The following is a 72,089-nucleotide window of genomic DNA, read 5'->3' on the forward strand; positions in this document are numbered from 1 at the left end:
TTATCAATTCTATAGCAAGAGAGTAAAGTAGAACATGAGATTACATAACACGGCTGTACTTTTAAAGTGAGGAGTTACGTAAAGCCCTCTTTTGAGCATTTTGGAGCTGCAAAATATATTCTACTGGAGAGCTGGAGAGACACGTAGCAAACCCCATACTCAAACCAATTAACTGAAGCTGGGATGAAGGCCCCTATGATGGAATGCATAATGGCGTAAATGATTTTAATAATATAATATATATATATTTAAAAGACACAATGAACTTCCTTTAGGAAATTGCCATCATATTTGGTAAGCATGAGTGAGCCAGGCAAGGTCTGATGATGCCACCAACACCACTGTGTTGTTTCAGTGCAATGCATGCTAATGACATGCAAATGCAGTGAGGAAAAACCTTCCATGGATCACCCGTATTAGCCATGGTCTCTGTTTTCTGGTTTAATCCACGATGCACCGTACTGTTCTGCCCCGGCTCCTGATTAACACTGCCCTCAAATGCAACATTTATGCACAATCAAGTTCCTGTAACAACATTTCCGAAAAGGATGACTCATTTTAACACTTATTCCCACCCAGTTAAACTGGATCCTTTGGATTATGAAGGTCACTCATTTCTGTAGAGCGTTGTCTCCGACAGCCGTTTTTGTGTCGCTTATGCCCCAAGTGGCAGATTTGATGGATTAGCCAACTCTTCTCAAAAGGTATGAAGACAGTGACACCCAATCCCTGTCAAAGACCGCTCAATATCAGCAAACTGTGTGTTTACAAGGACACAAGACACTACCACACAAAGACAAGCCCGCTGTCTGTCTCTGACACACACACACACACACACACACATCGGATCCCCAGACTCTCATTCCAAACTCTATAACCTTTCACAATCTGTTCTGGCCAGCCAGAGTTCACCTGTTACCCACAATTTCAGCTGAAAAGCGTGTATATTTACACATTATACAAAGACTGATCATCTAAGGCTCCATAAACAGTTTAATCATCCCAGATTCTCTCATACAAGATTTTCCAAGAATACAAGCATAAATGAGTCCACGGAAATGATTCAGTGAATGTAAACGATTCAAATGATGCATGACTCACCATTCGTGTTGACTGCCAAACGTTCCTTCTGCATCCAATGCACATGGATACTGATCTTCAAAACCCTAAAACAGAAGCACAATGGAAAGTGTAAGCGGGTACATTTATTTGTGCATAACAGATCACTGACATAATCAAATATCAAACATTATTATTTTGTGCAACAGAACCAAATTTAGCACGGCAAACTTCAGGGATGAAAAACACTAGTACAAAAAAAATATATATATATATATAAATATATATATATATATATATATATATATATATATATATATATATATATATATATATATATATATATATATATCATAATACACACCTCTCTCATCAATAACTTCAAACTTCTGAAATATAATAAAATATAAATGATTGATAAAAAAAAACCTTTATACACTTAAAAATTAGAAATGTTGCACTGCAAAATAACTTAAATAAAATAAGTATAAGTACTAATATATATAAAGAAAGTATTACAGTGAATACATAATGCTAAATTAACACTGAAACTCAATGGACATAATGAGTTCAAGTTTATATTGGAGTATGCTAGTACGTCAAAATGTTCTATAAACATTTCTAGAAACTGTAAAAAGACTGTCCAGTAGAAATAAGACATAATTCTGTCATTTTTATTGGGAGTCAATATAGGAGCGCTGTTGAAATTCAACTGCCTAGGTCCATCTGAACCCTCTGACATGATCCCATACGTTCAGTTTATGTACAAAAGCCCTGGTCATAATGTTATGAAGTCAAAGTTCTGTTTCAATTTGCCTGTTTCAGTTCGATTTCACCTCAGATAAGAAAAAGTCAAAGTACGATGTATGTTGAACATGGACAGAAGGGAGGTGGGATGGATCTGGAGGGGATTGGTCAGTCAGCATGGACAGAAACCTTATAAACCGTCTCAACATCCTTGAGATCTGCCTTGCTGAAGTGGAGGGAAAGAAAACAATCCGGCTCGTCTCATATTTCAGCCATGAGTGGGTGTCCTTATTTTCAGAAGAAATTTGTGTAAGCTTTCAACATATTTAGATCATTGAAATTATGCAATGATACTCTCAAAGCCACAATTCTTCAAGATCATGTTTCTGCCATATCTGAAATCAGAAGACAAAATGAAATGTTTATTTGCTGTTGATGCATTTGATGAAAATACAGGTCAAGCAGTAAGCAGCATCTGAAAGAAGATGAGAATGATGATTCTCAGACTGGAGTTAATAAGGCCAGCAAAGGAGGTATTATGTACGGTGACTATCTGCAGGTAAACTACACATTAGCTCATGCTTATTAATGATATATTTTTAATAAGCATAAAGCATAGCTTCTCCTAAAATAGTTCATGATTAATTGGCCGGCAGCCCTGGAATCTCAAGTTTATTATAATGGTCTGTATGTTCTTCCTTAGTTGCCAAATTAATTAACACTGGGGAATGCATGCATTTCAGATTTTAATGGCAAATAGTGAACTACTTCGTTTTATGTTCTAATTTAAAAAATGGTAATTTCAGACTTTTTTTTGGCTTGCTTTCCATGAAACAAAAAATGTTCTCTCATCCCCAGCTGGATAAAATAGTGACATCTCAGGTGCTTCAAAGTGAGCTGAAGGGAAACAAGATCCATGACGAACATCTGTTCATCGTCACACATCAAGGTGAGCCAAACAAACGCTAAACAGCCTTCGGGCAAATCAGTCTTAGCCTCTCTCCAATGAACGCTCCAAAAACACGACACATTTCCCTGTTTAAGAAAGCTGAAAGTTGACAAGTTTCACCGCAGACAAAAATAGCTAAGATTAACTCAAAAACAACATATAGCTGAACAAAACCGGTGTTCTGTAACTGATTTAACATCACAATCAAGCATACCACAGCATTACTCAAACTCATGCTCATAACACGTACACAAATAAATACACGCTGAAATGTAACAACTTCCATGACCTTGGAGTTCAGTGGCACTGCACCTCAGCACATTTACACTGCAATGTAATGACTTTTCACATGTAACCTGAGGAAATGATTAACTCATTCCATGCATTGCAGCATATGAACTGTGGTTTAAACAAGTTCTGTGGGAGCTGGACTCAGTGAGAGAAATCTTCATCAGTGGACATGTGAGTATCCTCAAACATGAAGACTCGAGAACAGCTGCAGTTAACAGCTTTAGCTCCCTAACTTGAATGGGCCTGCTTTGAATCAGTGTAACACGATTAAGATTTAATAAGTCACCTATTAAAAATTGGTTAAAGACCATTTTTTAGGAGAATGTTCCATCTAATGAAGGTTCAAGGCTGACAGGGCACAAAGAAGAGATTAGCGAGAGATGATAAATGGTTTTCATAAAAATCTCTAAATAAAACACCAATTCAGACAGAACCAGGGCAATTATCTGAATGTGATTATCTTTTATTTTGTGCTTTTCTGCATTAGCATTCAAAAGTACGGCTGGTAGGATTTTTTTGTAAGAAGTCTCTTATGTTCGCTAAAGCTGTAATATTGTGAAATATCATTAAAAATTGAAAATAAATGCTTTCTGTTTTAATATATATTATGGTAAAGGCTGAATTTCCAGCAGTCATTCCTCCAGTCTTCAGTATTAATCAATGTAATATGCCAATTTATGCTCAAGAAACATTTATTATTATTATCAACAACACTGAAAACAGTTGGGCTTCGTAATATTACCGTGGAAAAAGTTATATTTTTTTTTTCAGGATTCTTTGATGAATAGAAAGTTCAAAAGAATGGTACAAAAATCTTTTTTAACCTTGTAAATGTCATTATTTCGTCATTGTTGAATACAACTATTAAAATGTTTAAAAACTAGTGTTTTGTTTTTTATATTACTTCTCATTTTTTAAGGATATTTGGGATTCTTGTCAAAGCGCCACATATGCATGCTTCTAAACCTAATTAAAAAAAAATCAGTTCATTTATTGTTTGGGGGCTTTCAGGACAAAGATGAACAGCCCAAACCTTCAGTTTTCTGATGTACGTAGTTCAGTTCAAAGAAAGGATGTGCTCTGCAGCTTGAGGCTGCCACCTTCAGTCTACTTTAAGACACTTCTCTAGTTAATGTCATGTGTCAGGGACATTATAAAGACTGCTGGAAATGAGTCTAAGTGTACTTCATATTTTCTCAGGTACGTGACGAGCGAAACATGCTCAAGGTCAACACTCGCATCCACAGGATTGTGATGATCTTCAGATTGCTGCTTGACCAGTTCGCTGTTCTGGAAACCATGACTGCCTTAGACTTCTATGACTTCAGGTAAGGTGGATATATTTCTCATTAATTCGATTTCTAACAGTTTTTTTTCTTTTCTTTTTTTTTTTTTTTAAGTCTCACTGCCAAACAACTGCTGAAAACAAGTATTACATTTCCTGTGCAAACTTGCTGTTGGAAATGTGCTAACACTCAAGAGATTGGAGATAGCTAACTTAGTAAACAAGCATTAGATGGCACTAATTTGTTAAATCAAAATCAATGGCAGTGTTTAGCATAATTGCATTTAGCTCGATTGACCTGCGTTTTTCTGTGTGTGTGTGTGTGTGTGTGTGCGCGCACAGGGAATATCTCTCACCTGCTTCAGGCTTCCAGAGTCTGCAGTTTCGATTGTTGGAAAACAAGATTGGGGTCCCACACAACCAGAGGGTCCCCTACAACAGAAGGCATTATCGGGACAATTTCCGTGACCGGGAAAGTGAGCTGCTCCTCCATTCAGAGCAGGAGCCCACGCTGCTGCAGCTAGTGGAGGTAAACCTGAGGGAAATGACATTATAAGATGAAATATTAGCTGTGAAGTCATGAATACTGTATTAATCAATGAAATTCAGCGCGAGAACCATAACTTACTGGATTTCATTGCAGGTTATTGGTATTCAGAGAGGAATAGGTTATGTAGCCAATTTATATATCAAGTCAGGATTCATCTAACAGACGGCAAGCTGCCGATTAACATTTCTCATAAGCACTCTCAATACTTTCCAGCAATGGCTGGAGAGAACGCCCGGCTTGGAGGAAGATGGCTTTCATTTTTGGGGGAAACTGGAAAGCAGTATTTTTGAGGGGTTCAGGAAAGAGAAGGAAAAAATAGAGGTATGTGGAGGATCCCTGGATAATTCTGTGGCATGCTTACGTCAGTGACAACTCTTGTTTCCTCTTAATAGAAAAAACCAGCCTCCGAGATGAAAGAGGAGATGATGGCCGAGCTCAGTAAGCAGAGAGATATTTTCTTATCGCTCTTTGATGAGAAAAGACATGATCACTTAGTAAGCACAGGTCAGCAAAGCTCTCGAGACGCTGCAGAGATAAAGTGTCAAGTGACACATCCTTTGGTACAAGTGAATATCTTCTGTCTGTGCAGGTCAGAGGAAGCTGTCTTATAAAGCACTGCAAGGAGCACTGATGATCTACTTCTACAGGTACATCTACATCTATCTGCAGGACCACCTGCTCATTTAATCACCAAATCAGTTCAAACATGCTGTTCTAGGACTCAACAAGGCTTCCTTAAAATAAAAAATAAATAAAAAAAAAGAACAGAGATAATGGTAGTATTGTGAAATATTTGTAAATTTTAAATAACTGTTTTCTATTTAAATATATAGCCATCAGCCATTTCTCCAGTCTTCAGTGTCATGATCCTTCAGAAATCTTTCTAATACTGATCTGTTCTTCCAAGAAACATGTCTTATCATCAATTGTGAAATAATTCTCAGGGTTCTTTGATGAAAGTTCAAAAGAACATAATTTTCCTACTGTACAAATCTTTTGGAACAATATAGGCTACGTTTTTTAACTGTCGCTTTCGACCAATTTAAAGTGCCACTATTATGGAAATGTAATGAAAATTACATATTTTGGTTTTGGGAGTCCCCAACAACAGGTCGACATACATGCCAGGTCAAAAAACACATTCATTGTCTTATAATATGCATTTGTTTTTTGTACCTTCTTTGATCAAAGACGTCCAAACGATTCTTTTAACGACTCATTTTCTCAATCCCTTTCTTTGCCTGTCGCTAATCTGCGGTGATTGGTCTCAATTTCATTATATTATGCCTGTAATGCTGATAAAGCAACGTTTGTGAGCCAGTGCTGCTTTGTGTACAGCGTTACCAGGGAAACCGCTATTTTACCGCTCTAAAAAGCAGCACTTAGTGGCAAAGAATGAACTTGCATTTGCATTCAGACCAACGCTAAAAGACCAACAAGTGGGCGGACAATATGCTAATGTTTTATGTTGACGTCAACATGATACGGCCTGGGATTCCTTTTATATATATATATATATATATATATATATATATATATATATATATATATATATGTGTGTGTGTGTGTGTGTGTGTGTGTGTGTGCGTGTGTGTGTGAGTGTGTGTGTTAAAAATATGTAGAACTGTATTTTGAAATTAACATTAACCAGGATAACTGTTCATGTTATTGGTATTCCTGTAGTGTTGGAAACTTACATATTTGAAAACCAACCCAAGTCACATTTGACTATCTTGTCTGAAAGATGCTACAAAACATTACCTTAATATTTATAAATATAGCTTTAAATTCAGATTTAATATGACACTTCTTGATATATGTCATGGTACTGAATGATACTTGCCATTTATTTACTATTTACACGATACTCCACTCAAAAGAATACCATGGTACTTTTCCTGAAAAGGTTTTCTGAAAGCTCATTTGTAACTCAACTTATTGCCATCTGCTCTCAGGGAGGAGCCTCGATTTCAGGTTCCTTTCCAGCTCCTGACATCTCTGATGGACATCGACACCCTCATGACAAAATGGAGATGTATGTGACACCACTGAAAGCACAAAGCATCAGAACAACAAATAAACCTGACCTAAAACACCCTGTGGGGCAAAGCCTATTAGGAGTGTCAACAACACTGAATAAAAGATAACACTTGCATATCAATTTTACTTCCTGAATAATTTATAGCAGGAATTTTCCCCTAGACAACCATGTGTGTATGGTGCACAGAATGATTGGCAGTAAAGACGGCACGGGTGGCTCATCAGGCTATCAGTACCTGCGCTCCACTGTCAGGTAGGCCAGATAATCTGGGACAAACCCAGCCTTCAGATGAAACGCTCATAATTCATGCATTTGTTGGAATTATCCATGTGAAACACAATGCTGGAAAGATGTGAATTGGCAGCAATATTCCTTCTACTAAACAAAAACCACTTTAAAACAAGAACAGGATGTATTGATAGCCCTTATGTATGTTTTGCCAGTGATCGCTACAAGGTGTTTGTGGATCTGTTTAACCTGGCCACCTTCCTGGTCCCGAGAGAGTGGGTTCCCAAGCTGGACCCGAGTGAGCACCGCTTCCTGTACATGGCCGAATGCTGCGACAGCTCCTACTGCAGCAGCAGCAGCGATGACTCAGACTAAACAGATGGAGGGATGAGGAAAGGAGGTATACAGAAGAAGAAAAACGCTTCCCATCACCAAGATTTATGCCACCAAAAACTTTTTAAATGACAGAATAAGAGGATACAAAGTTGTGCTGATTTAACAGAAGTTCTAGAATATGAATTGAAAAGATTTGAATATGAAAAGTCAATTTAACAACAGTGTCAACAAAATATCTACATCAGTAAAACTGTTGATGCACTTGTGTATATACTGTCAATATAATATATTTTAATATGTAATAAACTGATTTCCATTTTGTAAATAAAATACACACATATAGAGAAACGTCTTGTTTATTTGAGAAAAAAAAGACACTGTTTTTTGTCAAAATGTAAACTTTAGATAGAATAGGGTTTATATGTGACCCTGGATCACAAAAGTGTCAAATTGTTTTTATTGAGATTTAGGTATAGATAGATGTATCTGAAAGCTGAATAAATAAGCTTTCCATTGATGTATGGTTTATTAGGATCGGACAATATTTGGTCAAGATGCATCTATTTGAAAATCTGGAATCTGATGGTGCAAAATAAAAAACAAAGAAATCTAAAACTGAGAAAATTGCTTTTTAAGTCGTCCAAATTAATTCTTAGCAATGCATATTATTAATCAGAAATTAAGTTTTGATATATTTACTGTATGACATTTACAAAATATCTTTTTTTTTTTTTTTTGCTATTGCTAAAAATATACCCCATCGACTGAAGACTGGTTTTGTGGTCCAAGGTCATATATTTACATTTAGCAGACGCTTTTATCCAAAGCGACTTACAAATGAGGACAATAGAAGCAATCAAAATCAACAAAAGTTAGCTTAATGCAGTACACATAGCAAGGTTTTTAAAATCATATAATAAAAAGAAAACAAAAAAATTATAAAAAGATAGAATAGGAAAAAAAAATAGAACAAGCTAGTTTTACGGGACGTTTTTGCTTTTTTTTATTGTATAATAAATAAAAAAGGAAACAAATAGAATAAAAAAAGATTAGAGCCTAGCGTTAGTTTCTTCTTTTTTTTAAAATAAAACAAGCTGTTAGTAAAAAGAGTGCAAGTCTAAAACAGACATGCTTCTTTTAAGAACAGAATTAGAATAGAGTGCTAGAGTTAGATTTGTAGATTGTTATATACTATACGTGATCATTTCTGATTCTTTTTAAAATGCATTAGCAAATGCAAAACTGTAAAACAGAAACATTGTAGTTAAAAATGTTTATAAAAGCAGACATTTTTTATATCTGGTACATACTGTAGTAATAAGCATGTTTTCTTTCAAAACTCTTAGGGTTGTAATCAGTATTCATGTATAATAATATTTTCACATTTTTGCAGCAGTGTTCACTTGTGTCCTATATCAGTGCAATGTCACAATACAATACGTGTTCAGTTGAGCACTTGTATTCACTAACAGTGTTTTCTACAGACTAAAACATCCTTCTGGACAAATCTAGACGGCGTGTGTTGCATAACTAAAATAGAATCCGGCTCTGACTGTGATTATTTTGGGCTACAGTGGCTGGGATTAGGAATGTGGTGTATTAGCTCTAATAGCAGCGTACTTGCGTTGCTTTGCATTGGAGAGGCAACAGGATTTGTTATCCACATCCCCATGAGAATCTTTCCAGTTCTCATCGGCAACACCGGATGATTTCCATCCTGAGGTTGATATTTTTAAATGTTGATCTGCCACGGTCTTTTCACAGAAGTACAAAGATTATTGACAATTACACAAAAACAGCAGCAACGTTGTCCGCAATACCTGGGAAAAGAGAAAGACTGGCTGTTGATTGACATCTGACATTGCACAGAGTCATTCAAAGCAACCGACAAACAAGGTCATGTCTTCAAAATAACATCGCTACTTCATTTCTAAATCATCTGATATGAATTTAAAGATGATCAACTAAGCATTTATGATTCGATTTTTACATTACAAACAGTACTGACTGTTTGCCAACGTCCAAACTTTTCATGAATATTTATGAACGCACACAATGCCTCACAGCAGCATTGCGAGTGTCACTGTGACTGTCAACAAGGCAAAAAAGGCATTAAAAGTGGGTCACTATATAAACTTACCACACATGTCATTCCCTATTCTTACGTAAGCATATCCATTGTCACCCCACGAGGTCCCCCATGAATTGCGTACTATCCAATATGGCACTTCCCCTGTAACAAAATATGAAGACACATCATTGAAAATATACCCCCAAATGGTAAATGATTAATAACAAGTCATTCTACATGATTAATAAAGCTAGCAGTAACAGTTTTGGCATCCATTTCTCTACTTTACCCTGAAAGTACCTAATTTAAACTAGTAAACAAACAAGAGAAAACAAATCATGGCAGAGGATAAATGCTGCGGACAGCTTGCTGATTATAGTGCAGACACATCAGGATGTTGGCGCACAGCCAGTGTTTGCCAGTGTCGGCTCAATTTTGTGCCCTTGACAGGACGTAATCCGTGAAGGCCAGCGCTCTGAACCTTTATATGCTCCGAGGCACAAGTAAAGAGTGTTTAACCGCCCGTGTCTGTGTGTGTGTACCTGTGGTATCATAACCAGTGATCAGGACAGCATGGTTAGCGTTGTGGCTGGAGCAGTGGTGCTGAATGATGCCACCCAGGTAATCCTGCCAGCTGATGGCATCCACAATGACAACGAGAGGACCCGACTCCACCAGCACACTCTTCATCACCTCCTCCTGTCCACTACCGCAACATACAGTTGAAGTCAAATGCTGTCCTCAGTGTGAACAGATGGATCTCAAAATCATACAGTCATTGTTGGAAAGCGTTCAAATGCACAGAAATGCTGGAAAACCAAATGATTTGTGGGACCTGAAGGATTTTTCTGAAGAACAGCAGGCAGTTTAACTGTTCAGGACAAACAAGGGACTTATGAACAACGATCACTAAACAAAAAAAAAAAAAAAAAAAAAAAAAAAAAAAAACACACAGCTGTGGATCATTCAGGTAACAACACAGTACGTATAAAGAATCAGGTGTGTAAACTTTTGAACAGGGTCTTCAACTGGAACAATCCCATGGGACTCTGCACACAATACTTAGATTGACTTAATTGATTACTTGATTGATTTCCAAATTGAACTCAAAAATACTGCACAATTTAAAATAACTATTTTCTATTTCAATACACAGTATTTTCAACTTCAATTTATTCCTGTAAAGCTGAATGTTCAGCATCATTACTCCAGTCTTTAGAGTCACATCACTCAGAAATCATCCTTATATGCTGTTTGGGTGTTCAAGATTATTATTATTTAATATCAACATTGATAGTTGATCATTTTAACTTTAAAACATAGCTTTCAGGATTCTTAGATTAATAGAAAGTTTGAAAGACTGTCATTTTTGAAACCAAACCATGGATCATCCTAATAAGAAAACATGACAGAGTGACATCTGACACAAATGTAAGACAACGAAGCACAGGTCAGAAGTGCTTGGTTGTGTATTTGACCAGCATTACGTGGGCTTTGTGAGTGTACAGTCAGTGGCCGTTCAGCACCTGACCCTGAGTTGCAAACAGAGTTGACAAGAACAGATGAGTAAACATAAAACATTGGCCCACATCCCGACAAACTTCAACCTTGAGTTTTAATAGTACATGAGGTCTACACTGCACTTAATGCAATGGCACAGCTGACTATTGATGTAAAGCTCAAGCCATCTGCATGCTACATCCATTACCTGAAGTCATAAGCTGAGTAATTCCTCACTGTCACTCCAGCATGAGACTGAGGAAAGAAGTGGCAGATCCCAGCCATGTCTTTGAAGGGATACTCCGCCTCATTCACCAACTTCAGTTTGGTCTGAAAAAGGATACACAAAACAGAATGTGCCAATGGAATTTCTGGGATGATAAACACCTTTGATCAGCAGCTTGTTGTGGCTGGAACAGACCAATTCTTTTTTTTTTTTTTTTTTCACTTTCATGTTTTAACCCTCTCAAAACTGCTGCAGCCAGCTAATGAATTAACACCCTTACTAAAATACTAATTAAGAATCTTCTCAAAAAAAGGTGTAATTTAAAAGCATAGAATGTGCACTTCACAACACATATAACAGATCTGTCCAACATAATTACTGCTTTTAATCAGCTGTAAGAGTCTTGTTTGCAAATGTAAAAATAAAGATTATAGGGTGATAATAATAACCTGTATAAACTTTGTTGCAAAACGGTTTAAAAGTTTGGGGGTTGTAAGATTTGTTTAATCAAAATTGAAGAAAGAACTGTAATATTGTGAAATATTGTCACAATTTAAAATAAATGTTTTTTATTTTAATAATATTATTATATGTGAACCTGGACTACAAAACCAACCAAGTAGCACAGGTATATTTGTAGCAATAGCCAACAAAACATTGTATAGGTTAAAATTATCTATTTTTCTTTTATGCTAAAAATCATTAGCATATTAAGTAAAGATCATGTTCCATGAAGATATTTTATAAGTTTCCTACCATAAATATATCAACATTTTTTGAGTAGTAATATGCATTGCTAAGGGCTTCATTTGGACAACTTTAAACTTTTTTTGCACCCTCAGATTCCAGATTTTCACATTAAATTGTTTTATTTCATATTGTCCTATCTTAACAAACCATACATCAAAGATTGTTTGTTAAGTAGATGATGTATTAAAATAAAAAAAACTGTATATAAATAAAAACTGACTCTTGTGACTGATTTTGTTTTCCATGGTCCATATACAGTATATATACATATACACATATACATATATACACAAAGAGAGAGAGAGAGAGAGAGAGAGAGAGGGAGAGATAGGCAGCCATTTCTCTAGTCTCCGTGTTAATCCTTCAGAAATGAATCTTATATACCGATTTGGTGCTCAATAAAAACTTCTAATTATTATCAATGTCGAAAACATTTTGGAAAGAGATATCCAAACCATCAAAATTTATGGCTGTGATTGCATTATCAATAGCAATAAACATTATTTAATCTCTCCCAGTTATATCATCACAAGAAAAAGAGAAAGCGGATGACAGAACCTGTGCCAACCAATCCAGAGCTCCAACAGGAGATCCGCCATTGCAGCCCTCGTTTTCATAAGAGCAGTCTATAACCTGCTGCACACTGAGCTGCTGCAGTTTCCCACCATCTTTAGCAGATACCGTTTCAATGGCCTCCACCACACTGAAGGCCCAGCATCCTCCACACTAGACGAAAACGCAAGAAGAAATGCAGAGTAAACCTAACTATTACGTACACACAGTAAGAAAAAAAATGTTTTGAGCATTTGCATGAGTGGAAAAAGATCACAAGTAAACCCTAGTCTTAATATCAACGCCATACCGACTCCTGGTTTCGGACTGGTCCGACAATTCCATGGTCCCTCCAATCAAACTTGGGTGGATAACTGTTCTTAACTTGAATTCCAGTCCTAGAGGGGTCAAACTTTGGAGTCGTCTCAGTCCGGGCTGTCAGATATCGATCTGAGAATAAATGAGACATTCTAGATGACATCACACAACGTGCATTCATCTGTAAGCATCCATGACCTGCATATAGTCACCTTTGAATTGCTGTGGAGATAAGTCTGAGAACTGGTTGATGCCGTAACGTGCAGACTGGTTTGATCTCTCCAGTACTGAATTCAGAAAGGCTTGTCTCTTGAGGGAGTTCTACAATCAGACAAAACAAGAGCCCTTGAACAACAGGTGAGATGAGGAAATATGTCACATCACATGACAGAAATTACTGGCATTGCCTACATATATAATGTTCCGCAAAAGTCATATTTTATATTGAGACAAGTAGTAGCTGTACATTTACTTTATGGTTTTAATCAGCTAGTTATTGTCTGTCTCTCAAAACCGAGTAAGCTGCCTAAGTAGACAACATTTCTAGGCACCCAAGGCGCATTAAACTGTATTTGCTATGACGCCTAGAGCTACTACAGTGTCTACTAAGGCAGTCCACTGGGTTTTGAAACACATACTTATCGTATTTAATGCTGTAGTTTGTGAGCTATGAATGTTAGTACACTAAATGTACCTGAAAATGAAGCCGTCTCTGATAGTGTTCAATGTTTTCATGTCCTCGCTGAAACGTCTTCAGTCGTTCTCCGTCCGTCAGATTTTTTCTGGTTAGTTCGACGCTGTTGGATCCCGTGAGCAGTTCATGGTAAATTATCAAAGCAACTAATGTTAAAATAAACGCCATTTAAATAGAGTCATTAGTAAACGTTCAGTTAATAATTGTGTACACCTAAACAACTTTCATTTCTGCTCTCGGCTATTTCCTGCAGCAGATCAGAGGGCTCTATCGCCCTCTCGCGGCGGATGAACAAAAATTACCTGAGATAAACGGACTCTTCAAACGTGAAAATAAATCACCAATGAATCACAGACGAAAAGGTTATACACACTAAACTGAATAACATGAAATTAATACTGTAGCGTCTAATTACATTCGAATGCAAGTTTTCCTAAGGCTTTCCAAGAAGCTAAAGATCACACTCAATGGTACCCATGGGTTACTCCTTTACCTGCTGAAAAACAAACAAACAAACAACAACAATAGAAACCATAACAGAAGTTCTAACGGTTTCCACTACAAATAATATTGCACACATTACAAACCATCAGCTTTTAACCATTAAACCCATAAAAAATTGGACTTTTTTGGGACTTTAATAGTTTTTTTTTTTTTTTTTTACAATAGAAGGCAACCAATTACCAAAGGAGACCAAAATACACCCATAGAAAGTCATTAAAAAAAAGTATATATATATATATATATATATATATATATATATATATATATATATATATATATATATATATATATATATATATATATAGTTTATTTTGTTTAATTGTGAAGCTGCTTATAATTACATTAAATTGTAAATGTTATAGTAATTAAGTAGTATTTAATCTAAGGAGTGATGCTTTATTTTTACTGTCCCAATTTCACCAGCTCGACTATATATTTGACTGTTCGACTATTTATATATAAATATTTATATAATAATAATAAATATGCCAAAAATACACATAATTTAATATTTATATCAGTATTTAATCATATTTAATTATGTTTGCCTTTATAAAAATCCAATTAGCTCTTTTTTTACCCTCTTTTGTTCAGATTGGAACAAATTTATTCCATTATGGCCGGTGCCCCAACAGAGTTTATTTGCCCATCCATCCATGTCAGTGTTGTTATTGTTAACTAAAAAAATTAAATAAATAAATAAACTAGCTTTTCATTCAAATAAATCAAGCTGCAATAAAATGAAATGTAAACATTGGATTACATTTTTAAATGAATATTAAAAATGTAAATGAAAATGTAGCCTTGGCAACTAACCGAAATAAAATGCATAAAAAGTCCTAAATATTAATAAAAAATAAAGCTACTTTATGTATACATATTACAAAATCATATTTACTAAAACAAAAATTCTAATGAAAAAAAAAGAAAAGCTAATTCAAAATACTAATGACTTAATATAACACTGATTTGTGCTATTTGTGTAGAATTTAAACCTCACCCAAAGAAAGCAAGCAGTATAGACAATTATGACAAGTTTAATGCTGAGGCAGTATGTAACATAGGTAGCCCATATCATGACCCACATTTACTCACTGAGTGTCTGAGAATAGAGCTTCAGCCCTTTCCTGACTGCAACCAAATATGACAGAAAACAAAACTGATCTCAGCATGGTCACAATACTATCCCCCAAAAACGAGAACACAAAAGAGACAGACACTCTTTTGCACGGGCAAGATCCAGGAAAGATAAACTGTGCTAAGAGGCCACTTGAGAGAGAGAGAGAGAGAGAGAGAGAGAGAGAGATATGAATTATTATATGCAAATACTGTATATATTCATATATATATATTAGGTCCCCTTGCTTGGAACTGATTAGTATTCGCTGTAGGTATTCCGTAGGATTTTCTTTAAATACGTTTAAAACATTTTCCTTCTATGTACAGAGAAATACTGTATATATTTCTACAAGGAAGTATAACGGTGATTCGTCGAAGAGTTTCGAGTGCTAATGGGACAGCGCTAAACATGGAGCTGCAGCATTTCAGCAGATGAAGGACGAGTTCGTTTGCATCTTGTTTAGCTACAAAAGCAGAGATACAAAGCAGACAGCCCTTCTATAAAAGCTCGGTTTCTGATCCTGCTTTCACGCTTGTCCACGAGAGAAGAGCTTTCCCCATCTGGAACAATATTATGCATGAGAACTTAAAAACGGTCAGCAAATTACATACACGAGACAACATTCGACACAAAATTTGTGGCTAACTGAGGAGACCAGAGAAATGAACTAAGAGGTACTTCCCACAGCCGTCTGTCAAAAGATGTCTTTTGAAATAGTCTTTCAAAAAATAAGAGAAAAGGTAAGTGTAAAAGTGTAAGGAGGCTGATGATGGTGCAATAGTCCAATCACGTCCACTTGAGGCGACCGATCATTCTACAGTGGTAGAGTTTATCGCCAGAGTCAGTGTGCTCACTGTCAATACTCCACTGCACACTCATAAAGATCGTCCCCCACAGTCTGGGCTCGGGGAGAGGATGATGGAGGAATGGGCTGGAGGTGGAGGAGGAGGAGGAGGAGGTGCGTGTCCTCAGGATTTGTTGTCGTCGTACATGTCCAGTGATGCCTGGATGTCTGGGAGCTCCATCTCACAGGCGACGCTGCGCGGAGACACAGAATTACGGTTGAAGAAATGACCGCCTGAAAACAGACAAACAACAAAAATGATGGGGTTAAATTGAGACATTTGTTGTAATACTCTGTTTTGTGTACAGCAGGGGGGTAGAAATGAGATAGATGAAAGAAGGTATGATTCTTCTCAATGTTAATAAAATATTTAACATGTGGCTCCTGCTGACTGCAAAGATTTGTTTATCTCCTCCATAAAGGTTGTGCTCAAATCTGACATTTCATCTCAGCACAAAATCAATGTCGGTCAGTTACGTGTAATCGACACTTTATAATGTCCTTGACACCAGACCAATTAATTACCAAAAAGCTTCTCAGTGAATTTCTTTTATGAAAGTGTTTGGGTGTTTTGTGAATATACAGCACCCTGATTTAACCCTCATGTTGTAATTTTTACCTGAAAATGCTAATAAATCGCATTAGACTAAAATGTATTGAATTTGCTCACACAGGGCATAACAACTTCCCAAAAACTTCAGATTATTTCTGTACATTTTACCACCGCCTTCTTACCTTTTGTTAAAAATAACTTTCTCCAAACTTACCTTTAATAATGTTTAGTTTTTTACTCAGAAACTAAGGTGCATAAGCACAGATCAATGAGGTATATGGCAAATCAGTTACAAAAATAAAAATAAAACCTGTGCTAAATAAGAAAACAAGTTGACAAAAATTTTGAATCCAAGATTTGGTTATTATCATACAAATACGAAAAACTATAAAAACTGTGTGAATTGCAGACTGTTAAGACAAACATGTGGATGTGCTGTTCCATAAAATCAGCTATTATTAAACTATTTCATAATACACCATATGTATGTAAAAAAATTATGTAACCCACAGGTGAGTAAATAAATATAATTAATATAAAAATGTACAGTAATATGCTGGATATTGTATTATCATTTCATTGTTATAATTTGATTATAGACTCAAAGACAGCAGCCTAATAATGTCTATTACATAATAATACACTTCACTCCATCAAGTAATCCTTCATTAGCTTGTTCATGTGTTTAGTTTCCAGCTAAACTCTGGTGGTGCAGAACAGACCTGACCTTAAGTTACACAATCCCTGCATTAAATGTTAAATGTTAAATGTTAAATGTACACAATCTGTCCTCATAGATTTATTACAGTATTTTTAGTGCTCTTGGTTTGACTTACTGTAAAGCACTACTGAAATAAACTGTATATGCCACAAAAATTCAATACTGTATGTCCAGTAAAAATGTGACATGATGGATGATGCTGGTCTGAGAGTAAAAATTTGATTCAGGAGTCTCGCCACAGGAAACAAAAACGAGAGACAGAAGCATCAAAACAGTATCAAGGAATACAATTAGTACTAGTAACTACTAACTTAGTAAAAATCACAACAACGATTTTTGCACAAAGCAATTTTAATACACAAATGTCATTAAAAAAATGTAATTCACAATCAAAGACAAACCAAAAGATTTGAAAAAAAAAAATGATACACATGTAAAAGACATTAATGCAAAACACTATTAATCTAAAATGAAACTAAAAATGGCTTTAATACTGCAAATTGAGTAAAACAGGAAGTTCATCAGCTATATCATCCAGTGAAAAGCTCTGAATGTGCAAGAGGTGAAAGTTAACTAATAACAAATGCAAGTGTCTGAAATCCACGACTTTATTTTTCAGGATGCATTTCGGTTTTAGAAATGAGGACGCCACAAAAATATCTTCATTCCAACTTCAGTCTGCAAAAGACAAAAGTAAAGAAAAAAACACATTTAACAAGCACTGATGTGAGGCACATGGAAATAAACAACTAATTTAGATGTGGGCACTACTTTTTTTACAAAACTAAATTAAATTGGAAATGTAAATAAAACTTTAATAGTATCTTAATAGTACTAAAGTATCACTGGGTTGTTGTTATATATAAAATCTAAATAAACTATCAAATTTGATCAAACAAATTTAAAGATTCCACAGCCCTAACAGTTAAATAATACTGACACTTTATATTTACTTATAGAAAAGTAGTGCATTAATTTAGTAGCACACTAATGTGAGAGATCATGCTGTGCAGTAGATACTAAATGTGTTTAGTGATGCTGTGACAATCCGAAAACTTTGAAAAAGAATATCCATAATACTCACTCATAGGTGGGGGCGATGGCAGTGGCTCTGATGATCATGTAGCAAAGTGTGAGAGCAGAGAGGACGCCGAAGCTGGCAACAATAAACCACTCTTCTGTTAACAGAGTAAAAGGGGGAGGGGTCATTTTCTGTTGAGGGCGGGGCCAGGGTATCATCTCGACAGACAGCCGAAGAGAAGAAGAAACTGGCGACAGGTGGAGGCGTGAAGAAAAGAGGAATACTTCTCTATTCCATGGAACAGTAGAGGAAACCACAGGCAAGCGATGATCGCACACAAGACAGATAAAACACGAGAGCGAAACTCAATGTAGCACACTCAGAACACATGACACTTAGTGCTGGTTTAGCCATACATTTACAAAGCAGAGAGGGTTTGAATCTGTTAGGAAGACCATGTCATTAGAAGATCAATCAGTAAGTATTCCACATAGAGTTTTTTTTTTAAAAGGATTTGTAAAATTCTTTGAAAAAAGTTAGAAACAACAAAAAAACCTCTTTAAATCATAAATAAATTGCAGAGCTGTTCAAGCAGATACACCTGCTTGGGGTTCTTTAATATAATTAATCACTGCAATACAAACGCAGACCAACAGGAGGGGTTAAAATTGCTGATCATAATATTTTAAAGACATAGCACCAGGACAAATGGCTGGTAAACAATAAATTATCCCACAAATGTGTAATTACCTTACATCTGTTTCTGCAACAAAGGTTTGTAGTTCCTTGAGCATTTACTTCTTTTACTTGCATGCAGCTTTCTGTTCTTTAGTATAGTTTCATTGCACTCAACATGTGAGCTACTAGTCTGTATAACCTCATTAAAAATGCTGGCGTAACCTAAACAATAATATAACTTTGGAAAGAAATCAAACGAGTGGGTGTAAAATAAAATAAATTAAACTCTGTTGAAACCCTCTGATATGTTGGTATGCATTTTGTCTCAAATCTTTCGTAATGTACTTTAAACTTTTTAACACGCAAGTTAAAAAGAGGAAAATATATAATATGGAGTATGAAGGGTGAATATGATATATTCGTACCATATAGGTACATATAATTTTGTTTTTGATGAAGGTCTGAGGTTTTTACTATAGGTGGCTTGCTTGTGTAGCAAAACAATCAAATGAAATTCAAACAAATCAAAACAAATTCATTTTCCAATATGAATTAATTATCTTGCAACACATGGCATGGAATGTACATTTTAATCACTTTACATACAGCAACTACAACGACAGATTTAGGAGACAAAAAAGAAAATAATAATAACAGAAAATAAAACAAATATGTAACACAAAGATTCAAATAAAATGCTTAAAAACTCTTTTCAATTTAAAGATAATTAAATATATATTTATTTTTTTTAATTAAAAAATAAATAAATAAATAAAAATATATAAAATAAAATAGGCCCACTAAAGTCAAAGGGAAATTTCTTTGTTAAAATGTGTTTTATATATATATATAATATATATATATATATATATATATATATATATATATATATATATATATATATATATATATTAGATAGATAGATAGATGGATAGATATAAACGTGTGCAATATTACAGCTCAAATATTAAAAACGTAACCAATAACATAATTTCAAATGGTCATTATCTCAAAATAACACCTACACTATTATGACCCTAAAGGTGTTTATTTTAAGATGATGACTGAATGTACATTATCCTGTTTATTATACAATTATATATATTACATAGAATTTTTAATTTATTTTCATATGTCAGAAAAGAGATCAGAGTGCCTTGACACACACGCAGTGACAGAAGAAGTCTAGTACAAGATATTTATTGCAGTAAAGGGCAGGACACACTGCGGTGGAGCACAGACACCTGCTCACATCACTGAGCTCAGCCTCAGCAGCACACAGATGCTCCTGAACAACAGCAGTAGTGCACTACAGTAAGGAAAGCTTACCCCCTGCTGGGGAGCAAATGAAGGAGAAGGTGGGACAGAGATTAGCAAACTTAAAGACGGAGTGTGTGATTTTTTGGTGATGCAGAAATGACACACTTCACCTATAAGTACATATAGATTAAGAGAGACAAAACAAGAGACAATAAGCCCCGCTCTTACTAGTGACCGCAATGTTGATCTCTCCGGAGCGAGGAATGAGCTCTTCGTCGGAGGGAAGCTGGGAGGAACTGGAGTGGTGCAGAGGCTCCAGACTGATGCTGGTCTCAGAGGACAAGTCCACCAGCGCTGTCCTCTGACTGGAAGTCTGACTACGGGACATCCGATCCATGTCAAAAGCCATGTTGTCCACACAGGGCAGGTTGGGCTGTAAGTACATGAAAGTACATGATTTATTAACATAAATATGATTTGAAGCAAATCTTCCTAATGTCAGAAAAAAATTACATAATTACATGACATAATTTCATGTCAGCTAAATGATTAAATGTAAATGTGACATGAAAAATGCTATGAAATGACTGAAGTGACCACCAGAGGGAGCTAGTGGATCAATGATCCTGCACCTCTCACTGCAAAAGCAAGATTACAGGACAAATAACTTTTTATCATTCTGTTGCAACCAGCAACACATATTCATTTTGCCATTTTTTTTTACAGTAATGTGTTTACATGCTCAGATCTGTAATAATTCAGGCAATCCATCCCATCCAAGCTGCAGGAATTGATGTTACTTTCAAGAACATAAATCATAATAAAATCATAACAACACAACATCATTAAATAAGAGTCTTAAGAATGTCACAACCTGCTGCCCTCCAAGATCAATATGTCTGTTGTTTCAGTAATAAATTTAAGTCAGTGTGTGTTCTTTGGGTAGCTGTTCTTTGGGAGGACATTTTTTTTTTCTCAGAATTCAGCTATACAGTAAATGTGACAAAACATCCCTTCAGGCATGTCTGCAAGAATAATAATAATAATAATAATAATAGTAGTAAAACAAAAATATTATACAGAGTGAATCATTGTCTAAAAATGAAGGTTTTCTTTTACAGGGGTGGTTGTTTAGATAGGTCTACAGTAATTAGAATTATCTTAACATAATTATCAATTATCAAGTATGAGTTTATTTAAATAATAAATCATTAATATTTAAACAGTGTGTGTGTGTTTGGTCCTGGTATTCCCTATATTATGGGGACTGGTACATTTTGACCTTGTGGGAAAATGTTTTGGTCCCCGTGAGGTAATACCTCATATAGAGCAATCTTTTTTTGAAAATCTAAAACTGTAGAAAGTATTGTGTGCAGTGTGTACAGTATAAAATCCATTACATCTATTAGGTCCCCATAAAACATGGAAACCCAGCACATGTGTGTGTGTGTGTGTGTGTGTGTGTTTACCATAACTCCCAGAGCTTTGAGGATGTTGAGTTTACACATCGGACAGGTGCAGTGCTCATTTAGCCATGGATCCACACACATTTTATGGAAGACGTGCCTGAAGAGAAAGAAAAAACATTTTGCCATAAATACAGCACATATGCATGTTATAATCATCTAACATTTGGTTGCAAAACCGTAAATATGAAATGTTTCTAATGATTCTAGTTCTTTTCTAACGATGTAAGACCATGAGATGCAGCATCAAGCCTTTGCTATCACCATACCTCGATAAATATTTGAAACTGCTCTAAGAACACTGGTGTAAGAAGGACATTACATGTAAAAGCACATTACACATTTATATTACATCCAGAGAGGAGAGAGTGAGATTGGAAGATTAAAAGCAAGAAGCTGGTGGACTTCAAAGGAGCGACAAGAGCTTTCACAGAGAGCTTTTGAGTCTCTTTCTCCTCCTCCTCATATCCGGCTGCCGCACAATCTGAGCAGTGTTTACTCCAGGAAAGACCCTGGGCTCTCGATAGCGGAAACCCTCTTCATGAGGAAGATTCTAGGCACAAGACAGCCATTGAGGCTCATGCTAGAGACAAGGCAGCCATTGTGGCTCTGAAGACTGTGAAGAATCTTTATCACTGCATCATAGAGCTGGGAATTGTTTTAATTATTTTTTTATTCATCCTAAATGTATTTTGGTAAATGTGCACAAAGTTTTGAAACAACTCATTAAAATGGACTGTTACAGAATCTAACACTATTTTCTTAGTCTTTAGGAATTATATTACATATATACATATTGAAATATATTAAAATGTCTAACAGCTACTTTAAACTGTAATAATGTTTCAAAATATGACCCGTTTTTACTTTACTTCTGATCAAATCAATGCAGCCTCGGTGAGCATAAAAAAAATATTATACAACAAAAATCAATGCAAATATAATCAATATATCACTCATCCCTACTGCAGTCACCCCAGTATCCTCAAACACAGCAACACGGGCCCAAACCCACATTTTAAAACCCCTCAATTGAGTATGCTAGTTATATCAGTATTACATAAGTTCCCACAGGAATAAAAGGCAGGCTCCTCAGCAAGAAGTGTTTCGAGAAAGATTTGAATACAACCTGAACAGAACTTCTGGGCAAGAGAGTTTGTGGAATACAGCTGCAGCAATTCATTTCAGAGGCCTTATCCAAGGATGTTAAATAATGCTAAGTGCCAATGACACTGTGATTTAGGGGTGCTAAAAGGACGTATGCTTCTGGAATGATCCTGTACTGAAGCAACATGCAGACAAACTCCAACAAAGCTTTATTTGCTTGAATGGAGAGCATATGATGAATTAATGATGAGGGTGCATTCAACACAGAGTATACATAGAGATGCATACCACCGCAACATAAGATAGACCAGCTCTGTGTGTGGACCCACTCTTCATGATCTGTGTTATATTACAGTTACCATGCATATTTAAATACACATTTCAGTCCACCTTGTCACAAAACAGTAAGTCATATCCATGAAATGAAGGGCACACCCCTAAGAAAGTTAAAGCGAAGCTAATGCACAGGGACGTAAATTGAATGGCCATGGCTAGGTCAAGTGTGCTGCCATTACTTGCTGTGAGTTATTGATTGTGGCTGGAGATGCTTAAGCTTAAGAGAGCAGAGATACTCACCTTAAGAAGAGATAACATAAGATAAGAACAGATGACAACCATCTACACACACACACACACACACACACAAGTTTAGGGTCTTTACTCTTCTGCGTCTTTTTCAATGTCACATGATTAATCCGGAATCATTCTAATATGCTGATTTGTGATCAAGAAATATTTCTTATTATCATCATCATCATCATCAAGGCAGAAAACAGTTGCTTAATGCTGCTTGATATTTTTGTGGAAACCGTCACACTTTAAGGATTCTGTGATTCATAGGACCGCATATATTTGAAATATTTTTTTTGCAACATTACAAATGACTTTACTGTTGCTTTTGATCTATTCGATTTATTAAATATAAATATATATTTCTTGAAAAAATATCTAAACATGTTATTCCAATGAAAATAAAATAGTTTTTTTTATTATCTTTTATCAAAACAGTAATAATCTAACCAATAGCACACTGGCAGGAAAAACTAATATTGATCCATAATATTACTGCTTCTCTTCATGATCCAGTGATATTGATTGTTAAAATCTTGCATTATACGTATACCCAGAATATTTTTATTTATTTTTTTATTTTTTTTAAGAAATAAACTATATGATAAAAAAATAAGTAGACACCTCTTTACGACAAATGGTTTGGCTATTCTAGTTATTCCAGTTCAAATCTCCAAACAGATCTTGACTATACAGCACAGAATGACGTAACTGTATGACAACTCTATGGGTAGGGCCTTTTCTATTCCAGCATGACAGTAAACCTAGAGCACAAAGCTAGTCAAACCTATTGAACACCTTTGGGATGAATTGAAATCGGTTATGAATAACTCAACATCACTACCTGTCCTTATGGAGGTCATGCATTTGCATTATGTATCTATACTTGTTTTTTTTTTGTTTTTTTGCAGTACTCTTCCTCGTTTAGTTGAACACATATTTGCAGAGCCCTCAGAGCTAAACTATCTATATATGAGTATCTAAAGCTGAACAGTAAAATATGATAAATATTCAACATTCTTACTATAATCAACAATACTGATGGATTGCTAGGATGCACTGGCATCTAAAAGACCCCATGCAATCAAAGATAAGCGCCTATTTTCTTTCCTGTGTTGACAGCAATTATTCAAACTGGAAGTTACAGCAGCCAGTATTTTTGATGGCATACATTTTTATTAGCCAATGGCCTATTGTTTATATATTGTGCCACATTTTGGGAGTATGTTAACATACACATGGCCCGGAATGCAACATTTATGGAATAAAAGTTGAATTTCATGGGGTTTACAATGCTTGGTGCTTTAAGACCTCCTGGATGGTCATCCAACGGTTTCTCACGATGACTGAGAGTTTGAGACTGGTTTGTTGCTGGATGCCAGCAGCTGTCTGAGGCAGCACAGGCTGCAGCTCACGAGTGTGTTATTTGATCTGACTGGAGTGGAGCAATGATTCAGCCGTAAGCAGAGAACAATGCAATTAACCAGGCTCTGGATTAGTGCTTCATCGCTGCTGTACAGTTGTAGAGACAGAAAGAGGGAGTGAAAGAGATAATAAGAATAGAGCGTGAGTGGGTGTGGATGAAAAGAGAAAACGTATCAAAGCTAGTAGATATCATGGAGAGATGACTGACACTGTACTAGAGATAGTTCACCAATTTGAATTGATCTATTTTCAATTTTTCAAATAATTTACTCATTTCAAACCTGTATGACTGACTTTCTAGTGTCAAACTAGTTACTGCACGTAGCAGCTCACAGTGTATCTACATAAGCATTTATAGCATGTGGACATGGTGTAAGATGATCCACAAAATTAGCTGCTAGACTTCCAGCTGTGTGACCGGGTCATACTCGGCAGATGGTGTCTGAAACGGTAGGATAGGGCATGCTTGCGTATTAGTGTGTGCTTACTTTATGTCGCATCCCTTTAATATACTGTGCATGAATAATGTGTATCTGTTGGTAAGTATAAATAAATGCATGTGTGTTGGCTGCCTAGAGGTCACTGGAAGCTGAGCTGCTAAAAATAAGCAGAGTGGGTCTGACAGGGCAGTGATTCACAGCAACAGCAGTGCCACATTTCCTCAACACACTCACATCTCACAACAGCAAGAGACCTCTGATCTCCCTCTCTCGCTCCAAATTTCATTTGACCATTATTCAAAGTCTGGGGTGAGAAACCAAATTGCACCGGATAATGCAAAAATATTTTGTCAGTGGACAACATAAGAGAAAATGTTCAAATGGAAAAAAATAATAATAATTTACTACCATAACGAGAGCAGTTTCAGTTTAAATTCTGAATAAAACATTAAGGATAACCTTTTTTTATAATTATTCTTACAATAGAACGACAACAAAAGAGAATTAAAGAAATGTATATTAATAAATATTAGTAGTAAAAAACAGAAATTAAAAAAACTGAGCATTTAAAAAAAGAAAAAAGTTAATTTGCAGAAATAGTTGATATTTCATTGCCCTTGTTTCACAAAGAGAAACTAAATGCATATGTAAATACACACAGACACACAAACTTACTTGCAGGGTAGGATCCGGACCACATCGTTTAGCTGATAACCTTCGATGCACACTGCACAATGATTAAAATCTGGCTCTGCTTCCTGCAAAACATGAACGCAAGATGAAGATTAAAGTTAGCCTTTTCATTAGTCAAAATATAGTTCAAAATTTAATTTTCAACATTAGAAAGCTTCATTAGGATACAGACAACAGGTACATCGGGGCAGTTTTAGGATCATTTGCAGTCAAACCAGAATAGGACTATCAAATGATCATTTTTACAGAAGCTAAGCTAAAATGCAATAAGTGACCACTGACCACATGTAAAGGGGAAATGCTGTCTGACAAGAAACATTAATAGACAAGATGATGTTGCTGAATTTATTATTATTTTTTTTTTTTTAAGTATTACGTACAGCTGCATTTTTACTCCGTAAAAACATCACAGAAATATAAACCAAGAGACCATTGTAAGGTTCTGCTGCTTATCACTTGTTGAATGTGAGAAGCTAGGGACACAAAAACAAAAATAAGGGGAGGACCTGTTTAATGTTTAAGATAAATCAATATGAATACAGAAATATAAGAAACAGAAACACTCTTAATATAATTCTCTTTAGGACCTTGAATCTTCCCTACTATTTCTACTTAAGCATCACTAGCCCATTATTATTAAATCTGTATGCTGGCCTCATGACACGTATCTGTGAGAAATAGAAATAAGGCAGGTAAAATTCTCTTGAAACTCTTGGCATTGTGCTTTGAGTACCTGCATTTCGCTCTATATTGATCTGATCTCTTGACCTCCTCGCAGCCTCTTCCTTGTATTCACCTTGCCCAGCTATTCTCAAGTGCACTTGATTATAAAGTCAAACTATTATGTAATTCTTTAAATAGATGAGATTAAAATGGTCTAACTACGGTGTAGCAATCTGTACAGTTACAATAGCAAAGTATGTATGTAATGTGCACAGTATTGCATGCAGAATTCTATTAACATAAGAGCACACTGCACATTGCAATCTCTTAACTTTTGACAGTACATCAAGGGTTTAATTGCACATTAACTGCTTTTATGTATTAGGTGATAACTAGCTGTCACTCACTTAATTAAAAATGCATGTTGTAAATGAGGTCACTTAAAAACATGTGATCTGCATAATGAATATAGTGTTGATAATACAGTTAAAAAATATCATTGCATAATCCACATGGATTACATAATACTTCAACAAATAGTAGGCAGAAAAATATGTACTGTAAGCCGTTCATTATGCAGTAAGCGAATATTTCAGCTAGTATATTATAAATGTTAAAACACATGGCTCCTGCGACAAGAGAATACGTGTGTCCTATATATATATATATATATATATATATATATATATATATATATATATATATATATATATATATATATATATATATATATATATATATATATATATATATTATTATTTTTATTTTTTTTTGCGACACTTATTTAGACAGTTTTACAATTCTAGGAACACTTTAAAAAATAAAGATCAAGACGAGCACATATTATGGGATGAAGTCATTTTGGCAAATGAAGTAGGTCATCTTGTTCCATGCACACCATAAATTACGGCATACTCCATTCCTATTTTAATGTATGATAGCATGCCATTCTGAACATTCATACTGTATTTTGTGTCAATAATTACCTAACACAGATCCCAAAAATACTGGAATATAAATAGAATAAAAAAACATGGAAATAATTTCTTCAGAGTGTTTCTAGAAACCCATGTCAAGTCTCAGAGACAACTATAGGAAGCTGCTCGGGTAACAGTGTGTCTCTGTATAATTATTGCAGGTTGACTGAGCAGGAGAGAGCGATCGTTCGGCAGATTTAGTAGATACAATGTGTCAAAGATGCTGTATTTCTCTGGCTCTGCTTTCAGTCCATCTGTCACTTGACTGACCAATGAGGTCAGTCTGAAGCGAATCTTGACACCACAGAGGAAACGCTGCCTACTTATAGGAGTGACTAGTGATGCGCATTTCTTCATACATATATACATATATATACATATATAATATATATACATATATATATATATATATATATATACACATACATACATATACATATATAATATATATATATATATATATATATATATATATATATATATATATATATATATATATATATATATACACACACACATATACATATATACACACACACACGGTGGGCATAGATACATTTTTTTAATCTAGATTAATCTCACTGTGATCTTGAAATTAATCTAGATTAATCTAGATTAAAATGGGTGATTCAAATTCTGCCGAAGACATTCAGAATATGTGTGTTACCCAAACAAAATTGACAGACAGTAAGTCTTTGAGAAGGGGTTTATCAAGCTAGATGATGCATAAGAAAAGGGGCTCATCTCCTGTTTCCAAAATGTATCACAAAGTGCTTGAAAAAGCTGTAAACTAATTCCACATTGCACAAGGTGCAAACAACACACCTGTTTTACACCAGTGTTTACGTTTTTTCAAGTTTGTAGGTGTCAAGATACAAAAACCAAATAATTAAATGTAAAATAGCACTGGATAGTCTTCAATGTAAAAATGAAATATACAATCAAACCTACATTTATTCAGACACCTTCATCATTTCTCACATTATTACAGTTTTGCTATATATATATATATCAAAAATTATACCTGGTGTCTGAATTTTTGTTTTGACTGTTAAAACTAAAAAGTAATTCAGTCAAGAGCAGTGAGTGATTTTCTTTCATTTTCTTGGATAAACATTACAGCAGGCAGTAGCTAAATAAGGCGCGGTCACTTTAAGAGACCATGAACGCATCCAATATAATACACATCCCATTTTTTCCCTCAACTGTTTACTTTCACTTAAGAAATAATTGACAGTTTTTTCGTGCATTATTTCCAAGGTGGAGATTTTGACATATTTTGTATGTATTTGTCGGCACAAGAGCAAAATTAAGCAAATTTGATGTTCAAGTATTTTGAGACGCCTTTCTCTTCGCAGAAGAGAGCTTGGTTCAGTAGTATTGCTGTCCGTGACACGCGGCTCTCTCTCTCTCTCTCGTGCGCATCGAACACCAGTAACCAGCTACTCCGTCCGTTCATCTTTTCCGCGTCTTGTGTTTGGATGTTGTAAAAACATGTGAAAAAGATAAGTTTTCGTGACGATGCGCAGCAGTGGCCCGTCAACTGTCCTGAGCATCTTTTTAGGCTGGCCTTAGCCAGTCGGTTATATAAAATATCAAGGTGAAAGTCATCAGTTTGCTTAATATAGACCCAGCTCCCAAACCCAACTTTGAGAATAGATTAACAGCGATATTTTTTTTATCGCCCGATAAGAGTCTCGCATTAACGCAGCACGTTAACGGCGATAACGGCCCACCACTAAAATATTATATATATATATATATATATATAGTTTTTTATAAGCCTTCATTAGCAATTAAGAAAAGCCTAACTATGACAAAGTTATGACAAGACCAGCTATTACAGTGATTTAATTGATTTGATTTTTGCAATGAACAATCTTATCATTAACTAAAACTATCAAAAATCAGTAATTCAAATAAAGCTGAAAAAAACATTCAATGAGAAACGAGAAATCCTACATTTGCAACCAACTAAAATAAAGTTTAAGTGTTAGTACTGAAATTATTCAAACAAAAACTGAACTAAATTAAAAATGACAACATAATATTACTAAAACTTAAACTAAAATAAAAACAAACAAAAAACTAATTCAAACTATTAATAAATACAATAATAGTATGTAAAATAATACTAAAATGACACTGACAATTAACTTGATTATTTAATGCTACAATAACGGCTCAAGTGGCATTCTTACCCAATATTTAATAGGACTTCATCATACATTTCCTATGAGACTTAATGTTATGCAGCAGCAATGCTTTCAAACATTATTTATATATTATGACACAATAAATATACCCCTAGTAGCAGGCAACGCATCACTCAGGCAACTAACTAGACCTCCCTGGGCATGGAGCCATTTAGAAAGTGACAAAATCCTCCTAGGTTTTATATCACACTGTCCTGCTCTTCCTGGAAGCATCTTCTCTACTCTAGATGCTATTTCCGTCACCTGGCAGTGTCCTGTCTACTCTGCATGGTCAAGGTCATGTTGTGACGAGTGGTGTTTGGTTTCTAATGGGGCCCTCTCAGTGTGAGAGTCATCGACTCTGGTCCGGTCGGTCCCTGCAGAGGGACGTGGCTGATACTCAGAGGCTTCAGCCAAGGCAGTGAAGCTGTACAGATGAATCATCGCTGGGAAATGCGTCATAACTGATCAAAAAAAATAAAATTAGGCAATCACTTGAAAAGGAAAAAGGAGAGACCGAAAGAGAGAGGCAGAGGAAGATAGACAGATGTTCTCTCACTCAATCACTAGCGAGCAGGACATCTCAGACGAAGGGGTTTCAATTTCTTGCAGCACTTCTCCAAGGCCACTGATGTTTTATTCATGGCTGATGTGAGCTGACCTTGACTGGGCTATGATACACACTGACTGGCACAGCTCCAGCCCTTCTCCCAACCAAACAGCTGTGAAGTCTCACGACCCTTCTTACCTCATCGCTCACCTGACAGTCATTCACCTTTACACAGGTCAATGTCTTTGTGGTACATTCAAGAGTACTTTTAGAGATGAACCTAAACTATCTGTCACCAATATTTAACCACCAATTATTGATTAAATTAGACCTTGAGCAAAGGTTTAATATGCATTGTATTATTACACAAGTAATGATGCACCACATGCATAAATATACTGTGCAGTTTTTCTTTCTTTTTTTAATCCTGAGATCCCTAGTCACTTTATTATAAAGAGGATAAAAAAAAAATCTGCGTTGTGTTGTTTGCTTTGGTGTAAACTGATTTCAACAGGTTAACCCGATCGGAGTTTGCTTTTTTATTATGTTTGAAAAATGTTAAAAGCTGAGTTTACAGCAGCCAGAATATACGCTGATTTAGTGCTCAAGAAACAGTCAATGTTAAAAACAGCTGTGCAGCTTAATATTTTTATGGAAACTGTCATACATTTGTATGATACTTGGATGAACAGAAAGTTATTGCGCATTTGTACATGTAGTGCAGTAATGTTTGTTTTGCTGCAAACAGAAACAGGGATTTCAACCAGAAACCAAGTAGTTTCACCTGCTTTGAGATTGCTTTTACTAACTGCTCTGAGATTGCTTTTTCTAAAGTAATAATAGTAGGGCAGATACGTATCACCATGCAGCAATTTCCAAAGGCGTTGTGTTTTGTTTATGCTCTTTAGGCGTCTGCTTTTAAACCGCATGCACTCTGTGTAGACTGTAATGTACAGGTTGCCGCTAGACAGCAAGGCTACATTTCTATCTACTTGTAGTTTTCAGTTGTTTGAAAATGCAATGTGATTAAGCACTCAGAAGAATAGTGACAGGCGTATTTATCAGCAGTGTGTACGTGTCTAGTGAGTACCTCATGGAATACAGAGATGCAATATGAATGAAGAATTGCACAAACAGTTCCATAATAGGACACAGTGCTGCTTACTATAGCCTGGCAGACATTACATGGATAGATGCATGCCTGAGGAAAGTAAACAAGCAATGACGTTAAAAGAGCTCACCTTGTCCCCTCTTTTTACCGTCCTGGTAGTCAGCTTGCTAATGGCCTTATTGGCAGCATCTCCCAGCCGTCGCTATAGTAACAAAAGACAGAGATGAGATGGTAATTCACATAATTTTAGATTCACAGCTTGACTTAATGAAACAGGAAATTAAAATTACTAAACTATGTTGGGGAATAAAAGACTCTGAACAGCAGAAAAAACAATTGCGATTCAGATTTTCATAAACAAGGTAGAGCGGAATAATAATGCAGAGAAGAAAGCATTAGCAATATTAATTGTGATAGAAGCAACATATTAAAGTGTCTTATCGGGATTGTATAAAGCAAATGAGGCTGAGTTAGTGAAAGGCCTGACGGTGAGGGCCATAAGTGCAGCCTGTAATGGGCAGTTTATTGTCTGTGTGTGTTTATGAGTGTTTGTTCTGAGATGTCCTCGGTCCTTCGGTCTGACAGTTAATGCTAAATAAACCGCTCAGCGATTTACCGCCGACAGTTTACAGAAAAAGCCAAAGGGGCAACCAGGGCCAAAGGATTTATGCTGGCTAAACCATGCATGTATGTGCTATATTTGCAAAGGTCTCAAAATGTCCTCTCAAATATAGACACAAATATACAGACTCATGAGGATGTCTTCACAAGTACGGTTCATTTAATGACCAAATGATGTTTTCATTCAAATCTAAAAATGCCACAGGGGTTAGGGTCAGTCTGTACTAATTATAATAAGTTAATTAATTAAACAACAGAAGTCAATGGAAGGTGCAGTATGTGTGGGTAATACAGTAAAAAAACAGTAAATAGTAATATTGTGAAATATTATTAGAATTTTGATTGGAATTAATAGATCCTTCAGAAATTATTCTAATATCAACCTGGTGTTCAAAAAACTTTTCATTTATAGTTTAACGAATGATGAAAACAGTTGTTCTGTTTAATATTTTTGTGAAAACAGTCATACATTTTTAGGAATCTTGAATAAACAAGATAAAAAAATCATTTATCTGAAACAATTCTTTTTTAACATTATAAATGTTTTTACTGCCACTTTTGAATAATTTATTGCACTCTTATTTATATATTTATTTATTTATTTATTTTTTTTCCATAAAACTGTTAAGCTATAATCACACTGGCAAAGATGTGCAAATAAGCTTTTGCTGAAACTGTCTATGACATGCCCCCAATTAAAAAGATTTAAGTAACCTTACACATTCTCAGGGCAAAGCCTTGAATTCAAATGCACTCACTGTTTTCATTGCACTCCGTAGTATAAACTGTGTCTACTACTTTAAATTTAACTAGTAAATAAGAGATTTCACCTTCATACCAGCAGACGTTAAAACAGCTTGATTACAGCAGTTTATGCCAGCAGTAAATTCAGAAGTCTGTTAAAATAGAAAGGGCTGAGAGACATCAGCCCTTCTGTGGAGTAATGAGGACTGTGAGTGTGTGTGTGTGGAACCAGACGCTGAAGAGGCAGAGTGTCACCAAACACACACACACACACTTCTGCATTAAGATTTCATGAGCTGGGAAGGCTGGGCCATTTACTACTATATTTGAGCATACAAGAAGTTCCATGAAGGTCAGATAAGCCTGTTAAATATCAGAGAGATCTTTGGAAGAAAAATCTGGCACTGCTTTTAGATGCAAGCTTGAGGGTGAGTGTGTGTTTTTGTGTGTTTTGTTCAAAAAAGCAACAGGAGAATACTGAAGCAGAAGTGCTAGGCTAGTATATGTGTGTGTGTTGTCTAAGACCTGACTGCGGTCGCGTGCGCTGGTGTCTCTGATCTTCTGGATGAAGTAGAAGATCAGCCAAGCAGAGGAGATAATCATCAGCACGATAAAGGAGATGGAGACGAACACCAAGGAGCCGCGGTTGATGTTCTTGGGCAGCCCTCGTGACCCAACCATCACAGACACCAACACAGTCTGGTTCTTCTCCAGGAATCCCAGAATCTCCTTTCCAAAGGACTCTGTGATCATTACCGCCACTATGTCTCCAGTGCCTTAGGACAGATAAATTATATTGAGATAGAAGTTATTTTCAGCCAAGAAAATTATGTGAAAAAAAAAAAAGATTCATAATGCAATTACTAAATCATTAATACAATAAAATAATACAAGTATGAGTAATAATAATAAATCATGATAAATGTTATATGTATTTTATACATTTTACAGCACCTACATTTTCATGATTGCAACCGGTCAAAACAAAAGCTTGATGGTTTACTGTTTGGAAATGAAGAAATTGGGACGTCAATATTAGTACTGTAATTTTAAAGTAAAATAAAATTATTTGTATGACTTATTTTACACTATTACAAATGAAAGGGTTCCCACACCTTGGTTAACTTCAAATTCAAGGACCTTTCAAGGACTTTTCAGGTCCAATACCCTGAAATTCCAGGACTTTATGTGGAAACACATTTCAAGTGAGAGCAAGGTTACATCGTGTTACCTTGTAAGATAAATTGTTAGTTTTCATGTGTCAAACACATCTATGCAAAAAAGCATTTTTCTTTTTTCTTTGGCCTTATGACAGAGATTTTCAGTACATCCTATACTGTATTCTAAAATGATCTGATATTAACTTTTGCATCAGGGTTGTCAACTTCAGAAAATGGGACTATAGGAATATAAGAGACAGAATAAGGGACGCTCAAAATATTTTTTCTGTACCATGCTGTAAAAATTTATTTAAGGGTAAAAAAAACTGTAAAAAAGCTAGAGTAAAAACCAGTTAAATGGTAAGTGGCAAATTCTCCTACTATATACAGTGAAACATTTTATTGGACGTTACATGTAATTTTACAGAAGTATAGCATTTTTTGGAAGTGGAGAAAGACTTTATAATTTACAGTGAGTAAACTGACATTCCCAGAATTGCCTGCATTACATTTAAAATCTGATGGGTTTTTTTGTTTTGTTGTTGTTGAAATAACTAAGCTGCTGCTTAGTTTTTTCTTATCAGTTTTGTTTATTATGGTTGTGTGTTACACAAAGTATAACGACTGAACATCTATGAAACTTCATTCAATAAAGTTTTTTTTTTTTTTTTTTTTCAATGACATTTATGATTTTGATCTAAAATGTTATTGCAAGCATGTAGCCTACGAATAAATGAAATAAATATTTTTCCATTAAACAGAACTTGGGAGTGCGTTGGCTGATTTTGGTGCATGAATTTGTTCTTCAATATTAATGAGGTCTAGGTTTAGGAATATGCTAAAAGTAACAATTTTAAAAATATGTAGTTTTGTTTCTCTGTTTAACAACATTAACTTAAAGATGTCTTCCCTCAGGCAGATTGCATGTTTTCTTGCCTAGCTGGATGTTGCATTCACCCAAACTGAAAAATCAAAATGCAGATGGTGAAGGGAATTGCCATTAGCGCAAGTGAAGTGGGAGCGTCCAGCAGAGAGAGGATTCTGCAAGGTCTTAAACCCTTCCTTGAGTGGCTATGTTCGCAATTCAAAAAATTATTAGTGCAAAAAGAATGATGAATTTGTTGTTTTTATGGTCTATCGTCATATGGCGTATGCCTACGAATACGGGACAATTCCATATTATACTGAATGGTTAGGAACACTATTTTGCATTAATTTCATTGAAAAGAACTTAGGGTCATGTACTGTAACCAGAAGTTTTAAGATATATGAATATGCCTGTAAGTTTTTCTTGCCTCAGGGGTTTACATTATCTTAACAAGCTAAGCAATTCAACATTAATTTCATGGTGTGTCTGTGAAACGTTGAGGTACTATCGTAGCAGTTTTGTAGGTGCGTAAACGTCATGGCAACGTACAACACAAATTAACACTTAACGTAGCATGTTAATGCGTGTAACTAACCTAAATCAAGCAAGCTAATATGCATAGGTCACAAAGTATTAGCATAATAACATATTAGTGAACCAAAGGAAATAATACGATTTTTTTTTTCAGAAAACTTATTGCACAAAATAAATTCAAGTACTTTCAAGGACATCACAAATTTTCAAGGATCTCAAGGACCTGTGGGAACCCAGAAATGTTTTATTCATATTTTATTTTAGGATAAATCAAAATAATCTTATTTTTTCATATTGAATTGGTCAAAAACAGTGGGAATGAGGCCTATGAAAACTCACTTGGAAAGACTTTTCTGAAATGATAAAGTACTAAATATAAAATATACAACAAGTATGAGATCCACACAAACAACATTTTACAGGAAAGCTGCATAACATATTGCCGATGCATGAGTTTATTATTATTATTTTTACCTGTATTGAAAGCATACAAATGTACAGATACAGTTGAATACTTCTGATCTGACCTAATAAACATTTACAGTCACACAAATGGCACAGTAATCATGCCAACATAAAATGAGGACAAACAAACACCCCGTCCACCCCCCCCCAACCATAAACGCACACCATAACACCGATCTAGGGCTGAGGCCGTGCCACAGACACTGATATAATACTGGCCCTTAGGCTTTGAAATAATAAGGTCAGAACAGTACAGACAGAAACCTATTGCTGACCTGTCCTAGTCAGTGATCTAATCTAACTATATTCTGCACTTGAACTGCCCTATATACAGGAAAACAAATGCAATGGCAAATAACTATTTTTATGCTGTTATTTACGCAAACAAGACTCAGCACATTCTTATATTGACTATTCCTACGATATGATTAACCTTGATGGCACAAACTCTAAATACAAACCATTTTGAGAGATATATCCCAGAATGCCTCTGTCAAATTTGTGCCCTGACATTTTCACATCCAACTTTCAGTTTGTGGTTTCTGGCATTTTAGACTGCAAGTGTTTGGACTGAAAGACTGCGGAAACATATCTCTGAGGTAAAGCTCTTTGATAAACCACTGAGATGCCATAATAAAACATTAACTGGCTTTTTCTGATGACGAGTTTCATTGCCTCTAGAGTCTACAAGGCACAAATCTACTTTCACAGCTTTGTAGCAGCAGATAGCATGGCAGGGCTGTGAAAGAAGCACAAGGGACACAGGTTATATTATACAAAACCTCATGAAAGGCACCACATAGGTTCTTAAAGAATTACGTTGATTACAAAGAAATGTGAAGCACAGTGAAACAAATCCTAATTTCTTTACATACATCAGGATACAACATTCTGAAATGCAACAAAAAAAGAACTTTTTCCCCTAATAAAGAAAAGCAAAACAAAATCATTTTATTAGTAAGAACTAGATTAAATGTTGAATGAAATAGTATTTTATATTTATAAGAAAATGAAAATAACACCATATTAATTATACAATTATATTGTGTAAAAACATATTAGTACTTTCAGCAGATGATTAAAAACAGCTTTATATAGTATATGTCCAATGAAGAGATAATGCTTAAAACTACATACAATCAGTGGATTACGACTGTAGTGTAAGGCTACAGGGTCAACAGGCATGCATTTATTATGGAAGTAATCAAAGGTGCATCATCCCTTGTGTATAGAAACTGCTGCATCTTACAGCCAAATCCTGAATGTCATAAGGGTGCAAAGAGTGTGAAAAGGGAGTCTGAATGTCAGTGTGAATGTGGCTTGCTTGTGTGTCTGACATTATGGTTGTTTCATCATGTATAAACAAAGATTTAATTTGCAGTCTACTAACTGCTATGGTTTTGTATAGATTTTTTTTTTTTTTTTATATAAGCAATTGTGTTTACATTTTTCTACAAGCAATATAATTATGAAAAACAGTAAACAAGTTTCACCCAAATGTAATTTGTCTTTTAATTAATGAAATTTAAACACATTTAATTTTTTGGTAAACAAAGGGGATTTGCTATTAAAATTAAAACATGGAAGAAATATTATCGGATTTACTTCTTTAAAAAGTTTTATAGATTTTTTCAACAGTAGCAGCAGTATCATATACATTCTACTAAATAACAGTAATATTTCTAGCAAAATGCCTTTATGTAAAAATGAACTTTTATTTTGATGGGTTAACATGAATACCTTTAAACAGACACTGGTTTTACTCAAATGAAACAGTAAAATGCTTGTGAAGTGACTCAGAACAGTTCTGGTGATGCTGTTTATGTATTTATGTCCTCATTGAGACGGCCGATGCTGAAATTACTCCAAGCGTCACGCACTTCAGTCTATGTAGTAAACAAACCCGCACATCTCTGCCATTTATTCATTCACACAGAGAATGAATCTACATCTACTTTTTTTTTTACAAATACTGGTCCATATGGAGATTTGATTTGATTAATTTATGCTAACTTTGACAAATTCCGTGGCTGTCCATATTAAAATGTGAGTTTCATTTTCATGACTGGATTTTGAGATTCCATCCGCGTTTTCTGCTTTGCAGAACCCGGGTTGTACCCGGGTTGACCGGGTACTCGGTTTTCATTTTCATTTTTTTGTACCGACTTTGTACAGAAGTACCGGGTCTTTTGACAACACTACATACAGTCTTACAAAACTAAATATTATGAGCTATAATAACAATCATATCTATCAAATATGATTCCAATAGATCTCTCAACAAAATTAACCAAATATGGATTAAAAAGTAAAAAAAATGTTATTGACTCATCTTTAATGCATTTAGAAATGCTAAAACAAAGTCTAAATGGCCTTACTTTATAACAGTGCTTAGAAATTAATTGTATTCATTATTGATTGTTCCTTGCATAAAGGTCAAGCTATGCAAATATCGATCTGTGTTAAAGGGGAAACTCCCTCAAAGGTGGTCTTAAGCCCTGCACATGCTGACTGACAAAGACAGTGAAGGTGATGCAATCCTTCAAACCACTCGAGACTCGAGAGAGCATTTGGCATGATCAATTTAGATGCACTCAGCATGTAACTGGTTTTACATTTTGGTTTCAACTCCTATAACAGTGTCTTTAAATTGTACTTGAACAGATAATTAAAGATGTTGATGCTATGATAAAAACAATGCTCAGAGAAAAGCATATGACTTATGCTAATTATATAAATACATTTACAGTAAATATTTACAATATGCACTCACATACTGCACCTTAAACTAAAGTGTTACCATATATTATATTATATTATATATACACACACACTACCGTTCAAAAGTTTGGTATCAGACTGATAAATATTTTCAATAAATTATATTCTTTTTAACTTTTTATTCAAGGAATCCTGAAAAAAGTGTTGCAGTTTCCCCAAAAAATATTTGGCAGCACAACTGTTGCCAACATTGATAATTCTAATAATAAATCAGCATATTAGAATGATTTCTTAAGGATGACACTTTATACTGGAGTAATGACTGATGGAAATTCAGCTTTGCATCACAGAAATAAATTATATTTTAAAGGATATTAAAATAGAAACTTTTATTTTATATCTTAATCGAATTTTGCAAGAGTACTGTTTTTTCTGTATTTTTGATAAAATAAATGCAGCCTTTATGAGCACATACACTAAATCTTTAAGTTTGTTGCTCTTGAAAGAAATGTGTCAGTTCAGTTTGCTTGCAGCTTTCTGTTTGCAAACATGTCTCCACCCCCCCCCCCCCCCACCCCACACACACACACACACACACAACCCCAAACTTCCTGTGGATTCACAACATTTTTTTCTTTTTAAAAGATAGTATTCTGAATATGTGACTGAAATCTACATATGAAAATACTGCCTCACATGTATTTAAAAAGGAAATAATAATAATAATAATAATAACAACAGAAAAAAAAAAAGTATGCGGTGCAAGAACAATGATTCACCTGGAAAAATCAAGGTAGCATTTCAAGTTTTTCTTTAAGCTTTTCAGTTTAAGATTTCCATCTAATATATGTATTTTATATTATTTCAGCTTTATTTCATAATTAACAGCTAAGATAATTAACAGCTTACATATCAGTATAAAATTGCTCTGGTCTAGCATTCCATTCACATTATACAAAAACAGAAGATCTTGTACAAGATCTTAAAAATGAATTTTGCAACAAGTCACCCTAACTCACGAAGGCTTGCATCCCTATGAAGTTAAAAAAAAAAAAAAATGAAATACATCAAGAACCCTTGGACAACTGTCTCATGACACCATAAATCAAAATCCAGCTGAATCGTGAGGTACCTCAAGATTAACAGCTGGTACATCGAGGCTTGAATCCCATATAGGTGGCAGGGGAAAAGGACCCTCTGAATAAATCATGCAATCCTGCTATATTTAAATATCTCATCGATCCCATTCTGATAGCGCTGCCATGAGTCACCATCTCCTATTATCTTCCCCTTTTTTACTGTACTGTACCCTTTAAACATCTTTAGGTTGTTCTGTGAGAAGCTTTAGGTTGAATCTTATGTGCCATGTGCATCCTTAGCTCTTGGATATGTGCCAAGCTATGTGTGTGTGTTTGTGTGTGTGTGTAGAGAGAGTGCACCTGCAGAGCAACAGTGACTGCACGGGGGGATGAATTCCAGTACGCACAGTCCTTCACCGTGCCCGAATGCCCTCAAAAACCAAACAGTCTCTGTCACACTCTCACGGCAGGTTTATAACCCCGAGACAAATGATGAAATACCTACATACACAAACAATTAATCCTGAATGTTCCTGCTCCTCAAGGCTGCTGTTTTGGTTCCATACAACTGAGAATCATCCGAATATTTTCTCATAACATAAAAAAAAAATAACATAAATCATTAATTAACAACCTCCAGTTGTTAATTAAAGAGAGCAGGCAGCACAGAATGAGTGAGGAAACATTCATACAGGATGTGCTCTTGCGTTCAAAAACATCTAGACAGAACACCACATAAATGGAACAGAACAAAGAGGTTTCGAGGAGTTTCAAAGCATCTTTAAAATGCACCCATGGCGGAAAAACTTTTTTAGAATAGTTGCGATGTAACTGTCACAGATGTCAGTTTGCATGTATACACAGATCAACAGTTTAAAAAAAGTCTACCTCAGACAGAATGACACCTTACTTGTAAAATGAAGAACATTCATATATTCTGAACAGGTGTCTTAAAAAAAAGTAATACTAATGACATCGCTGTTATAATACATTAATAATCAAAATAAAATTAGTAATAAACTGCGTATTATAATTTTATCTACTATCTAACAGGACTACAATACATTTAAAAAGCATGATTGATTTTACATGAAAGTATTATAAACACTTGCATAATTCATAATAAACAATCCATAATGTATTATATGTAGCTTGATGTATTGTGGTGCTGTTTATCTCATGTCCGGTTACCATCTGTGTGGTCTGTTTAGTAAACATTAATGGAATGGAATGCCCATTAAAATTACTGTGTCAGCTTTTACTAAAATGCTTTAAAAAATAAATAAAATAATAATAAAAATACATTTTTCGCTGAGCACAGCAACATTTTCCCTTAAACTGTCTGCTGTGTACTGCACAAAACTCTTCTAGAGTTAGTGATAGCCACCCACACACACACACACCCACACACACACACACGTTTTGGCTAGTTTCATTTCGCAGTTAGCTTCACTTTGCAAATTTTGGAGCTGCAAAATAAAACTGTTTCTCTATTGCACTGACAAAACACACACACACAGACTCCCATTTAGTCCTTGGACAATGACTTTTCTAGATAATGTACCTCACTGCATTAAAATCAGCTGCAAGCACTACAAAAAAGATCTAAATGTAACAGGTCAGGTATATCTGTTCGGTCATAAAATATTCCCTTCAATTGATTCATTCAGTCAAATAAAAATATCCATTTACATGCACATACGATCTTAACAAATCTCCTGCATGTAGTGTTAAAATTACTACAACAGGGACAAGCTTTGATTCCTATCTAAAGGAACTGACTACAGAAGTTAGAAAAATCTGCATGACGCTAAAGAGAGAGTTGCATTAGTCTTAATGAGAACACATTGATTATGGCACTCACCTTCATGAGCCATCGTGACTGTGTCCTCTTTGGTGCTGTTATTGTAGATGATGACAGCCGAGGCATTAAAAGCAGCTGCCTTGAGGATCTTCTCCTTGAAGGTGCACTTCCCTCTCTGCATAATGGCCACCCAGTGTGTGGTTTTCGGAGGAACTATGAACCGGGTGGGACAGCAGCCTTGCAAATCCACTGCTAAATAGAAAAGAAAAAAAGAAACAAAGCCTCAATTCTTGTCATCATTTACATTTTGTACATTACAAAACACCGATACAAGTTACACTCATTACACTTATTTGCTCATGCCATTGCCATTTTTTTAACTTTTTGCAGCAATAATAATAGAAATAGATTAAAGTTACTGTATTTTACATTTCACTTTATTTTACATTAATTTCACATCAAACACTGGCATAAATTATACAATTTCTAATAGTGTTGACTATTGACATTTGAATGTTGTCCCAAGACCTGCTGTACAGTACATCACTGTGCATTAACACACCAAAAACTATGTATTATTGTATACCACAATAAAAAGTTGAAGATACTAAGATTTATAAAATAAATAAATAAAAGTAAAAATAAATAAATAAAATAGGCCTAATAATACTTATAATCTGCAAGTACTCATTAAATAAATCAAAAGAGACAGCAAAGACATTTAAAATGACAAAAAAATATTTTTATTTCTCATAAATGGTGCTCTTTTCTATCCTATGCAACTTTCTATCCACAGAAAAAGTCTTTAAAAAAAAAGTATCACTGATTCTACAAGAATATTCCAGAGCTTATTCAGCATTGATGATACAAAATGTTTCTTGAGCACCAAATCAGCATATAAGATTGATTTCTGAAGCATCGTGTGATGCTGAAGACGCCAGTAATAACTCATAAACAATCTTATTCATTCACAGTCCAAAAAAGATCAACTAAAACTCCACTACAAATCCAACTGGAGGAATGGAATTATGAGTAGGTTGTGCTTGAACCCAGACTCACTGTGTTCTGTTGACTTGCATTTCTGATGAAACTTACACTCACCAGCATGACTGAAAGCATATCACCAGTAAACTCATTAGTGATGTAATAGAGTATGTGTGGGCTGCTTGCCTCCCTATTCCTTATGTGACTGCTCCATTGACACTGGAGATTATGGAGGCGCTCTGACAAGTTAGGCTATGCAAACTAAAGCCCTGTCACTTCCAAACACTGACTCATATGTCGAAGCCGCCTGGCCCGCTCTCGAGGAGAGGTGGAACCCCCACAGGGAGGCAGAGCAGGTCACGATAATTGATTGTTTTTAAGAGGTAATACGAAGGTTTTTGCTTGTTTCAGCAGCCAGCCCACCTCACCTCCCCAGCAAAGCCCACTATCCTTCCCTCAAGGCATTCTAGAAAGACTTGTGCACTAAACGCAAAAATGCAGAAAGGAATCTCTTTACCAGTAGGTTTACACACACACACACACACACGAATGCTTGCACTTTCACATATCTGGCCACACTCACACAGACACAAGTTGAAGCAGAATCAAATATTCATCAGTTTGCATCAACACTGAGATAATGATGGTGTTTATATGCACGTGTGTGTGTGTGTGTGTGTGTGTGTGTGTCTGTGTTTACTGGGGTGGAGGAGCAAAAGACGAGTCCAGAAGCTAATAATGTTGGTCCACAAGCTAATATTGTAGGCCCTATGAGCACCATAATATTAGTATCAGCATGAATGATTCATGCTGCTGACCTGGAGCAGCTGATGAGCAGAGCCGAGATAAAGTCGTAATATGAATCCAAAAATCACCTGATATTAAAGTATAAACAGCCTGATGGTACATCAAAAATGGACTGAGAGAAAATAACAAATGCTCACAGGAGGAAATGAATTCACAATGATATATTTCAACAAAAGAACCTTAGCAACAAAATGAAGAGATACATATAGAATCAAATTTTGGCAATAAATATACTGATTTCATGCTCGTGTTCATCAGCACGTTTATTAATGAAATGTTCATGAAATGAAAAGATTTAAATAATTAATATGCCGTAATTGCAGTTAGTACTAAAAGTCCTTTAAGGTCGAGGTCGGTGTTGCGTAGTGCCTCTCTGACTTTGCAGGGTTATCAGTGCTGAAAGGGCATATTTGGGTTCGTAAGGAAAGCTGGTGAAATCTAGTCTTCTATTTGATCTTTCACTAAATTGCGTAATGTTATATAATGAGCAACTCAATGACATCCCAAAACTTAGGGATAAAGCAAGAACACATGAAACCATAGTTTCAGTACAGTTCTGTGCTTCAACTTTGACATGGAAATATTCAAACTGTGAATGTGTGTGTCCTCAGTACGAGAGGATGAGTCCATTTCACTACTTGTGGAATAAAAAGGCACTTCCCTGACTAATTCTATTCCTTTTCACAAGAAAGTATGATTTACAGGTACAAAGTTTTGATTTATAAAGCCTAATTTACACACAATAACTTCCAGAATGTTATGGTATGACTTCAAAACTATTTTTACATCCTGCACGTAGGGGTTATTTCCAACATCACAGAGCTTTAATCTGTAGTGACACTCCTCGGATATTTGAATTCCTAACAGCCACAATATCAGTGTAATGAAAACACAGCAATACGTGCCATGGACACGTAATGAAAACGTGTGTTTAAGTGTCAGTCTTCGGACAGTTAACTTTGAAATTACTGCGAAATGTGCAGTAAGTTTCTTAATTACTGTGGTGGATAAATGTATATAGAGACGTGTATTTTTGTAATGAGCCTTGGTTGGGTTGTGCACAAAAACTAGGAAGCCCCAAAAATTGTGGAATTACATTATCATTCTTCATGAATAAAATATCAATTAGATTATGACTTGGCACATGATTGTTGGATACAACAAGATTCAACACCTCTGACGTGAGACAGAACAAATCCCCACTTTAAAGAGCAGTGCATTTACACTGTATCCATTTCATGAAAAATGCCAAAACTCTCCATCTGTCCGAGAAAAATTAATCAGCAGCAATGCCATCAGTTTGGCTAGTCATCATATGGTAACAACAACTCAAAGTCTCACAGAACATAGTGCCCAGGAACCAGACCCAAATAAAATCCAATACAGTATTTGCATTTTTATCTTTATAATTTTATCCTTTCCTTCAGCTTCAAAACTGAGCCATCCGTATAAAATCTAATACAATTTGTGACTTATCCTTTAGACTAATTCGTGATCTTGGTAGGGCAACAGTGCAGGAATGTGCACACAAGTTTAAAAGTAATCTTAATAAGAAATCTTCCTGGAGAATTGAGATGGATTAAATTCCATCTATTATGTCATCTACTGCAGTGAGAAGTCCTTGTTAAAGTATCTTTTCAGTCATCTTTTCTACTTAATACTAGGAATGTGATTTTAACCGGCTAACCGTTAACCGACTGTTAAGAATTTTGACTGATTAATACAATCAGTTATATGGTTAAAAAGTAATTTTTAGGAATTTCTCAAAATATTTAAAATGTTTGCTGCATGGTTAAAATAGGCCTATGTTACACACACACACACACACACACACACACACACACACACATATATATATATATATAAATGAATGTGTTTTTAGAGAAAGAAAAAACATAAGTGGCGTTTTATTATTTAATTCAGAAATGGGCCTAATGCAGACGTGAAAAACGTTTAGAAACATAGCTAGCTTATTTTAGTTCACCTTATTCCACAACAATCCTTTCAATTAACAGTATTTAGAAAAGAACAACAAGAAGCTATAGCAATAAAAACGACTAGACAAAATGAATTAATTTAGGCTAAAACGAAACTGAGGCCAACGTTGGGTGTCTCATTCGACACAAAATCAAATGTTTCCATATTTGCAATGTGTTTGAATGGCAAATTATTATTTATTATGTACTTAACTTGTGTTTCAATTAGGGATGTGCAACAGTGATCGAGTACTCAAGTACTCGACCGCGACAGCGATGATCGATCACATAAACGATGATCGAAATTATTATTTTTTTTTTTATTATTGGTTATGGCAGCACGTTGGACGGCGCTCCGATCTCTGATTGGTTCGCTTCCCACTTGATACCTCAAAAGATGTTAGAAGACAGATAATCATGGCCTCAAAGTCACATAGTGATGGCTGGCTTCCCTTTGAGAAGAACGATGAAAATACAGTTCAGGGTAAGCTGTGCAGCACCAAGCTGTCACACACATCTACAACAAATATAATCCGCTATCATCTAAAATGTGTACATAAAATATTTGGCGATAACAGAGCGGAACTCAGACGAGCATTGAATCACTTGTCGTAAACTTAAATGCAACGCAGGCAGAACCGAGAAGATGACAAAGCTGTTCGCTGAAATGGTGGTGAAAGATTTGCTGCCCATTAGTTTCAGGGACAGAGAAGGCTTACTTGTCCAGTGGTGTCTGGCTGTTCCTGCAACATCTGTTCCAGCGGAGCGAATTTATTCCGCTAAATGTGAACAGGCTGCGCACTCGGCTCTCATCTGAGCACGTAGACCGCCTTATCTTTTTGAATAGACATTTGAATGTTTCATCGGTCTTGGTAAATATAATATCTATTTTTTTTTTATAATTTTTATTTTAGTTTTGAGTTTTAGCCATAGTTAAAATATCTAGGCTATTGGTCTCTCTTTTATACCTTATAATAGTTGTTTGGTGAACTTTTTTCTTATCTTTTAAAAACTAAGTTTCACCGCTGGATCAAATATGCTGCTAAAGTTATACTGGAAGATAATGTTTTGTTAAAAATAAATGCAGTTGAATAAAGTAGCAAAAAAAGAAAAAGTATCTTTGTGTGTTAATTTCTAAATCACAGACAAATAATGAAATGGTCTTTATAAAATAAAAATGCACTGGATATATTTGTAGCCTATTATACATATTCATAGAGATGACGAAAATTATTTGTTTGTAATAGTTTTTATCTTAAATACATTTTAAATCTCATTCAATTATTTAGCAATAATCAGTGATTTCCATGCTGTTAAATAATATTTTGGTTGATCAGAAAGTGCAAATTGAATACAAAATATTAATTAAATATTATAATACTACATAGGAAATAACGATAGTGACACTAATGTGAATTTATTGTACTTTCGTGTTTGTAAAGCGCAATCCGAGTTACACTTTCGGTCAAGTTCACATCTGCATCTGCGATTTTTTTTTTTTTTTTTCAGATAAAAGTTGCAAGAGCTAGTCTATATCTAATTAATTAACATAAACAATTATGCTGAAATAGCTGCATATCAGAGATTCGTTTCATGCTTATATAAGCAATGCCCGGTAATGATATTGCTCTTAAATGTTTTATTTTTCTATTATTATTGTTAATTTCTTATTAATGATGTTATAATAATGCAGCCGAGCTTTTTTTTCGTCATATTTGTGGGCATAATTCAATTAATATGGCTTTGAAAACGCGCAGGTGGTTTATGGAAAATAAAACTTAACTTAAAAATACAGCTTTATAACAACTATTACACTTAATAACGTAGATGAACATATAGCATAAATCTGCCATACATTTATAATGAGAACTGTATAGGAATCTATAGTAAAATCTGTCCTTGCCCATCTTTCAGCGCGCTGTCATGAAAACGCATCAGCGGGAGCTCGCGCGCGCTCTCTCTCTCGCTCTCGCTCTCTCTCTGTCTGTCTAACGCATAACTTAGCATCCTATTGTGCTGATATAAGTTGTAATGTTACGTCTGATATGCATCTCAGTTATCTGATTTATCATAGGATGTGTCATAGAATTAGCTTTCGTTTATTGGTATTTATTATTATTTATTATTAATAACATTGCTTGATCATAATCATAATCTAACCTGTCCTAATCATGTGTTCATGTTTTCATAGACAGATTTTCATGTCAGATTTTTAAATTTTTATTTTTTCATTTTCATAACAATCTTCAGATTTTTTCATCATATACATTATGGCCATTTTTTTTTCATTGGAAGCAACTACTCCTTTTAGTAAAAAATATAATCGCAATTGTAAAAGGTTTGCCTTTATTTGTGTACATTCACAATAAAAACAAATCTTTATGCTTTTGTAAAAATAAAACTTTAAAGAAAAACAGGCTGCCGCTTTCTGCCATTTGGTTTCCTTTTGTGCAGCACAAAAATGTATATATATAGCTTTATTATGTTTTTCTCTGCTGTAGGTATGTGATGTGATGACCATGTGAATCCTCATGTTCTGTTGTTTTCTGCTTTTTGCGCATGTAAAATTAATTCCCGGGAAACAAATGTTAGTATTTTTAACGGGTCACAGACACTTATCCTTTCTAATTTAATTTAATTCTAATTTAAAATAATCTTGCCAATTATCGGTTAATAATCGGTTAACGAGCATTGGTTAGGAAAAATAACAAAAATGAACATCCCTAATTTAATACACAACCAGAAATAATTTTCAACTTAATGACTCTGTGTGTTCCAAAAGCTTCAGACTTGACTAGAAGCTATCATATTACCTAGCAAAAGCTGGTAAAATCAGGTTTTGTTTGATCTTAGAAAAGAGAAAAAACAATGTCTCTCTGTTTTCATTTTCATTTCATTGCATCAACATTTAAGTGAACTAAATTCAAAGCCTGCAAATGGAACATTCAAAGGTATGTTCTCACATGTCCAAACTCTGCACTCTAGTAAAATGGGGAGAATTACTAATGCAGAACATAAGACAAAAGTTAATGCACTCATCCAAACGGGATCCTGTTCTGAGGCTTTGCCTTTAATGCATCATTACTACCTCACTCAACCATGCAGCTGCAAAATAAACTTATGATGACATGAACATTAATATCAGAACACGATTCTAATGGAACTGTTATCCTGGACATGACCCATATTTTTAGAGCCAGTAACACTGGTTCAGAGGCTGGTCAAGAAATCTGGCACTAGGTCATTTCTGCCAATCATAAGCTAGGACGAACAGATTGTTTGCAAATCAAATCGGGAACTTGTCCAATAGCTAGTTGGTTTTTCACAAATTAAATGCAGTGCCAGAGGGCATGTGCTTCCTAGAAACCCGTCTCCATTAATTCTAATCAGATGATGTGGAGCATGTGAGTTAATCAATGTAAGTTTTAAACCGAATTGATCCCGTGTATCTGACCCCAGTCTGCTTGTCATCACCAGGCAGCGTGGACACATCAGCATTAATTATTATTGGTGCATACTTCTAAAACTAAGCTACATTACATACAGTCAAGTCAACAACTCAGCCATAAACTAAACAATTCATGTTGGAAAACAAACATAAAGCTGCCATTTGATATCACTGCTATTTTGATATCTGATCTTCCTTAACTTCAATAAAAAATGTAATACCATGATGTGTCATGATCTATACCAGGGTTCGTCAACAAAAGGTCTGACAAAAGGGGTTACACTTAAAATATGCATTGAATTACAATGCAATTTTATATTAATTTTGGTTAAGATCACTTATTTTAAATACAATTAATATAATGACGCTAAAACAATGATTAAAATAATTATTCTTATATATATATATATATATATATATATATATATATATATATATATATATATATATATATATATATATATATATATATATATATATGATTAAAATATTATCTTATATCATTAAATACCTTAAGCAATACCTTAAATTATGCCTTTGCATATGTGAACAACTTGGTCTGACTCTGAATATATAATGACTAAACAGTCTACATGTATGCAAAATAACATCTACATGGACAAAATAGATGAACCAACTCACAATTACAAAGCTACACTTTGAAAAAAACTGGAATATCGTACATTCCTATTCATAGCAACCTTGCACTACTAATTTAGTTAGACTTTTAAGACTCTGAAAAAAAAATCTAAAACTGATACTTCTCAACTAGAAATAAAACTGTTTCAGACATAAAACAAAATCATAAAGTGTGTGCAGAACACATCTGCTGCCTTAGACAGCATTCGTTTTTATCTTTGTTTTTCTAGCTCTAACATTGTCCGCATAACCATGACAGGCACGTGCAAGCTTAGGAATGCTAGATACCATCAGCAGAAGCAACAAAATCCTACCATCAGACCACCTGCACTACAACCAGACAAACGTCACAATAACCCATATCTCAGTGAGGTATCTCTCATCTCTCCCTGTGGGAGCCAGAAAGATACAACCTGGTTTTTCAAACCTGAGCAGCTGAAATCTGTTTGTATGCTGTATCTGAAACAGAATGTGATATTTGCATCACAGAAAGAACAATTTTCAGGTTAATCTACTTAATCACTTCAATATTACATAAATCATACATTTAATTCCAGGAAAAGCTTTGAGACAGATGCAGAGTCATTCAGCCACAGCTGAAGATATGTAGGTCAACCCTCCTGACAGAAGTGCACATGAGAACTGTTGACGATGACAAGGCACATCACATCTACTGTATTTAAATCTGACTATCTGGGTGCTAAGAGGTGAAGTTTGCAGCAGAAATACATGCTAGCAGACAAGTGTGTGTGTATGTGTGTGTGTGACTCTACAATTGTCATAGTCGTGAAAATAAAGAAATCTCTTTGAATGAGAAGGTGTGTCCAAACTTTTGGTCTGTACTGTGTATATAACTAGTGGATCACTAGTACAAACTAGGTTCAGACACGACACTAATTTGATCCTCTGCGGCTTGTCTCCTAACATTGTGCTCATCTCAAAAATTACGACCTCACATTCACCGAAACAGAGGAAAATCATGGGTATTAAGAAAAACACAGGCAGCCAATTTGCTTCCTCAACGGTGCTGGCCCTCTCCAACCTCACTTCCTATGACAACAACACCACTGCAATCGATGTCCCAACATTACTCTAGCTCACATTTCCTGCCTGGATCAATTAGAAGCATATGGCACGTCACATGGTTCCTGACCGTTCTTTCATCAGTTTCTTTTAAGAAATGGATTATTCTGTTCTTATTTGGGTAATAGCAAATCAATGAACTGTTTACACGTCACATGAGACTTAAAAAAAACCTCTCACACTGCAACCTGCAGATGTTAACTTCAACTGATTTAACCCATAAAAACATAACAATTGTTTTGTTGGTATAAACTAACGTATTTAAGTAGATTTTTTTCTATTTAATTGAGTTACCATATTGTTCCTGCACTTTAAAGAAATAGTTCATATGTTTATATAAAGATCTGCCATCCAGAATAAAGGTGAGTTGTGTGGATTATTGTGTATGCTTCATGCTTCATGTCTGTTTGGGGGCTTTGCTGGATTGGCTTTATTGGACACTTTACCTCTACACATTGGCAGGTGATTTTCTGTCTCACTACCCATTAGTTAAGTGAGGTTTGTTATGTTGCCAGACCTCTAATGATAGGAGCATCTGGTGAGGAAACTGAGAGAAGAAGAAAATGGTGAGTCACAAGACCTGCACTCACTGCCTTCTCTCTCTTTTTGTGCTCACCACCTTGTTTAGACTGATGAGCCACTGGTAAGCTATCTGAGGGGCAGGAGAAGAGATAAACAGAGGTCAGTCGAATACATTGAGGTCTCCTGAAGAAATATAATCTTGATGCAGTCAAACAGGAAGCAGTGAGCTGCTTGTTTTTTCTGTATAAGACAGGCTCACTTAGGCTTATAGTGACTTAGTAGTTTTTCAAAGGCAAATATGGCACAATCTTATGTTTTTGTTTAGTGCTGGAGCTGAAACTTTATTGGTGATTGACGGTTATCAAGGTTCAGCAACTGCTTTCAAAAACCTATTCTATTATGGCTTGTAAGTGAAATAAAAATGTAAACAAGGATGAACTGATCTATATTAGCCAATATTTTGGTTGCACTTTATTTTACAGTACGTGTACTTCCATGTACTTATAGTGTACTTACAGTGTATTTATCTAAGAAAGTTCTGGTAATACAAGGTAACTACATGGGGTAGGGTTAGGTTTAGGGGTAGGTTCAGGGTTAGTACCTAGTTATTACATAGTTATTGCAATTACTATAATAAGTACATAGTATGTACATGAGAAACAGGACTGTAAAATAAAGTGCTACCAATATTTTTCTTAAACCGGTGATATGTCAAATTCCGAATGTACTTGAATTTTTTATGTGCAGCCTGCATGTTTACGGCTGTTTGTATTTAGAAGTATAAATGTCAAACTTGCGATATGACCAGTTTTAAAATTAACTACTGTAATTCTGTCGATACTATGGCTGCAGATAGTGTGTAGTAACAGAAAAAAATTCTACTAAATGTACAAAAATTACGGAAACCCCAAAGGTTCAAATACAAATCGGAGTATGCTTGATGTAACATGGATGGCGGCAGACAGATGGTTTATGCGTTAATAGTAAATAAGAAAAAAAATGAAGAATAAGAACTTTCTCAAAAAAATAGCACATAAGCTTTTACTATTACTATCATTATTACAGTCAAACTAAAATCCACCAAACAATATTTCCTTCTTACGGTGCATATGAGTTATACATTGACAAAGACTTTTGAATCATTGCTATTTGTTAATTTGTTTTTTTATTAAAGATTACAAGGGCACGAAATATTAACAGAAATATTGATGCGCACAGATGAGTCATTTACAATAAATATTTAATAAAATACAAACATTTTCAATTTTGATTCATCCTGATTTCAATTTTCTGTTTTTAAAATTTCATATAAACTGAACTATTACTATTATAACTATTAACATATACTATTTTCTGACATGTAATTAGTATTACCGCAGTCCCTACTGAGAAGAATCATGACCAGTTTAATCCATGTTATTTAACACTCCAAAAGACTTTGACAGAAACAAGACAAGCCCAAACCCATGCATCTTCCTCTTTAAATGTATGCAGCTGAGAGCAATAACATCCCAAACATTCCTTCCTTTGAGGGAAAATTCTTGGTCAGCTGATCAGTAGTACTAAGCCACTCAGGAATGATTATGCTATAGTGAAAACACAAATGCAGCCATCCTCAGAGTGAGAGAGAGAGAAAGCATCCAAACCTGAAAGTGATTAGAGTAACAGAGGAAGTGGGTGTTACTGCTTTATGTCAGAACTCTGCTCTCTTTTTACACAATCTTCTGCTAAGAATCATTACTTTGCCTCAGATCCAATTGAGATGGCAATAAAAAAGCAGAATCATTTGTGGAAGTTTAGCTTTAGATTTGGTGTGCACACTTACTTTTAAATGATGGAAAGTCTTCTTCAGATATAGGGCAACTCAAACCTGGTCTAAAGTCTCAAGTCAACAGCGCAATGTATTTATTTTTTTGTTATTTAAAAGAACGCGTTAGTAGAAAATGCACCTCTGGGCGAGTCCCCAATGCGTATTCACTTTGCTTATTACACAAAAGGACAGCTCGCAAGCAAGCACAGCAAGATTAAAAATGTAAAAGATTATTATTGTGTTCAGTACATGAATATAAAAATGCCTACATGTAATAATGGATAACCAATGTATGTCTCAGAATTAGGCTACCTATTTGTTCGCACACAAGCAGTTCCATTTCATCTCTGGATACGCATTCTGTCTTTGTGTTTCCAAATTCTGCCGTAACTCATTAGGAGAATAGGGACAACCTGTTTAGAACACAAGTCTGAGCACGCCAACCGTTTTCCCATCGTTAAACTTGCAAAAATGGATTCGGACACGCCATGAGTGCACTGTTTTTTTTTGGGAGCAGTAACTTTCCTCACTTCAAACGGGGGAATGGATGTGCTAATGTCCTTGAGAGAATTTTTCCCATTAAATATAGAGCCCTGTGTCCCTGTTCCAGCTCCTGGCTGGATCAGGATTAATGACCTCCACTGGGTTCACTGACATAATGACCAGTAGGTCAGACAACTGCCTCAGGTCAATTCAACACACTCAGTTAACTAGAACAGCATGTAAGCTAAAACTGGTACAATGAGGAATGGACACGCGACAGAAAACTGCCCTGTTGAGCTCATCAAAAACAAGCCTTAAAAACAGAACACAAAATCTGTGATCAGCAGTATGGATTGCAATGAATGATCGACAAATTCATCTTCCTTAGTCTTACCACAATGGCACTAAACCAAGTCAAAGTGCCCAGCACCTTAAAAAGCATTCTAATGGTCCTATAAATATTGATTAATAATTGATTTACAGAGAATCTCAGTCTCAAGGATTTCTGGTGATTTCTGAGCATCCTGTAACCTGAACAAGCAGAGTATAAAAGAACAAATGGGAAAGAGAGGGAGAGAGAAATATACATCCGAACCCTGGAAGACGACACCAGCCAACCTAAGAATGATTATAGATACTTCACTTCCCTTGAGCCATTCAATACATACAAGAGGATCTAGGAAAAAATAAATGATTCAGCAAAATTTTGAATAACAAGTGCAGCTAATTTAGATTAATATGCCTAAATGTGTCATCTTAAAAAGAAATAGGAGAGATTGATAAAGACAGCCACAGACAGCAGCCACGGCAAAGCAAAGAGCAACTTTGGCCTTAAAGAGCATGGATGGTACTGGTATTATTAAACAAGTTTGCAAAGCAATTGACCTGTCAGTAAGCCCCTCCCCTCTAAAGCAGATGAACCAATGGCAGTCAAGTATCCATTGCACGTGGTGTGGAACTCTGACATCTTCAGGTTTCATTGCCATTGAGAAACATTGGAAGATGCAAAACTGTCATCTGAAGTTGTCATACTCTCATTAGGTTACAATTATAATCGGTTCAAGCACAACATTAATGTCATCTTGCCAGCTAAAGTTAAAGTTAATGAGACAATGCTATTACAAACCTAAACAGCGAACTGTTCTCACATCATGTACAGTGTAAGTCAAAAACACATAAACAAAGGTCTAGATTTCAGTGCCTCTCCATATTAAACTGGTTAAATGTACACTAATTTAATCGTACTCTGGACTACATGAACATTGTTGATCCTGCATGTTGTCATTGGCAATTGTGACAACCATAACCTGAAACTTCTCCCGTTGTATTGTGATCTGTAAACTAAACCATAAATCAATGTGACAATTTATCGCAATATTTCCAGCCACAAGACGTTGGGTTGAGAACCGAAAACCAGTTCTCATTCAGAACTGGTTTATGTTGTTTTGAAAAGAACCGGAAACCATGAGCAATGTCTATGTTTCAGTTCCGAAAACAGTTCTGGTGCGACACGTGACCAAGCGCTGTGAGCAGCCTCGCGCCGGTGTTCTGACGATTCAGCATTTCCTGTTAAGGATGTCACAAACCAAATAACAGATACACTGCCATTCTTACCATTATTTTTTTAATAGTTGTTAAATGATTTCAATGGAACCAGAACTATTAGGCAGAACTGGAACCGGAAAATATTTAACGATTCCAAAGCATACTCTGGCAGAAAGTTTCAATATTTATTTTAAACACACAAAAGATCTGAATTCATACTTACACTGTGGCTGTTTACCACTTTAGCTTACCGGAGCAGCAGTACCTCCAGACATCTTGGGGTAGCGCATCCCAGACTACAGATGTTTAAAGGAAATTAAATTGTAATTCACATCGAAGAAGAAATACGAGCGTAATGGTTGACCAACAACAAATCAGAGATGCACCAGCATCTTTTGTTTATGGAGATGAGAACTAAAAAAACTGCACCAGGTATTTTGTTGTTGTAGCTATACAGATATCATGATGCATTTTTATAGGATTGTCTAGCAATATATTGATTAACGCAGAAAACGCTGTATTCGTGATATTATTGTATCATGAGCCATGTATCGGGATTCATTTTGTATCGTGAGATACCCTGCGATACCCACCCCTACTGTAAACCCTTGCTTCGAGGAAGGAGCATTATGTATGGAATGGCATTACTATAATTACAAACAAAGCAAACCAGACTTCTGTCCTTTATCACATACGTCACTGACTTTTCAGAGCACACAGTGGAGTGGCCTCTTCAGGGGAGGTTATGTAAGTATATAGTACGAAAGGTGTACAGTTTTGTTTACTGAATCATTTCAAGATAATCAGCCAAAGGACTGACTATCCACAAGGTCTCATACACAGAAAGCAACTGTCAGTATCAAGGGTAAGAAAAATGCAGAAACTCCACTGAACGACCAGCAGACTTTTTCTGAAGCTTTCTCAATATCAGTTTTCTCCTTTGTTTGTGCACAACAGAGGAAATGACACGGCAGTCCTGTTAAGATGTCAAATATCACAGGAAGTTTCTAATCTGCAAACCCACACTTTACTAAAATGACTTTCAAAGATGATCTCTTCAAAAAAGCAAGACGGATTTTCACATATTTTCAACTGTGACAATAAAAACAAACCATAAAATGTATTAGGTTCACTATGTAGACAAAAACACAGTATCAACATCCATTTTGGACAAAGTCTTTTGTAAGGTTTCTAGCTCAAACTGGTCATTAGCTAGTAATGTACTGGCCCAAGGTTACCTAACATATTTCATGCTTAAGACAGTTTAGCTGGTCTCTCAGCCTAATCAGTCAGGTTCCACAATTTTCTAGAATGTGTGGTTTTAAGTTCAACCAGCTGAAGACCAGGGCTCCATTTCCCAAAAGCATCACAAGTTTAAAGGGGTGGTTTTTTGCGATTTAACTTTTTCACTTTGTTAATTAGTATAATGTTGCTGTTTTAGTATAAAAAGCAACAACTGAACTATTCCTCTCCTGTGTCTCTCCACATCACCGTAATTCCATTTTGGAGAATATGAACTGAACACAAACTGTGTATGCTATACTGTGTCAGCCGCGCCACAAGGATATGTTTTCTGCTTGTATTTACACTTTGATTTGAAAGAAAACAGTGCATCAATGCAGCGTGGCTGACACAGAAAAGGGTAAGCTGCCTGCGTTCAGCTCATATTCTCCAGAATGGAGCTACAGTGATGTGGAGAGACACAGAGGAGAGGAATTGTTGAATAAAGTCATTATTTTTGTTTTATTTGTGTACAAAAAGTGTTCTCGTCTCTTCATAACGTTACGGTTGAATCACTGATGGCAGATTGACTAATCTGATGATACTTTTCTTGACCTTGACAGTGTATTTTACTTAACACTCACAAGCCTCCCAGTTTTCCGTTTTCCGAAGATGGGAGTATTATAATTGTTACTATTAACTCTGATAAGTGAAGAGCTGTAAAGAAAATATTTGTATTATATATATATATATATATATATATATATATATATATATATATATATATATATTTATTTTTTTCACACCTGTATATATATATATATATATATATATATATATATATATATATATATATATATATAGACACACACACACACACACACACACACACACACACACACTCACCCCCATTAACGGCAGCAGGTGCGATCACGATCCCCTTCGCCTCTGTTTTGGGGGAATTCTGCCCGTAGCGCCCGTCATTCTTCGTAAATATCTGTTGAGGATTGCCTTTATGGTCCAGAACGGTGGCGTTGACCGTGGCGCTATAATAATCCTCCTTGTTCACCATAGTTTTGTCGGCACCGATAGACAGCGTACACCTGGGCGAGACGAAGGCGAGGAGGAAGGCAAGAAGGCAGCTGCTGCATGACGCCGGCGCGGCCAATCTCTTCAGCATCTTCAGCAAGGTCTTCACCGATCAAAGTAACCCGACTCTGCGAATCTTTCAACGGTCAGCGCTCTGTCTCAAGAGCCCTCATGTAAACATACTGTCCTCCTTTCAAGCCACAACGTTCATATGAAGAGCCATGCGGCGCTTCCCCTGATAGACAGAAAGAAGGAATGGGTAACGTTAGATAGATTTCTCCACGTTACTGACTTGGCAACAAAAATGAGTGTATTTCATGCGATGACAACAAAATGAGTGTATTTCACCAGAGAGGTTGGGTTCATATAATGTTCCCCGTTTTGTTGTATTAAAGGCGGTTAGCTTGTCTAACGTTACAGGTAATTTAACTAGTACATAGGCTTTTTAACGACTGTTAAATGTAATCATCTGTATCTGTTCTGCTGTTAGGGCAGCTTTGTTCGTGCAACCAGCCCTTACAACCAATTGCTATGCAACAAAAACACCTTTCCTCACGAGGTGAGATTTTGATTTACTTAAAAAAAGGTTCTGACGTGATATCTTACCTGTTCGGTCACTTCCACCTGTATTATTTACAGTCAGACACTCTCTTTGTTGGGGTATTTCACAGCCGTGGCTTGTTCGGCCATAGACAGACCGATGCTGTTCTGCTCGCCTTTTTTCGTCTTCGCAACACTGAGCCGTACTCGAGTGCGCATGCGCGACGCAGCGCGTCTCTCTGTGAGATCAGATCAGTGGGCGGGAAAGACAGGGCCACATCACCATCATTTCAGTGCGTGTATACTGGCCCTTAATAATCACTCATCTACTACCAGTCGTACCATTTAATGTGAAGAGTCTACAAGTTAACAAGTAATTGTTTATGTATTTAATGTGTATTAGAGGTTTTGAAGGCTATTTTATAAATATTTTCTGTATTGCTAGTGATCAGAGCTGATTAATTCCAGTTTGCTCATCTGAAAGATCAGATGATGTTTATGAGAAGCATGTAAAGCAGAGTACAGTACTGATGACGCCATAATGCACCTTCCAAATTAAACGGTAAATTTAACGTTGTTCTGTTTAGGGTTTCGAGCTTTTTGAAAATCTTACGTCAAATTGTGCCTTGTTTGTAAACCAATCCACAGTAAAATGAAAATAAAGTTCATGCACTATTCCCTAATATTGGCATCAGAACAAAAGTTGCCGTTTTGGCAGACTACGTTGAATATAAGCTGATTTTAGACAGGACAAAGCTGAGTTCTGAAACTTACAGGATGTTTTTATTACACAATGACCTCTTATGCCAAAAGTTTTTTTTTAGTTCAAGACCCCATTAAATAAGTGACAGTAGGCCTAACAATTTACAATAAGGTTTGTCAACATTGTCTATACATTATCTAAATTAACAATATTGCTTTCAGATTTTTTAATCAGTAAAAATGCAATTGTTCATTGTTAATTGATGTTCAAAGTGCATTTGAACTTTGAAGTAACAACTTCAAAAAAGTAGTAGTACCCTAAATGTAAGAAATTAACCAAATGAACAGTACAGTAAAGTTAGTACCCTCTAACTTTAACACTCACTATTCTAATTCTATTCTTTAAAAAATCTAACTACCTTTCTAATCTTTTTGTATTCTATTTTCTTTTCATTTATTATGCAATTGTATATGTATGTGTGTGTATGTGTAAAGACCTCTAACTAGCTTGCTCTATTCTTTTATTTTTTTATTCTATCTGTTTTCTTTTTATTTTTTATATTAGTTAAAATCCCATGCTACGTGTACTGTGTTAACCTAACTGAGACTTGTTATAGCACTTATATATCATTGCTCTTTTTGTTGTTTTTGATTGCTTCCACTGTCTTCATCTGTAAGTCGCTTTGGATAAAAGCGTCTGCTAAATGAATAAATGTAAATGTTTTACATTTTTAAGTCATTTTGGATAAAATCATCTTCTAAATGAATAAAGGTAGCCTAAAAGTTAACTAATTTAGTTAAGTAATGTTTAATGTATCATTATTGTAAAGTGTTACCCAAGTAAATAATTGATTTACATTATTAAATTGTGTAACTTGTTAATTGTTTGTTATCATGCATATTGTTTCATTTGGTTATCTAAGAAAACTGCACACACTCTTTTACCTGGGAACAATTTGTGATTAAATGGGTTAAATCATATTTATGTTGCCTGCAGAACATTTGCCACACCTGGCTGCATTTGTATAGCCAATTAGTATGAAGGTGCACTGGACAACAAATCACATATGATGAGCTTTTTTTATTTAATTTTTTCTAACAGTCTAACAAACAAATCCTTACTTTTTCTTGACAATCATCAGCAGTAGATAAAAGAATCCAATATCATATTATTTCCAACCTCATTGTCCATAATTTTACCTTTAAACAATTACCTCTAACTACCTCTTTAAGCAAATCTCTTGCATTGGCCAATAATAGCAGATATCAGTTTGTACTTAAACCATATCAACAACTCTTCAGATACTGTATCTGGCTCTCTCTAGTGGAGGCTATAAAGTCCTACATTACAATAATTTATATTATTATAATATTATACTCTAAAAAATGCTGGGTTGAAAACAACCCAATTATTATGTTTAACCCAGCATGCTGGGTTGCATTTCTATGGTTTAAAATTCTTACACTGCTAGCCCAAAATGAACCCAATTTGAGCAAGGCATTAAATTTACAAAGCTTGTTCATCTTAAAATCACTTTTACACACAAAGAATAACTATCAAAAGGTAAACATTTATTAAAAACAAGACAAAACAAGTCATTAAAAGCTAAAGAGTTTATAAATAAAGCATTGAACATTTGTTGAATATATCTTAAGATCGAATTTGACATTTTTTGGCAAACTTTATAAATTGTATAAGAAATATGCAAAAACACTATTATACAGTAAGTTCTTTACAAACTATACTGGCATGACAGTACACAAATAACTCACAACATCAACACTGATATTATAACATTTAACAGACGTGTGTGTGTGTGTGTTTGTGTGTGTGAAAGAATGTGAGCATGTGTATGGATTACTTCTTGTCTTTTGTTGTTATGGACGAGTCTTACAGATTTCTTGCCATGTGTTTCTTGCATCTCACCATGTGGTGTTTGAAAAAAAAAATATCTGTGCTTGTGTGTAAAACAACAAACTGACAATTTATATATTTGTAATTGTATATACGTTGTTGTGATTTATTGTGGCTAGAACAATAACGCTCTGACATCAAACAAGGACTCCGTAACAAAGACAGAAACAACCCAGGTATTTAAAGACAGGTGCAAACGATGTAAGTGGAAAAAGCTGAAAACAATGAACAGTGACGATAAGGGGAAGTGAGACCTCATGTGGAGACCCAGGGATACACAGACCAGACACTGTGAAAAGATTTACTTTAAAGCTCAATGATTAACTTTAGTTATTTACAAAAGTTTATTTGAAATTAAAACATGTATGAAATATTGAATATTTACTTTCAAGATTAGTTTCATCTTGGATTCTTTATCCTGGAGCAAAACTTATTTTATTTCAATCAATCAATCAATCACCTTTATTTATATAGTGCTTTAAACAAAATACATTGCGTCAAAGCACTGAACAACATTCATTTGGAAAACTGTGTCTCAATAATGCAAAATGATAGTTAAAGGCAGTTCATCATTGAATTCAGGTAATATTTATTTATTTATTTTTTATTATAGGACATTATTATTAAGTAAAAACAAAACAAAACTCAAATGTTAAATGGAACAAAGTGCTATTATTCACCTTCTTTTTATTTTTTTTATTTTTTAAATATCATCACGCGAAACCGACATTTTTTCCCCATAGCACACGTTTCATTTCCTTCAGATCTTATCTCTTCCTGTTTGCTATACAGATGTGGTTATGTGACATTCCAGAATGTTATTACTGTGTTACATTCAGCACTGTACAATAATTAAAATATAAATGCAGGTATAAGTTACAAACTATATATAAAATCAGTAGGCTACTCATAAACATTGCATTATCCAGTCTCTCTCCAAATCGTTTGGCTCTATAATGCCAAAACTAATCACTTGCAATATTCACCTAGCTAGCAACATTAAAGTTTTCAGTTGTTTTTATCATTGTAAGTTTTAAATGATTATTATCGTTTCAAACGACTTGAGCTATAGGCCAACCCATATGCTAGCCTAAAAACAGCAGAGAAATAGCCTATGAGGCGGCGACTTCTGTCTCAAATCTTCACAGATTTGAAAGGAACAGCCAAGAGACACTCGTTGATTGGTCTAAAGTTACGAGGGGGTGGGGTTAGAAACCACACCAGTCAAAACTATTAAAACACTTTTTTTTTGCTTAACCTTTCTGTACCAGGAGACAAACGCTAAGCGAATAGAGGAACCGTGTATGAAGACGCGGTGGACCTGTACTTCTACAACCTGAAAATAGCACACCGTTAGAAACGAATCAGTAGCCTAGACCAAGATTTCACCTTTAAACCACAAAACTTATTTGAAAGAGATTTCAGCAACATGACATTTTTTGTAATTCCTCGGTTGACTTTTCTCTGTCTCCTCATTTTTCTGAATGTCTCTTCAGCTTCAGAGGTGAAAAGCTCAAACTCCAGTATCAGTAAGTCTTTGATTCTCATTATATTAAAAACTGTACACACACTGATTTAATTGTCTTTTATTACCTGTATGGAATGTTCTTCTTTTTGTTAAAAAAACATTAGAATAAGTTACGTACAGTATCAACGTAAGCACCGTTATAACAGTTCGAATGTGTAAGAAGTGCACTGAGCTGTAGCCTAACATGCTCAGACATGAGATTCGGTCTAAAATAGTCTGTCTACATTTGTTCATTTTGCGGCACCAATGACAGCAGGATACAGGGGAGTGAGTTTTAGACCTTAAAATAAATAATTCTTCAGAAAGTAGACTGGGTGACCCATGGATGGAAATTATTTCATCATTACATCATTACTCACCCTCAAGTCATATGGAGGCCATTACACTACATAACGGACAGAAGAAGAAGAAGAAGAAGAAGAAGAAAAAAACAAAAAAACACAAAGATTCGACATTTTGATTCCGTAGCCTATGAGATAAAAAGTAGAAATTATGTCATAAGTCATAATTAAGAGTGAAAATGTTGAGATAATGTGATAAAAAGCCATTGAGCAAAGAAAATTGTAATATTATGATTTGATATAAAAAGTCAAAATTATAATTAATAATAATAATTAATTGAATGAGGCATTAATTAAATATTGATAAGACAGTTGAAAAGTTGACTGAATTTAATTATTTAACACAAACAGCACCTATTAATAATTAATTTCATTAATATTTTTTTTTATACATAACTTCTTGTCATTTATCAATTTATAGGATGTCATCAACTTTTAATCTAAAAATGATGACATCATTTTTACTTTTGTCAAAATTATTACTTTTTTTATCTCATTATATTATTATATTATCATAATTAGGATTAGGCAAAGCTTTTTATTTTTATATTTTTTTGTGTGTATTGGAAATGGGCTTCAATGCACATAAATTCAAACTTGAATGACTTGTGTAGAACACAGTAAATGATTGTCTCATATGCATCTATTTAAAAAAGGTTTAAAAGCTCACTGATACTCCAGAAGGAAAAACCATGCATTAAGAGCCTGAACAAAATGGAGATGTGTACATTTTTCCTTATTTTACAAAATAAGTTCAATTTACCCTGATCTTCAAATTCAAAAAGTTTTCACCCATGGTTCTTAATGCATGGTTTTTCCTTCTGGAGCATCAGTGAGCATTTGAACCTTCTGTAATAATTGCATACGACCCATATGAGCATATGAGCAAACGTTCAGGTAGCTATTAATATAAGGCTATTAAGAATCAAGTGGATGTACACTTTTGAATGGGGTCATTTTTCATAAATTCAACTATTATTTTCTCTTGTCGACTGTATGTAAACATCTTTTATGATATAAAAGATATAAGATGTGACTAAAACGGACAAATCTGTCTTTCCTTCACTTAGAGCTGCGAAGCATGCCTCTGTATAACGGCACACTTCAAGAAAAGGATAAGGAGCAGATCCAGAGCTACAACTTTACACTAGTGGTTCCTCTTGTCTGCCTCTTTGCCTTTTTCATTGGGCTTCCGTCAAATTTGTTGGCTCTCTGGGTGCTGCTCTTCCGAACCAAGAAACTCCCATCCACCATTTTGCTGATAAACCTCACCTTCTGCGATCTTCTGCTACTGCTGGTGCTCCCCTTCCGTATCGTGTACCACTTCAAGGGCAACAACTGGACATTTGGAGAACCATTCTGTCGAGTTGTGATTGGGCTCCTCTATGGAAACATGTACGGCTCCGTGGTTTGTCTGGCACTGATCGCCGTGGATCGCTACATAGCTCTCGTTCACCCTTTTGGTGCCAAGATGCTACGAAGTAAAAAGAATTCTGTCTGTATGAGTGTTTTGGTTTGGATCGTGATTATAGCTGCTGCTGTGCCCTTATTAGTCTCACAACAGTCCTATACGATAATCGACCCTCCTATAACAACCTGCCATGATGCACTACCTAGAGAACAGCAAGAAAAGTACTTCCTGCCGTACTTTGCTGTTCTCTTCTCCTTATGCTTTCTGCTTCCGCTGCTGGTTGTACTGGTTTGCTATTCTGCGGTGTTACACACACTTATTGCTGAAGGGGAGCGTTTCGCACATGCGATAAGAGTGACTGTGCTGATGTTAATTGTTTTTGTGGTTTGCTTATTGCCTAGTAACATTCTCATGCTTTTGCATTACTCCAGTTCAGCTTTTGACCTATATGTTCCATACCAGATCGCTTTGTCTTTTAGCACCTTTAACAGCTGCTTCGATCCTTTCATCTTTTATTATGTGTCTAAGGATTTCAGACAGAGGTTATGGGAGGCTCTCAGATGTTCTGGGTCTGATTCAGAGTCCTCCTCAGAATCGAGGACAAAGGTAACCTTACTATCAAAGATGAGCAAGACTGAAGGAGCAGTCGGATCATGAGTTTAGCACGACAGGAATGCAAATCAGAAGACATTAGGTTATGTAAGTCAAAAATTCTAGGGCGTACTGAATAATTACTATAGATGACTGTCTGTCTATCTGTCCACCCACCTGTCATTCTGCCTATCTGTGTGTATAACTTGAAATTAGTTTCATTTGCACAGGAAAAACTGATATGAGGAGATATTATTTCATTGTTCTGTTTATTTCCTTTAGTCATTAGTGATGCAGGAGACAGGAAATAGTTATATTTAAAAACATTTAAAAAGGAAAGGCAATATGCAGCAGTTGTCATGCTTCAAGGCTTTCCTTCATGAAGCCCACTGCAGGTTGGCATCTGAAATATGAATGCACTGAATGCTGTTTGTAAAGATACACAATATGGCTCAGCATTTTCACACTGCCACAAACAGTCATGTAGTTAATGTAGTGATCTAACAAATCCCAAACAATTCTTTGTTTGTATATTATATTATATTATATTATATTATATTATATTATATTATATTATATTATATTATATTATATTATCAGTAAACTGTAATGAAGGATGTCTATTACTTTAGAAAAAATGTGGAAGATACACTGAATAAAAAATTATAAATGCAACACTTTTGTTTTAGCCCCCATTTTTCATGAGCTGAACTCAAAGATCTAAGACTTTTTCTATATGTACACAAAATACCTATTTCTCTCAAATATTGTTCGCAGATCTGTCTAAATCTTTGTTAGTGAGCAAAGATTTAGACAAATTTGTGAAGAAGATTTGAGAGAAATAGGCCTTTTGTGTACATAGAAAAAGTCTTAGATATTAGAGTTCAGCTCATGAAAAATGGGGACAAAAACAAAAGTGTTGCGTTTAGAATTTTGTTCAGTGTATAACTGCATTTTAATTTAACTGTAAATTAAAAACCGAAGGCATTTAATGAATTCTAACAGTGAAAGGTCAAATGTAATGGACATTTCAGCCATGTAATATACAATGTGACAGTGCAGCTATGGTGTAGTATTAACCATTAATTAGCAAATGGTGGACTAAAATGCGTTTTATGAGCCTGTTCTTGCAAATACAGCAGCATCTATACCTTTGTGTATCTTTGTGTACTTCTTGTACTTAACCACAACATACCTTCAACCATATCTTAACTCTTATGTAATGAAGTGATGGTTAAATTTTTTTGTGACCACAAAAAAAGTTATTTAAATGTATTTAAAAAGTATTTTGTTTTAAAATATAAAACCTGACATAGTATTAACCATAAATGGCAAATGGTAGACTAAAATGCCTTTTGTGAGCATGTCCTTGCAAATACAGCAGCATCTATATCTTTGTGTAGCTCTGTGTGCTTCCTGTGCTAAACCACAAACATACCTGCAACCATATCTTAACTGTCATGTCAAGAAGTTATGATTCCATTTTTCGTGTTGTTAATTCCTAACATTAATTATGTACATGACTAAAATTATTTGTACTAACAACACAATTTTTTGTTTTTTAATTAATGTAGCTTCTGAAATGATAATTCTGAACTTTGTACTCCTTTTAGTGGACATTACCGACCTCTAGTGGAGACATTTAAAACCTTGATACGACTGATAAAATTGGAAAAACTGAAACTCTCCTAATTCGCCTACAAGTATTTATCAGTCTGAGGTATACAGAGTCTGACTTTTTATATTGCCAGCCCTCTATTAGGCCATTTTTTTTTCATACTCTTCGCAAGCAGGGGCATTGCTATTGGGGGGTGGGGGGGTGTGACAGAGTGCACATGGCCCAGAATTCCTAGCAACAGCCCTGTTCCAAAGATTCACAAAAGTCTTTTGTCCAATTGTGGCTCAGTGTAATGCTCTTTTATCTCCTTTAGTGCAATACTGTATGTTGAATTTTGCATTAAAATGTTTGTTCATTTGTTACCATATTAGAGATTCAACAGATTTATTAATAAAAATCGGATGTATATTATCTACCAAAGAAGTCTTTTTCACTCACTTTGGATATTGATTTTTTATATATATATAAATATTTCACATGAAACGTGTCTTTGTATGCTTAAACATTATCAGTCTCAGAAAGAAGTGAGTTCACCTTCACAGACCTCTTATGTATCAAAATGCAATTAAAAGTAAAAGTACACATAAAAGCAAAATGGAAACGAAGCATATATATATATATATATATATATATATATATATATATATATATATATATATATATATATATATATATATATATGTTCATACACAGTTTGAGTAGCAAGATTGTGTTCAGTTTCAACTATTTCTTTCATTTCATGGGATAAGAATAAGAAGCACTTCTTCCGTTACTTAGTGTCTTTCATTCCAACATACGAAAAAAATTCTGGATTTTGCATCTGAAATAGCATGTATTTACACAGTTTATGTATCTCATAGGGGACATGGATGCATTCAAACTGCAGATACAGATGTATAAAAAGGCCTCAAGGTTTGTTTTTAACATAAAACGTTGAGAACTGGTTTTGAAATAATCTAAAACATGAAAAAAATGGTGGAAATGTGAAATCAAAACCGCCAGTAGGTGAAAGCAAGTGAATGTTAATGAGTGAATCATTGAGATTCAACCGATTCATTCAAACGGCTGATTCATTCAGAAACAAAGCATTTGACTGTGTTAATGAGTGAATCACTGAATCATTTATGCAACCGATTCGTTCAAAAAGCTGATCCATTGCTAAGAGTCCTGTGATCTGTTTGAAACTATTTTTGGTGGCAAAATTGAGCAAATACAATAATATTATGTCTAAAATGTATGCAATGTATTGCTTTACTGAACTTGCATAAAATTATTATTTAATGTGTTCATGCATCTGCAGAACAAGAATACTCTTTATGTGATATAGATTAAGTTAACTTGGCCTACATGAATGCCAGGATTTTTTTGTTTTAATATACTAATAAATCAATGTGCATATGCACTCTGTGTGGTTGGTGATATTTGGTGGCGCATCATTACAACAACACTTAACCATATTATCGCAGACGATGCTGTATCACACACCAATGACTCGACTTGAGTGTGAAATGAAATTATTCACGATTGTGTGCGGTACGCACTTGTTTGCACATGAGCAAAGATGTTTTTATGAGTTTAACTTGCAAAAGCCAGACCACTGATTCGTCAAAACTGCTTTCCTTTAGTCTGGGTTCTTCTGACTATTTTGTAGCAAGTAAGTATTTTTAATCCTTTTATTCCACATATCTTAAAATGGTATAGATATATTGTTGATATATTCTGTATCTGGATGAGCAATACAGCTCATGAATTTGTGACCATTTAATATACTTATGTGGATAATTTCAAATTTACTTTGGAAGTGAATGTTCTACTTGACGTGTCGGTGAGAAAAATGAATGTAGGCTACATAACAACTTTATTACAAAACATACAAATTGTAACACTCTTCTGCTTGCCTCTAGTTTACATCCTACCTTTTTTTGAAAAAGAGACTTACCAAGAGTCAGATTTAAAGATTTCAGAAAATTTGAATGTAGAAAATGGATATTAGCCTGATTGGATGATTAAGACGACACCAATTTCTCTCTCTGTAATGCTAAAAATGTGATGATATCTAAATGGTATCATTGTTTGTTAGTGATAGGGTTAGGTTACAAAAGTGTGCATTATTATATCCATGAACACACACAAAAGAATATGTATGTCTGATTTGTAAGAGCACAAACATGCCCTAGATTGACCCACAACAACAAACAGCCCTTTGATTTCATTCTTCCTCTTGGTTTGTTATTGAATGTCTCCATGTTCACTTTGTCCCGTCTCTGTTGACAAAGAAACAGAAAAGGAGAAACATGAAATAACTGTTCTGTGCTGTGGTTTATTTGCAATCAGACTGCAATAATTCAACGGTTTATTTTTTTAATTCCTACATTAGCTTCTTTAATGATACATTACAGCCTTTAGACATGCTCCACAAACTCTTACTTGTCACTGAAATGTATAATGACATTCCTAATAAAAGTAGATTTTTTTTCACTTGGATTCCCATATTCAGTGGTTCAGCATCAAGTGTTGTAATTTTATAGTTGATTGATTTAAGGAAAACACAAGGGCAGGCTTGATTTGCTTTTTGCCAATATTCATTGGTAAACTGGAATGTCCCCACTTGCATGCACTCTGTCAAAGGTTTAAGACTGATAAAGTAGCACCAGCGCCAGATTAAGACCTCACTGGGCCCTGGGGCTATGACTTACTGAAGGGCCCCCATCATAATAATTATGTGTGTGTGTATGATAAATAAGAATTACCATCAGCCATCAGAATTGCTGGATGCATTGAAATTTCTTGTTACCAATTTCAATATCAAAATAAAATACTAGCAAGTAAAACCAAGCTTACTGAACACAAGTAAACAGCAACTAATTATAATAGAACAAAGATACAAATGAAATCAACCTACTTTAAAAACTTAATTTAAAAAATAAAATAAAAAATATTATAAAAATAAATGTAGAAAATAATAAATGAAAAAAATAAAGTAAATGTACAGAACAATAATTAAACTAACCTAACATCAAAACAATAATTAAACTAACCTAAAATCTGTGTGGACGATTGCACTCAATGTGCTGTTTTTTTTTTTTATCTGCACAGAGTACGCATATGCATTGAAGAGCTACTCAAGACGAGCATTTGAGATTAAAAAAGGTATTATATTTTATTATAGAAAATGGACGATCCATTCTGGTATCATGTTGAACGCTTTGAAGCTGCACTGAAGCTGCAATTTGGACTTTCCACCCACTGAACCCCACTGAAGTCCACTATAAAGAGAAAAACCCTGGAATGTTTTCCTCAAAAACCTTAATTTCTTTTCAAATGAAGAAAGAAAGACAATAAATAAAGGTGAGGAAATTATGAGGAAATTAATTTAGAAGTGAATCAATCCTTTAAGTCTGCATGCATTTATTTGATCGAATAAAAACAGCCCAGTCCCATTAAGCAGACCGAATGCTCACAGGTACATCCTGAATGACAGAAACAGAGAGAGGCACTGAAGAGAGAGACATTTATTACATTGCATTGTGTATATATATATATATATATATATATATATATATATATATATATATATATATATATATATATATATATATATATATATAATATTTGCCAAAAGATGCTTTTATTTCTGTTAACGGTAAGCTCCTTGTTGATTGAGTCAATTCAGAGCTATTTGAATGGCATAATGTAAAACTGAGTATTGATAATATTGAGTGCCTGATAATGTTACAACTAGTGCTATTCAAAACATACTGTTTGTAAGGGCCGATTGTGGCTTGTAGCTTTAAATAACTTCAAACTCAGCATCCTGTGCAATATACGTATTATGAGTCATAGTCCTATGCAAATGCTATAATAAGATTGATTGTCTTGACACAAACCATTTTTCACCTCAAGTCTGTGATTAAAGGAAGTGTGTGTGTGACACTGGTGTCACCTGCACTAATTTCCACAGTAGAGCATGTTAATAAATTGAGACTCTTATGTGTAAGGCTTGAACATTGCCTTCCTTGCTTTCTAATACTAAATTAGGCATTACAGGCATGATCAAATAAAAATGACATCCATAATTTTCTGAAGACATTCAGTTTCCTTAAAAAAAAATACAGTGCTATAAAAACACCCGCACCGGGGTTTCGACTGTGACAGGTGCAGTGACCATGATTATTCAATGAAGTCAAAGCCTTTTGTAAAAACTATTTGTGGCGGTGAGTTTTGATATTGTGTCAGGCCGCCACAAATAAATCAATGTATGGGAAACACAATGAAACTTACCTGCTTGAACTCTTTTAGTTGATCTTCTGATGTCACCACGTCTCAGTGCTTTATGAAGAGATCGATATACGCACCTTTTGGATAGTGCATCTAGAACCTGGTTGACCCGGTACTCGATACCACCGGTACTTAAAAAAAACCTGGTACCGTAACATTTTCAGTTTTTTAGACTTGGTACCAAAGAACCGGGTCTTCTGACAACACTAGTTGGAAAGAGTTCAAATACACACGAAATGTCCTCAGGGATTTTTCTGAAGAACAGCTGGCAGTATCACTAAACGACAACAACAACAAAAAGTGTGGATCATTCAGCTAACAACACAGTATTAACTCTATGTATTGAACGGGGTCTTGTTTATAAAGTTCACTATTATTTTATCTTGTGGACAATATATTTTATGTGAAATATCTGATTCAGGCTTGTACTAAATAAGAAATAAGATGCATTTTGTATAATCCCTCTTTTGTTAATTTTTTTTTACATTTTGTAGATTCTGCAAGGTGTATGTAAAATGTTGACCTTATGTGTGTGTGTGTATAAACAGTATGTGTGTGTATGTTTGCATGCATGTGTATATATGGCAATAACATTTTTATCCAAATGTAATTATTATAATTTGTTTAGAGACAGTAAAAAGGAGGGAACTGTCTTTAAGCTGTGGAGTCAGATGGAGGCTTCACATTTACTTAAAAAGCGGCATTGCAGAGGACTTACAACTAGAACCAACTCAAGCACTCAAGCAATGGTGACACACATTAATAATAACTTTCACTGTGATATAAACATTTCCCTGTGGTAATTATTCAGATTATTCTCATTCTCATTGTGTAGCACTGGTTTAAATGGATTGTTCACCCAAAAAGGAAAATTCTGTCATTAATTACCCTCATGTTGTTCTATACCTGTATGACCTCTGTTCATCTTCGGAACACAAATTAAGATATTTTTGAAGAATTCCGAGAGCTCTCTGACCCTTCAGCATGTCTGCGTGATGCAGCTGACACAGAAAAGCATGCACTGTTTATGTTCAGTGCGTGGATATTCTCCAAAATGTAACCAGGGTGAAATCAGGGAGACAAATTGTTGAATAAAGTCATTACTTTTTGTACAGAAAGTTTTCTCGTGGCTTCATAAAATTCAGCCCCTCCTAGCCCTATTGTTAATTCAGCCCTGAGTAGCACTATACTACATGTATCTGTACTAAAAATGTATACAAAAAATTTATAGTTGTGTATAAGTTAGTGTTTTTTTTTTTTTGTAACACCACATTTAGTCGCACATTGTAGAATAACTGACAAAGCCCAACAAAACAATATCCAATGAGAAAAAACCAATGAGGTCATAATAGAATGATTGTAAGATTTTGGTTTGCATTGTATGTTTTGTACTGGGTTAATTTCAATGCAATAACATGTTTACATTTGAGACTAGTCTGTTGTTCCCCTTTCTGGCTGTTAAGCAATGCCATTGTGTTTGGATTGTGTGCATGAATGTTGAAAGCAGAATTTCCACATGATCCCAGACAACATATAAAAACTCAGTTAAATGTTCCTATCATACTGAGGACGGCAGCAGAGAAGACAGCATCTGAAAACAAATGCTTACAGGACCATGAAACTTTACATCCTTTTCAGTTTTCTGCTTTTGGCAGGTAAGAAATGACAATCAAGTTTAATCGGCTTTAGCTTTCAACTAGAAAACGTTCTTTAAACGGGAAAAAAATCTACAGCACAAATAAAGCATGTTGTAATTTTACCTCGAATCTATTTAAGGATGAATTAAATGCTTGACATTTTCTCACAAACAAGAGTAAGTATTTAGATTAGTTTTAATTTGCTAAATTTGACTGATGTTTTATGGTGTCAATAAAAAAAAAAAAACATTGCGACAAGAGTAAACATGTTAAGTAAATATCATGTATTATAGTAAATTGCAAAGACAGTTAAACAACAACAACCACAACAACAAAAAAACTAATTATGCAAATTAAAGTCTCAATGTGTGTGTCTTTTTCAGTGATTTGCAGCTGTCTTGTTGATGCTAGTCAAGGTATGAAATATAAA

The 72,089-nt window shown here is 35.0% G+C and overlaps 5 protein-coding genes across 8 annotated transcripts in view; 3 read left to right on the plus strand and 2 right to left on the minus strand.

Annotated features, from left to right (window-relative positions):
- The first annotated feature begins 2,028 nt into the window (after positions 1 to 2,028).
- Positions 2,029 to 7,687, plus strand: LOC127971841 (tryptophan 2,3-dioxygenase A-like). The gene is made up of 12 exons (XM_052575092.1): positions 2,029 to 2,115; positions 2,263 to 2,365; positions 2,665 to 2,755; positions 3,147 to 3,217; positions 4,247 to 4,374; positions 4,674 to 4,860; positions 5,095 to 5,202; positions 5,274 to 5,385; positions 5,471 to 5,528; positions 6,837 to 6,916; positions 7,084 to 7,174; positions 7,366 to 7,687. The coding sequence occupies exons 1-12, from the start codon at positions 2,081 to 2,083 to the stop codon at positions 7,523 to 7,525; spliced, it is 1,224 nt and encodes a 407-aa protein (XP_052431052.1). The 5' UTR covers positions 2,029 to 2,080; the 3' UTR covers positions 7,526 to 7,687.
- Positions 7,688 to 7,826: 139 nt separating this feature from the next.
- On the minus strand, positions 7,827 to 13,868 carry LOC127971843 (cathepsin O). The gene is made up of 8 exons (XM_052575093.1): positions 13,598 to 13,868; positions 13,116 to 13,224; positions 12,896 to 13,035; positions 12,592 to 12,759; positions 11,266 to 11,387; positions 10,100 to 10,263; positions 9,627 to 9,719; positions 7,827 to 9,306 (listed from the first exon to the last, which is right to left on the minus strand). Exons 1-8 carry the CDS (start codon positions 13,763 to 13,765, stop codon positions 9,272 to 9,274), a joined length of 999 nt encoding a protein of 332 aa, XP_052431053.1. The 5' UTR covers positions 13,766 to 13,868; the 3' UTR covers positions 7,827 to 9,271.
- A 1,254-nt stretch (positions 13,869 to 15,122) lies between these two features.
- On the minus strand, positions 15,123 to 57,919 carry LOC127971390 (E3 ubiquitin-protein ligase RNF130). 4 transcript variants are annotated; one of them, XM_052574373.1, is made up of 10 exons: positions 57,705 to 57,919; positions 56,916 to 57,333; positions 41,552 to 41,743; positions 33,386 to 33,636; positions 31,626 to 31,697; positions 25,982 to 26,064; positions 21,768 to 21,864; positions 20,527 to 20,731; positions 18,424 to 18,517; positions 17,673 to 18,017 (listed from the first exon to the last, which is right to left on the minus strand). In XM_052574373.1, exons 2-10 carry the CDS (start codon positions 57,187 to 57,189, stop codon positions 18,002 to 18,004), a joined length of 1,284 nt encoding a protein of 427 aa, XP_052430333.1. In that variant the 5' UTR covers positions 57,190 to 57,333; positions 57,705 to 57,919; the 3' UTR covers positions 17,673 to 18,001. The 4 variants fall into 4 exon arrangements, with proteins under 4 accessions (XP_052430334.1, XP_052430333.1, XP_052430335.1 ...); XM_052574375.1 differs by having other exon boundaries at positions 41,552 to 41,740; positions 57,705 to 57,869; XM_052574374.1 differs by lacking the exons at positions 17,673 to 18,017; positions 18,424 to 18,517 and adding an exon at positions 15,123 to 16,299 and having other exon boundaries at positions 57,705 to 57,869.
- Positions 57,920 to 61,497: 3,578 nt separating this feature from the next.
- LOC127970923 (proteinase-activated receptor 4) lies at positions 61,498 to 64,930 on the plus strand. Its single transcript, XM_052573633.1, has 2 exons — positions 61,498 to 61,784; positions 63,195 to 64,930. Exons 1-2 carry the CDS (start codon positions 61,685 to 61,687, stop codon positions 64,190 to 64,192), a joined length of 1,098 nt encoding a protein of 365 aa, XP_052429593.1. The 5' UTR covers positions 61,498 to 61,684; the 3' UTR covers positions 64,193 to 64,930.
- A 6,617-nt stretch (positions 64,931 to 71,547) lies between these two features.
- LOC127970931 (leukocyte cell-derived chemotaxin-2) overlaps positions 71,548 to 72,089 on the plus strand; it is a 1,939-nt gene continuing 1,397 nt past the window's right edge. The window contains exons 1-2 of the mRNA XM_052573645.1: positions 71,548 to 71,677; positions 72,043 to 72,075. Of these exons, the coding sequence (XP_052429605.1) occupies positions 71,638 to 71,677; positions 72,043 to 72,075 (73 nt within the window). The 5' untranslated portion in view covers positions 71,548 to 71,637. The remainder of the gene's footprint in view (positions 71,678 to 72,042; positions 72,076 to 72,089) is intronic.

Source organism: Carassius gibelio, chromosome B14 (genome assembly GCF_023724105.1).
Source record: "Carassius gibelio isolate Cgi1373 ecotype wild population from Czech Republic chromosome B14, carGib1.2-hapl.c, whole genome shotgun sequence".
Classification (NCBI taxonomy): Eukaryota; Metazoa; Chordata; class Actinopteri; order Cypriniformes; family Cyprinidae; genus Carassius; species Carassius gibelio.

What these genes read in the sequence shown, in the direction of transcription:
- LOC127971841 (XM_052575092.1), top strand. Translation starts at nt 2,081, where the DNA reads ATGAGTGGGTGTCCTTATTTTCAGAAGAAATTTGT. An exon ending in TATTTTCAGAAGAAATTTGT is followed by an intron (nt 2,116 to 2,262) that starts GTAAGCTTTCAA and finishes ATGAAAATACAG; the next exon opens with GTCAAGCAGTAAGCAGCATC. An exon ending in CTGATGATCTACTTCTACAG is followed by an intron (nt 5,529 to 6,836) that starts GTACATCTACAT and finishes ATCTGCTCTCAG; the next exon opens with GGAGGAGCCTCGATTTCAGG.
- LOC127971843 (XM_052575093.1), bottom strand. Translation starts at nt 13,765, where the DNA reads ATGGCGTTTATTTTAACATTAGTTGCTTTGATAATTTACCATGAACTG. An exon ending in CAGTCCGAAACCAGGAGTCG is followed by an intron (nt 12,760 to 12,895) that starts GTATGGCGTTGA and finishes GTTTTCGTCTAG; the next exon opens with TGTGGAGGATGCTGGGCCTT. An exon ending in AATAGGGAATGACATGTGTG is followed by an intron (nt 9,307 to 9,626) that starts GTAAGTTTATAT and finishes CTCTTTTCCCAG; the next exon opens with GTATTGCGGACAACGTTGCT.
- LOC127970923 (XM_052573633.1), top strand. Translation starts at nt 61,685, where the DNA reads ATGACATTTTTTGTAATTCCTCGGTTGACTTTTCTCTGTCTCCTCATT. An exon ending in AAGCTCAAACTCCAGTATCA is followed by an intron (nt 61,785 to 63,194) that starts GTAAGTCTTTGA and finishes TCCTTCACTTAG; the next exon opens with AGCTGCGAAGCATGCCTCTG.
- LOC127971390 (XM_052574374.1), bottom strand. Translation starts at nt 57,189, where the DNA reads ATGCTGAAGAGATTGGCCGCGCCGGCGTCATGCAGCAGCTGCCTTCTT. An exon ending in ACCTGCTGCCGTTAATGGGG is followed by an intron (nt 41,744 to 56,915) that starts GTGAGTGTGTGT and finishes TTTTCTATTTAG; the next exon opens with CAGTGGATTTGCAAGGCTGC. An exon ending in AGTCACGATGGCTCATGAAG is followed by an intron (nt 33,637 to 41,551) that starts GTGAGTGCCATA and finishes ATCTGTCCTAAG; the next exon opens with GCACTGGAGACATAGTGGCG.